The sequence below is a fragment of the Zea mays genome, chromosome 7 (genome assembly GCF_902167145.1).
Source record: "Zea mays cultivar B73 chromosome 7, Zm-B73-REFERENCE-NAM-5.0, whole genome shotgun sequence".
Taxonomy (NCBI): Eukaryota; Viridiplantae; Streptophyta; class Magnoliopsida; order Poales; family Poaceae; genus Zea; species Zea mays.
In genome coordinates, this window is record NC_050102.1 from 19,779,348 (window position 1) to 19,851,436 (window position 72,089).

At 46.0% G+C, this 72,089-nt stretch overlaps 1 protein-coding gene across 1 annotated transcript; it reads left to right on the plus strand.

Moving 5' to 3' along the window:
* The first annotated feature begins 18,166 nt into the window (after positions 1-18,166).
* LOC542466 (maize Em binding protein-1a) lies at positions 18,167-22,901 on the plus strand. Its single transcript, NM_001112021.2, is given in 9 exon segments — positions 18,167-18,395; positions 18,502-18,612; positions 18,696-18,838; positions 18,940-18,997; positions 19,096-19,144; positions 19,211-19,455; positions 19,627-19,704; positions 22,108-22,233; positions 22,350-22,901. Coding segments are annotated over 9 exon segments (1,161 nt in total). The 5' UTR covers positions 18,167-18,236; the 3' UTR covers positions 22,542-22,901.
* The last annotated feature ends 49,188 nt before the right edge of the window (positions 22,902-72,089 follow it).

Below are 72,089 nucleotides of genomic sequence, written 5' to 3' on the forward strand. Positions count from 1 at the left end.
AAGCATGACGCACTCCTCAAGGGTGTGCTTGACGGGACCCTGATGATAGGGGCACGACTCCTTGAGCATCTTGTCGAACAGGTTGGCGCCTTTGGGAGGCTTCCGAGGGTTCCTGTGCTCGGTAGCGGCGACAAGATCTGCGTCGGCGGCGTCGCGTTTCGCTTGCGACTTCTTCTTGCCCTTATTCTTGGTGCCGCGCTGAGCGGACGCCTCGGGGACGTCTTCCGGCTGGCGCCCCTGAGGCTGCTTGTCCTTCCGGAAGATGGCCTCGACCGCCTCCTGACCAGAGGCGAACTTGGTGGCGATGTCCATCAGCTCGCTCGCCCTGGTGGGAGTCTTGCGACCCAGCTTGCTCACCAGGTCGCGGCAAGTGGTGCCGGTGAGGAACGCGCCGATGACATCTGAGTCGGTGACGTTGGGCAGCTCGGTGCGCTGCTTCAAAAATCGTCGGATGTAGTCCTGCAGGGATTCTCCCGGCTGCTGGTGGCAGCTTCGGAGATCCCAGGAGTTCCCAGGGCGCACGTATGTGCCCTGGAAGTTGTCGGCGAAGGCTTTGACCAGGTCGTCCCAGTTGGAGATCTGCGCAGGAGGCAAATGCTCCAGCCAGGCTTGGGCGGCGTCGGAGAGGAACAGGGGGAGGTTGCGGGTGATGAGGTTGTCATCGTCCGTTCCACCCAGCTGGCAGGCCAGCCGGTAGTCCGCGAGCCACAGTTCCGGCCTTGTCTCCCCCGAGTACTTGGTGATGGTAGTCGGGGTTCGGAACCGGGTCGGGAACGGCGCCCGTCGTATGGCTCGGCTGAAAGCCTGCGGACCAAGCGGTTCGGGCGAAGGGCTCCAATCCTCCCCACTATCGTAGCGTCCACCACGCCTGGGGTGGTAGCCTCGGCGCACCTTCTCGTCGAGGTGGGCTCGACGGTCGCGGCGGTGGTGCTCGTTGCCGAGGCGACCCGGGGCCGCAGGCGCTGTGTCCCGCGTGCGCCCGGTGTGGATCGAGGCTTCCCGCATGAATCGGGAAGTCGCGGCGCGATGCTCCGGGGGGTACCCCTGCCTTCGGGAGGCAGAGCTTTTGGCCCATCGGACCACGGCATCCTCCAGGAGATTCTTGAGCTCTTCCTGGATACGTCGCCCCTCGGTGGTGGATGGTTCCGGCATCGCTCGGAGTAGTATTGCTGCTGCAGCCAGGTTCTTGCCGACCCCACTAGAGGCCGGGGGCAGCCTTGCCCTGGCATCGTCGGCGGTGCAGTGCTGGACGTCCTAGGCCAGATGACGCGCTTCTCCGGCTGGTGCTCGGCCTGCCCACTCCTGCCCGATGTTCTGCCGGAGCTGCACAAGTTGTCCTGCTTCCTCATCGAGCCTGGCCTGCATCTCGTGGATTTGCTCGAGCTGTGCGTCCTGAGCCCCCGCAGGGACTGGGACCACAGCTAGCTCCCGAAGGATGTCAACGCGAGGCGCAGGCCTAGGGGGATCACCGTCCTCCGGCATACCAAGATGGTTGCCTTCGTCGAGGCCCCCTAGATCGACGTGGAAACATTCGCAACTTGGGCCACAGTCCTCGTCGTCAAGGCTGTGGCCATCATCGGAGTAATCGGAGAGGCAGTAGTCACATGCGGCCATGAAGTCTCGCATGGCATTGGGGTTACTGAGCTCGGAGAAATCCCAACCATAGTCGGGCTCATCATCTTCCTCGGAACCCGGGGCCCGCAGGTCGAGACGGTCGTCAGTCGGTCCCAGGTTGACCGCATATGGTACCTCGGAAGGTTAGGATATGCCTTTACGAAAGCGTCCACCGAAGTGGGGTCGCTTGGTGGGTCGAAGCTGAATCTAAAAGGCACAGGGTGGAAAACGGACGGTACCTCTTGATCGGCGGATGGTGACGAAGTCGCGTCGGGGACGGACTGCACCGTTATCTCAGGTACGAGGCTAACACCCAGCAAGTCCTTAGCGAGCGTGCTGGCGTCATCCGTCCGCTTGGGGTTGGCGTGTTGCGGGGAAACGATGCTCGTCTTCGTCTCAGACGCGAGGTCGACGCCCGACGTGTCCCCCGCTGGGGCGCCGACATCGTTGACTTGCTCGATAGCCGATGAGGTGCCGCCTCCTGCTTGGCCATGGTTGCCCCGCCTCCTCCTCCGTCGGCGGGGAAGGTGACGGGACAGACCTGGATGCTGCTCTTCCGCCATGCGGGGAAGACGTCGTCGATTCCGCCGCCGGCGGGCGGGCTGATGACCGCCATTGTCGTTGTCGCGCGGCGGAGGAAGGAGTACCATGTCGTAGCTACCTGTGACACTACAAAAAAATCATTAAATAAAAACAATACATTTAGTTATTAATGATATTTATGGTAATTAATTTTCTTTATAATGCTTGTTATTTATTTGCTTTTGGAATGAATTTTTTCGCATGATTGATTTTCGGATATTTAATAGCATTTCGTCTTAAATGAAAATCCTAGTAAATAATATATATAATAATATTAGTCCAAAAATAAATATTTTGTTTATAAATAATTTTGGTTTAATTATTATGATTTTTAGGGTTATTTAAAATTGTATTTCGAAATTAGAGAAGTAAATAGGAAAAAAATAACAAACCCTAACCCTAGGCCCGCTAGCAGCCCATCTAAACTCCCAGCCGCCTGCCTTCTTCCTCCAGCCGGCCGCCGCTCCCTCCTGCTCCCTTAGCAGCCGCCATTTCTTCCTCCCCTCTCGGTTCTCTCTCTCTCTCACCTGGCTTTCTCTCTCCCCTGCTTCTTCCCTACCGCGCCCGAGGGCACCGAGCCGTCCAGCCGAGCAGCCGCGTGCGCCCATCACCGCCCGCAGGTGCCGCTCGCCGAGCCGGCCAAGCGTCCCTGCCAGGCGCCAGCGCCCCGACGCCCGCGGCCATTCCGCCCCGACCGGCTGCCAGCCGAGCAGAACCACGCCCGCAAACCGAGCGCCCGCCTCGCGATCCCGCTCGACGCCTGCACGACCCGAGCCGCGACCCCGTGCAACGCGCCTAGGTCACCGAACCCCGCACCCGACCCCGAAGACGAGCAGCCACGCCAGCCGCCAAGCGCGACGCCCTGCCTCCCACACCGAAGATTCCGCGACCGTTGCTCCTCTGCGTTCATGGAGTTTACTGTAGCCGTTACTCCTCCCTCCATTGATGCCAACACCATTATTAGCCATGAAGCACCCTCGGCCGACCCTTCATCTCTCTCCCGTCCTCTATAAAAGAGCAGCCGAGCTCCTATCTTCTCCCTCCCCTACCCGAGCTCCCTTTCTCCCTAAGCTCCCTCTCTTTCTCCCACTCGCCCACGCCATCGCTGGAGTTCGTCGCCGGAGTACGTGGAGACTCGCCGGAGTCGACGCCATCGCGCTCGGAATTCGCCCACGTCGTCGCAGTCTGCCTCACCGTCCGTGGAGACTCACCGGAGCTCGCTGTTCCTCACCGGAGACGTGCCCAAACACTCACTGCGATTACGCCGTTCCCTGCCCGTCGAACACTCTCCCTCGTCGACGTTCATCCAAGACCGCCGTTCATCCCAAGGTTGAAAACAACCCCAAAAGTTGATTTATGTTCTAAATCACGTTTTAAATTAATTTATGAATTATTGTTGTAATATTGAGATAATGCGATTTGGCGATTCTCGTGTATGATTTTAGAGATTCCGATTTATAAGTGTTGCTAAAATCAAACCCTGTAACAATACTTTGAATATGTGTATGATTTTATAATTTTAAAAATGAGCACGATCACTATTCACTACTTCATTGATTTTCATACTAGTAAACGTTTAGAGATTTGATTTTACTTTTGTGGGTGGAACGATAATTGTTAGTAGTATGTTAAGTATAAACTTATTTGCATGAAGAAATAGAAGAAATACTAGGCCATGTATTTTCGGTCAAATGAGGATATAGTTTACTATTCATAATAAATGAATTCATAAGTATGCACTTAAGTACTTAGAATTGGTAAAATATTTATGTGTATAGTAATAACCATGAATATGTTATTAAAAGACTCATTTAGTAATTTACAATTAATTCTTAGTATATTAATGTTAAAGGAATTAATAAAACAATTTTTATTATACGTATAAATTCTATTTAAGAAAAGAAAGGAGAAAAACCGATATAGTAGAATTTTATAAAATAATATTAAAATAACTTAATTAGGCGCTCATACTTTCCTAATGAAGAAAATGATAGTTATATTGGTAAATATAGGTTTCTTACTAAAGAATTAGATAATTTGTTTCTAACTTTAAAATGCCCTTTTTAATAGACATCATGATTTTGATTTAATAAGATTTATTATAGATGTTTAAGTATAGCCGTCTACTAAATAGTAATATGTCATATAACTCTTCTAATAACGATATAATGGCTTAATTAAGTGTTCACGTCATTATAACTAAAACAATAGTTAATAACATACCAATGAATATAATTTTCATTTTAAATATCTAGATCATATGTTTCTAAACTAAAGGTAAAGATAAATAATAGAGTAATTATGTCCTCTTATAATCTAGTTAATTAGATTTATATTACAAATTGTTCACAACTGGTTATATATGCTTAGTTAATCATTTAATCAAACTTAGTCCATATTATTTATATATATATATCACTTAGTTTTCCTAAAGAATAAACTAATGAAAATAGTGTTCATGTTCTTTAATAATAATTAAAATGTTAGTTTATATATATTGTTTTATATATAGCTTTCTTAATAAGGAGTATAGGACATGTACTTTCTAATGAAACTAAAAGATAGTGGCTTGTTCATTGTCTTTTATATAAAAGTTCATTTAAGGCATATACCATAACTTTCCATAAATAGGTGTTTAATAATAATAATGACCTTTTCACATAAAACCTATTTAGACTTATATCTTAATTTATCATAAGTGATAGGTGTTTAACAATGAATTATATGCTCCATAATGCTTCTAAAATTAATAACGTGATTAGTAGCCCATTAACCCTAGATATATAACTTATATCTTTTCTAAAAAGGTTAAAAAGGTTTAATATCGTTATAACGTGTTTATCGTGTTATAAACCCTTAATCTAGACATATCACGTATGGCGTTTTATAAAAGATTAATTTGATGAACCTAATATTTGTATATTTTAATTAAGATATTTTAAGCTCATGTCTTATTTTATAAAGTATAGATCACATGTTTGAAAAGAATACCTTTTTATTATAACCCTTGCGACGTTTTTGAAAAGCGAACGCTCTTCTCGTTAGGCTTTCTTTTAGCTTTACATATGGTGAATGTTGCATGTTATTGAGTGGTGTTTGTTCTTCTTGTTTGTTTGTGTGTTATTCAGTGGTTGATCTAGTAGTTAAGAATCAAGATCTATTCCTATCCGTGGAAGGACCTCAAGTTTTCAATAAGCAAGGCAAGTGGACTTCTCCCTCTGCATACTCTGTTTGATCCCAAACAATACATTTAATAAAGTTTATTCTTTTGGATATATATGCATAATTTGACGGGTTACCTATTTAGATAACCTTTCCAACCTTATTCCTTGATCAAACCTGGGAATTATACTTTACCTTCGTAGCTATGCTATTGCTATAACTTAAACTTTATGCAGTCACTCCTGTTTATGATATTAATGTTCTAAATGGTAAGTTTATATTATTGTTGTTAACCCGATGGTTAAACAAGATTATTGCATATTAATTGGAACATGGAGTGACCACCCGGGAAAACAGTGCTACCATGAGGACTATCATGGCTCTGGTCTTGGCTAAATAACTAGGGAAGTCTTATGTTGGGTGTTGGTCGTGGTCGACCGGAACGGGGGCATCTGGCAAGCGCTTATAGTACCGGCTCAGGCAGATTGGATACGGGCATAGTTCCCAAAGCTTTACCCTGTAGTCTGGACTATAAGTTGGTTACGGTAGGTGTGCCTTATGCAGTTTGACCATTTCCAGCATTTGCGTAATGAGGACTCTAGGGAGAAGCCTCGTAGTGAGACCCTGGCCATTCACCTCGGAAGTGAATACGGGTCTAGCTAACCCGGGCTAGAAGGGAATCGCGACTCATGGGTAAAGATGCGCCACCTCTGCAGAGTGTAAAACTGATATATCAGCCGTGCTCACGGTTATGAGCAGCCTGGACTCCTCACATGATAATCGAACTTGAAGATGGAAATAAATCGAGATCCGATGATCTGCCAATAGTTTTGCTTAAGTGGTTTCACTTAAGTGTTTTTTATATACTCTTATACCTTTGTTTAATGGGAATACTTGGGATTCACACTTATTAGTAAGACAGGTGTTGTTAATAAAATATTGACCAACTAAAATGCTTACTGCTCAACCTTAGCCTTACCTTGTTACCTTGCATTAGTTTTTCCCCCACTTGCTGAGCCCCGACCATAAGTGAGCTCACCCTTGCTTAATTTTGATCAGAAGTTTGCAGATGAAGATATGATGGTGAACTCCATGGATGCTAGTCTAGTGATACTCCCGGTCATCTTCCTGTGGATGGATGTCCTTGTTTCGCTGTACTTTGATGAATAAAGGTTAAGACATTATGTCTGTTCGAAGTGTAATATGTTAATATAATCGTTATTTACGCTTTTATGCATTGTTCTTTTGATATATTACACTTGTGACGTCAACATATGTGTGGAAATAGATCCTGGCACACATATGCTATGCACCCGGCTCTGCCCTCCGAAAACGGGTGGACAGAAGTGGTATCAAAGCAATGTGACCGTAGGTCGCTAGATTAGTTAGAAATGGAAAGCCCAGTCAGTCTTTCAAAGTTGATGTATTTTCCTCCATAAAAACTTACTTTATATCAAAACTCGTCTCTTTTATTTTCAACTCTACTAGTCTGATTTTGGCCTATCAGAAGACTCTACTCAGAAGCACTACAAGATGATCAAGTTAGGATTGCGAAACTTGAAGCGAAGTTTGCCAGAAGAAACCCTCTCGAAGCTATCGACGATGCCCTATTCTCTATCTTATCCCCACTCTGCAAGAAGTTTTGTTATGGATCCCCTGGATCTATTATTTGACTTCTTGGTTAGGTTGATAGGATTGTTCTTTAGTATTAAGATTTTCGACTAGATCGGTAATGGCGATATTATATTATATTATAAGTGGTTTTCTAATCCCTAATATTGCTATATAACCCTTGACTTCTTATACTTTTGTTTTCTTGCCATTGTATTGTCATCCTTGGACAATATCTACCTTGATATATTAAATTTTTGCCTCTCTACTTTTCTCCTTGATAATGCTTTCTCCCTATTGAATTCTTATACTTTTGCTTTCGTGCCATTGTATTGCCACCCTTGCGCAATATCTACCTTGATGTATGAAACCTTTGGCTCTCTACTCCTTGATAATGCTTTTTCCCTAACTCACTTCATATCCTTGGTTATATCATTTATCCTCACTTTAATAGTTCATGGTTATCTTATTTCACTCTTGGTCACCAACAAATATGTCTTGTCTAACTCCTTGATAATTCTTACCCAACTCCTTGATGTTATAATATCTTTCTTATTCCAAACCTTGTCTCACCTTTTGTTCTGGTTGAATAAGTAGAATTGGATTGTGTTGTGCTGTTATGTTTGAGTTCATTGTCCTTTGTGTTCATTTTTTATTTGCTTCTTTGAAATGATTGTTGGTGTATTGTGTGACTTTTGTCCACAATAACATCAGTTAGCTAGTTAAAACCTTAGATAGATGGGTTTTCTCTGCTCTCTATAATCTGTCTTTGCTCAACCCTTTTGTCCCTTCCATTTTTCCATACCCATACAGATGTCAGACCTTGGAATTTCAACTACAAGTGATGTCATTAAGTGCAAAGAATGCGGTGTGTTGGCAAGTCAAAACAACACTATAAATAAAACAGTTGATGAACAGACATTCAAGACACAAAAGGATGCCCAACCAAACCAACAAACAAGTGACCTTGGAACATGTTGTTGTTGTGAGTACTATAGAATTCCTTATCGCCAGATCAGTACAAACGAAAGTGAAACTACAAAACAGAAGAACCGGATTTTATTTTCTGGCATAAACTGACAGATGTCCCCCCAAGAACATCTAATAACAGATTCTCTCGGACTTAATGCACTATCAGATGATCACAAGGATGCCCAGCCCCAAGAAGAAACACATGAGTGTTACATTGATGGATGGACTATTACTTGCACACAGTTTCAACCTCGTCGTCGCATCAAGTCCAAGAAACAAAAAGGGAAACATGGAAAAAGTCAAGAAATAACTTCAAGAAAAGCTTGCTATCAATGTGGACGTGAAGGTCATTATTTCCGTAACTGTCCTGAGAAAAGTTCACTACAGATCACCACCGAGATGAAGGTATCTCAGTCTTCAGACATGGAATATGAACAGAAATGCAAAGAAACCTCTACCAACAACGTAAAGACAACTCCACCTCGTAACTTATCAAGTCGTGCTTGCTTTGGCTGTGGTGATACCGGCCATCTTGTTAATGGTTGTCCTAAGAAAGATGTGGAGATCAATAAGGTCCAAAAGAAAAGACAACACCCTCAAACCCATGCATCAACAAAGAATAAACAACGGAAAGAGACCACATGAAGGATAAGTTATGCAGTGACAGGAACTATTCCATATGATAATGCAGTGATTTTTGGAACACTAGTCATTCACAAAACCATCGCCACCGTGTTGTATGATCCTCGTATAACACATTCTCTTATCAGTGCCCAGTTTGCAACAAAGTATGGTATCTTTAAGTGCCCCTTAAAATCAAGAAAGACCATCAGTACACCTGAAAGGAAAGTGTTAGCGAACTACATATGTCCGAAAGTAAGTATTAAAATCAACGGGGTAGATTTTTCAGCTGATCTCCTAGTGATAGAATCAATGGGAAAGGATGTGATTCTTGGAAAGAATTGGTTACAAAGAACTAAGGCAGTAATCCAACATACTGAGAGAACCATGTGTTTGGAAACTCCATCTGGAGAAAGAATAGTAGTTGAAGACGACACACCTCCTGCACTAAAGATTGGTACATCTGACAAGGAAGAATAATATATCGTTTAGCTAGAAGAAAGAGTATGTCTCACGAAAAAAGTGTCAAGTTGTTGCCCTTTCAAGATTTGTAATTGTGCTAAGTGATATATGAATAAATTTGGAGAATCTTTCGCACCTATTGTGTTTTGCCTCTTTATAAAGAAAATAAAGTATGGTGTCATCTGTTATATGCAAACAGTATGATACTCTAGTTGCCCTAAAGTCCCACTCAAGTCTTTCTCTCAAATTGTGCTCAAAAAATGTTGGATCAGAAAGATGATTTGGATATCATGCTCTGAAATCTATAAAAGTTCAAAAGGATCTTTGTTAAGGAATATAACATCTGTAAACTCTTGAAATATGAGGAAGCTAGAAACCATCCTTGTTCCTTGACTAATCTTATCTTGGAAATCAAAAAGTTGTGTTCGCTCTTCATCTTAATGTCATACAAGCCCCTTATGCAGTCTATCTCACTAACTCTTTTTATCCTCTGACTAGATGATGAACCCCAATGGAAATGAAGTAAATGGTGCCAACGACAATATTCCTGCCTTAACAACTATGAACGAGAGAAATGAGTCACCAAGATATTCGATGAATGGAATGAAGAACAACAAAAGGAATAGAAAAATGTTTGGATACATGATTAGTCCACCGCAAGCAAAAGCCACGAAACACACGGATACCCAAACAGAAGAATCAAGTCAGGCTCAGCTATATGAGATACAGACACCCAGTCAACCCTCACCCCCTGTTGGTCAAACAAAGTTGACTCGCAAAGAACTCAAAGCAAGAGATGCTTGCTACTACTGCAAAAATGAAGGACATCTTATTCGCGAATGCCCCAAGAAGCGTCTAGACCGAATAAAGAAGAAAGTTGCCGAGCATGACCTAAGCAATAATTCAGAAGACAAACCATTTTACAAGTATGATGATGAAGGTCGCTTGATTAGCATTCATTGCGGAGAAGAGAAGTAAGGAAGTTCCTTAAGTTTGGAGGAGTTCGATGTGAACTAAGAACCTACCAATAACCATGTATCTCCTTTGCTTTCATGCTAGCCTTCCTTAATCTCGAGGACGAGATTCTTTTTAAGAGGGGTAGATTTGTGACACTACAAAAAAATCATTAAATAAAAACAATACATTTAGTTATTAATGATATTTATGGTAATTAATTTTCTTTATAATGCTTGTTATTTATTTGCTTTTGGAATGAATTTTTTCGCATGATTGATTTTTGGATATTTAATAGCATTTCGTCTTAAATGAAAATCCTAGTAAATAATATATATAATAATATTAGTCCAAAAATAAATATTTTGTTTATAAATAATTTTGGTTTAATTATTATGATTTTTAGGGTTATTTAAAATTGTATTTCGAAATTAGAGAAGGAAATAGGAAAAAATAACAAACCCTAACCCTAGGCCCACTAGCAGCCCATCTAAACTCCCAGCCGCCTGCCTTCTTCCTCCAGTCGGCCGCCGCTCCCTCCTGCTCCCTTAGCAGCCGCCATTTCTTCCTCCCCTCCCGGTTCTCTCTCTCTCTCACCTGGCTTTCTCTCTCCCCTGCTTCTTCCCTACCGCGCCCGAGGGCACCGAGCCGTCCAGCCGAGCAGCCGCGTGCGCCCATCACCGCCCGCAGGTGCCGCTCGCCGAGCCGGCCAAGCGTCCCTGCCAGGCGCCAGCGCCCCGACGCCCGCGGCCATTCCGCCCCGACCGGCCGCCAGCCGAGCAGAACCACGCCTGCAAACCGAGCGCCCGCCTCGCGATCCCGCTCGACGCCTGCACGACCCGAGCCGCGACCCCGTGCAACGCGCCTAGGTCACCGAGCCCCGCACCCGACCCCGAAGACGAGCAGCCACGCCAGCCGCCAAGCGCGACGCCCTGCCTCCCACACCGAAGATTCCGCGACCGTTGCTCCTCTGCGTTCATGGAGTTTACTGTAGCCGTTACTCCTCCCTCCATTGATGCCAACACCATTATTAGCCATGAAGCACCCTCGGCCGACCCTTCATCTCTCTCCCGTCCTCTATAAAAGAGCAGCCGAGCTCCTATCTTCTCCCTCCCCTACCCGAGCTCCCTTTCTCCCTAAGCTCCCTCTCTCTCTCCCACTCGCCCACGTCATCGCTGGAGTTCGTCGCCGGAGTACGTGGAGACTCGCCGGAGTCGACGCCATCGCGCTCGGAATTCGCCCACGTCGTCGCAGTCCTCACCGTCCGTGGAGACTCACCGGAGCTCGCTGTTCCTCACCGGAGACGTGCCCAAACACTCACTGCGATTACGCCGTTCCCTGCCCGTCGAACACTCTCCCTCGTCGACGTTCATCCAAGACCGCCGTTCATCCCAAGGTTGAAAACAACCCCAAAAGTTGATTTATGTTCTAAATCATGTTTTAAATTAATTTATGAATTATTGTTGTAATATTGAGATAATGCGATTTGGCGATTCTCGTGTATGATTTTAGAGATTCCGATTTATAAGTGTTGCTAAAATCAAACCTCGTAACAATACTTTGAATATGTGTATGATTTTATAATTTTAAAAATGAGCACGATCACTATTCACTACTTCATTGATTTTCATACTAGTAAACGTTTAGAGATTTGATTTTAATTTTGTGGGTGGAACGATAATTGTTAGTAGTATGTTAAGTATAAACTTATTTGCATGAAGAAATAGAAGAAATACTAGGCCATGTATTTTCGGTCAAATGAGGATATAGTTTACTATTCATAATAAATGAATTCATAAGTATGCACTTAAGTACTTAGAATTGGTAAAATATTTATGTGTATAGTAATAACCATGAATATGTTATTAAAAGACTCATTTAGTAATTTACAATTAATTCTTAGTATATTAATGTTAAAGGAATTAATAAAACAATTTTTATTATACGTATAAATTCTATTTAAGAAAAGAAAGGAGAAAAACCGATATAGTAGAATTTTATAAAATAATATTAAAATAACTTAATTAGGCGCTCATACTTTCCTACTGAAGAAAATGGTAGTTATATTGGTAAATATAGGTTTCTTACTAAAGAATTAGATAATTTGTTTCTAACTTTAAAATGCCCTTTTTAATAGACATCATGATTTTGATTTAACAAGATTTATTATAGATGTTTAAGTATAGCCGTCTACTAAATAGTAATATGTCATATAACTCTTCTAATAACGATATAATGGCTTAATTAAGTGCTCACGTCATTATAACTAAAACAATAGTTAATAACATACCAATGAATATAATTTTCATTTTAAATATCTAGATCATATGTTTCTAAACTAAAGGTAAAGATAAATAATAGAGTAATTATGTCCTCTCATAATCTAGTTAATTAGATTTATATTACAAATTGTTCACAACTAGTTATATATGCTTAGTTAATCATTTAATCAAACTTAGTCCATATTATTTATATATATATCACTTAGTTTTCCTAAAGAATAAACTAATGAAAATAGTGTTCATGTTCTTTAATAATAATTAAAATGTTAGTTTATATATATTGTTTTATATATAGCTTTCTTAATAAGGAGTATAGGACATGTACTTTCTAATGAAACTAAAAGATAGTGGCTTGTTCATTGTCTTTTATATAAAAGTTCATTTAAGGCATATACCATAACTTTCCATAAATAGGTGTTTAATAATAATAATGACCTTTTCACATAAAACCTATTTAGACTTATATCTTAATTTATCATAAGTGATAGGTGTTTAACAATGAATTATATGCTCCATAATGCTTCTAAAATTAATAACGTGATTAGTAGCTCATTAACCCTAGATATATAACTTATATCTTTTCTAAAAAGGTTAAAAAGGTTTAATATCATTATAACGTGTTTATCGTGTTATAAACCCTTAATCTAGACATATCACGTATGACGTTTTATAAAAGATTAATTTGATGAACCTAATATTTGTATATTTTAATTAAGATATTTTAAGCTCATGTCTTATTTTATAAAGTATAGATCACATGTTTGAAAAGAATACCTTTTTATTATAACCCTTGCGACGTTTTTGAAAAGCGAATGCTCTTCTCGTTAGGCTTTCTTTTAGCTTTACGTATGGTGAATGTTGCATGTTATTTAGTGGTGTTTGTTCTTCTTGTTTGTTTGTGTGTTATTCAGTGGTTGATCTAGTAGTTAAGAATCAAGATCTATTCCTATCCGTGGAAGGACCTCAAGTTTTCAATAAGCAAGGCAAGTGGACTTCTCCCTCTGCATACTCTGTTTGATCCCAAACAATACATTTAATAAAGTTTATTCTTTTGGATATATATGCATAATTTGACGGGTTACCTATTTAGATAACCTTTCCAACCTTATTCCTTGATCAAACCTGGGAATTATACTTTACCTTCGTAGCTATGCTATTGCTATAACTTAAACTTTATGCAGTCACTCCTATTTATGATATTAATGTTCTAAATGGTAAGTTTATATTATTGTTGTTAACCCGATGGTTAAACAAGATTATTGCATATTAATTGGAACATGGAGTGACCACCCGGGAAAACAGTGCTACCATGAGGACTATCATGGCTCTGGTCTTGGCTAAATAACTAGGGAAGTCTTATGTTGGGTGTTGGTCGTGGTCGACCAGAACGGGGGCATCTGGCAAGCGCTTATAGTACCGGCTCAGGCAGATTGGATACGGGCATAGTTCCCAAAGCTTTACCCTGTAGTCTGGACTATAAGTTGGTTACGGTAGGTGTGCCTTATGCAGTTTGACCATTTCCAGCATTTGCGTAATGAGGACTCTAGGGAGAAGCCTCGTAGTGAGACCCTGGCCATTCACCTCGGAAGTGAATACGGGTCTAGCTAACCCGGGCTAGAAGGGAATCGTGACTCATGGGTAAAGATGCGCCACCTCTGCAGAGTGTAAAACTGATATATCAGTCGTGCTCACGGTTATGAGCAGCCCAGATGGGTCGGCGCGAGATGGAACACAAGGGGGAACAAAAGAGGGAACCGTGGCTCGTGTTATCCTGCGCCCAGGGCGGATGCGCTTGCAGTAGGGGGTTACAAGCGTTCGCGAGGGAGAGAGAGAGAGAGAGAGCCTGTCTGTCAGCCCGTTCTCCCGCGCGGCCACCTTCTCGTACGAGGGCCCTGGACCTTCCTTTCATAGACGTAAGGAGAAGGCCCAGGTGTACAATGGGGAGTGTAGCAATGTGCTAACGTGTCTATCAGAGAGGAGCCAGAGCCTTATGTACATGCCGACGTGGCTATTGGAGAGGTGTTGGTGCCCTGTTCATGTGATGTCGTGGCCGTCGGAGGAGCGCTTGAGCCCTGTAGAAGCACAGCTGTTGGGTCCTTGCTGACGTCTCCTTGCTACCGTAAGGGGCTGAGAACCACCATCGTCATGAAGCACGCGGGGTGCTATCATTACTTGTTTACCGGGGTGAGCCAGATGGGACGCCGGTCTTGTTCCCCGTAGACTGAGCTAGCTAGGGGTAGGGTAATGATGTATCCCCTTGTAACGTGGTCGGTCAGAGCCCAAGGTCGGGCGAGGCGGTGACTCCTCCGAGGTCGAGGCTGAGTCCGAGCCTTGGGGTCGGGCGAGGCGGAGACCGTCTTCCGGGGTCGAGGTTGAGTCCAAGCCCTAGGGTCGGGCGAGGCGGAGACCGTCTTCCGGGGTCGAGGTTGAGTCCGAGCCCTGGGGTCGGGCGAGGCGGAGCTTCCTATGGCGCCTGAGGCTAGACTTGGCTGCTGTCAGCCTCACCCTGGCGGGTGGCACAGCAGTCGGAGCAGGGCAGACAGCGCTGTTTTCCTATCAGGTCAGTTAGTGGAGGGGCAAAATGACTGCGGTCACTTCGGCCCTGTCGACTGAGGAACGTGCGTCAGGATAAGGTGTCAGACGATCCTAGCATTGAATGCTCCTGCGATACGGTCGGTTGGCGAGGCGATCTGGCCAAGGTTGCTTCTCCGCGAAGCCTGCCCGAGCTGGGCCTCGGGCGAGTCGAAGGTGCGCCCGTTGCTTGAGGAGACCCTTGGGCGAGACATGAATCCACCTGGGTCTGCTGTTCTTGCCCGAGGCTGGGCTCGGGCGAGGCTGGGCTCGGGCGAGGCGAGATCGTGTCACTTGAGTGGGCGGAGCTTTGACCTGTATTACGCCCATTAGGCCTTTGCAGCTTTGTGCTGATGGTGGTTACCAGCCGAGTTTAGGAGTCTTGGGGGTACCCCTAATTATGGTCCCCGACAATACGAATTTGTGATATCAAGGGGACTCGGGCTATAACTCGAGTACTTTTCCATAAGGATCGGTTCGTTGGGTGACTACTCGGAAAAAATGCAGCCATGGGAGTGGTATGTGACACCCTTAGCTAACTAATTAGTGGAATATGAGGTGTAGTTTACTTCGCCTACGTGACGTCAAAGGAGTACGGAGCATAGTGCTTGCTCTGCTAAGGCTATTTGCAGGGTTTTTTCGTTGCTTTTGTTAGTCACCCCTTAGAGAGAGGTATTGTGTTTAATCAACTAGAGAAACCTAATGGTCAGCTATACCTTTGGGAAATCTTTGTAAAGGCTATATAGTGAGATCTTGCCAGTTCACCTTGGAAGTGATCAATATGAAGTCACGCTCCTGAGACAGAAAGGGAATCATGACTCATGGGTAGGGTAAAGTGTGCAAACTCTATAGAGGGCTAAGAAACTGGTATATCGGTCGTGCTCACGGTTAAGAGTGGTTTGGGAGATCCATTGATTAGAGATACAATGATTATGATTATGGTTTTATTTACGGAGATCATGAATACATGTACTGATGTTTCCTCTACAAGGAGATATCCTATATGATGATAAATCTAGGATTAATATTAAAACCTGACTTATATTAAAGATAAATACTTGACAAAGTAAAAGCAACCCGCTAACAGCCTAATCCCACATAAAGCTTGTTCACCTCAACCAAACAGAACATTTGTTGAGTATGTTGTTGTGTACTCACCCTTGTTTTCACATAATTACCAGGTTTCTCTCAGTGCAACCACTGCTTAGGCGAAAAAGAAAGCATTGAAGCAGATCTCCAATAGTTTATGGACATCAGCGAATTGGAAGATTGGGCAGGTGACCTCCTCCGGCCAGCTGCTTGTGGAGGGTTTATTTATGCTGGCTACATTTTATTCTATGCATTTTGATATAAATGATGTTTATCACTCTGGTCTGTAATAATATTATCTACTCTTTATGATTCTTCGAAGCATTGTATGGTGATGAGTTATTTATGTAATCGTTGTATACGTGAGTTATGATCCTAACACGTATATGGTTTGGATTCGATTTGCCTTATGAAACCGGGTGTGACACCAGCCACCGCCGCCGTACCCATGCGTGACACCGCTTTTACCTTCCCTGTCGTCAATTGTCTTGAATCGCTGCCGCAACTCTTCGCCGCCATGCACCTTTGCAGGCAGCGGGGCAAGAACAGGCGAGGGAGAAGAAGCGCAACCGCTGACGATGAGTGGCTGAACAGTCGAGGGGAGGGAGTGAGGCGATTTGCATTCCGAGTTTAGTTTTGTATTGGTTGTTGGCAAATAATTTGTGATATTAAAGTCGATGATAATATTTATGTAATCATTGTGAGATGATATTTTATCAAATATTTATATGATGTGTCAACATTTGGGCATTATATTTAATTTCTCCAGGTTTGTCTTTCGTCTTATCGTGCCTCACGAAAATTATGTAGAAATTTTATACTTAGGGCTAGTTTTGCAACCTATTTTTTCAAGGGATTTTCCATTTTTCTAACGTCGCGTTTGGATCATTAGAATTGAATTTCATTCTAATGACAGTAATTTAGGCATATATTAACTAAGATAATTCAGTTTTATGCAAAATATATTTATATACTATTATTTGCAAGAAGTCGGTAATACATAAAATCATTTCTAATCCTTAGTTTATTGAGTGAATTCCAATTTCTCTAAAATAAAGGGATCCAAACGTCCAGTAAGGAAAATTAGTTTATTTTTCCTTGAAAAAATATAAATCCTTTGAGAAAATATAGTTGTCAAACTACCTTGCCCTGTTTGTTTCGTTGGAATTGAATTCCATTTTAATAATTATAATTTAGACAAAACTAATTAAGTTCATATATTTATATATGTAATATATTTGTATATTGTCTTAAATCATATGAGAGAGATAGTTATATACTATATTTATGTTATAGCGAAATAAGTAGAAGATTGTGCTATAAGTTGTACATTAGAAAAATAGCATGTAAATCTATAGAATCAATTTCTATCTCTAACTCCATGAATTTGAGATAGGCTTATATGATAACTTTAGAAAGTGGTGGAATGTCACATTCTAGTAAGATTCCAAAATTCCTTAAAATGGAAGGAAACAAACGGGATCTTATTATTTTTTACTTGAAAAACACAAATCTGGAAAATTTCTCTGCGTTTGTAAAAGGCATATATGCCGAAGGAACCACCACCAAGCGGCCTTCCGTGGCCCGCGCACCACAGCGTAAGGCCCATGGCCCAGTAGTACTCGGGCGGTGCTCTGGTCGCTTCCACTCGGTGCGTGCCGCACTGTCCTCCCTGACCGAGACCCCAGGGCGGGGGCACGGATCCCGTCTCGTCCGACTCAGCCCACACGTCCCCACCATATTCCACCCACTGACGCGCGGGCCCGGAGGCCCACCCCACCCACCGAGCACCACCTGTACGGGGATAAACCAGCCCTCTCTCCACTTACCGCTCTTCGTCCACCGAATGACTACTTGTCCTTTACACTGGCACCACCGCCGTCTCCTGTAAACGCATACTCCTACGCGCCCCCCGCCCCACGCACCCACCCATGCCTCTCGGAGCCCGACGCGTGGACCCGGTTCCAAAAGCGCTGTCCGCGTGTCGATCCCGCTGGACGATACTATGGGCCCGGCAGAGGTCCAAGCCAAGCGCGGGGCGCCACGTCGGAGCCGAGGTGCTGCGCGCACATGGGGAAGCGTACACGGGGACGGGAGCACAGTGCACAGCACGCTGAACCCTAACAAAGCAGGCGCCTTTTTGCTCCTCCCTCCCTTCCACGCAAGCGACTGCTGCTGCTTCCCCACACCCCCCGGTAGGCTCACCGCCGGCGACGAGCACGCGTCCCACCACACCCAAACCCACCGCCACCGGTGCTCGCTCCGCCCAGGACCAGCGGGGGAGCCTCCAGATCTCGGCGCGCCGCGCAGGCCAGCATGGCGTCGTCCTCCGACGAGCAGTCCAAGCCGCCGGAGCCGCCCGCCGCCGCCGCCGTGGTCACCGCCGCAGCACCGCCACAGACGCACGCCGAGTGGGTCGCTTCGCTTCAGGCCTACTACGCTGCCGCGGGGCACCCCTACGCCTGGCCGGCGCAGGTGAGGTTCTGCCCCTTTGCGCGCGCTCGCTCGCTCGCCCGGGAAAGTGGTGAGTCCTTGTTCTGACTAGGGTTTCCTTGCTTGCTTGCTTCTCCTCCGACTTCAGCACCTCATGGCGGCGGCTGCGGCGGGGGCGCACTTCGGCACGCCGGTGCCGTTCCCCGTCTACCACCCAGGCGCCGCCGCGGCGTACTACGCGCACGCATCCATGGCCGCGGCAAGTACCTGTGCTCTCCCTTCCGAATTGGGCTTCGATTTGGAAGCGTTTTTGGTGTGAACTGCTCCTTTGCTGCTATGCAGGGCGTCCCTTACCCGACGTGCGAAGCTGTCCCCGCGGTGGCGCTGCCCACTGTGCCGGAAGGGAAAGGGAAGGGTAAGGGCGGAGGCGCGTCGCCTGAGAAAGGCAGCTCCGGGGCGCCCTCCGGCGAGGACGCTTCTAGGAGGTACGGGCTTTCACTATTGCCTTGCCAGCGCAGTTTTAAATTTCTTTTCTCCCCCTTCCTTTCTCTGGTTAAATCCAGTTCGAATTCTGTTGCATGTGTAGCGATGACAGCGGCAGCGATGAGTCATCGGAGACTAGAGATGATGACACTGACCATAAGGTACCAAACAACTTGCTGTGCCACAAGGGACCATTTTTAAATTGCATGTTTTTCCTGTAATTAGCTGGCTTTCTGTGGTTCATGTTTGTTCTCCTCAGGATTCATCTGCGCCCAAGAAGAGGAAATCTGGTAACACATCGGCTGAAGGTTAGTATTTAGTATTCAGCTTTTTTGTCAGAAAGAAGTGAACGATTAAAGATGGGTGTTTTCCAGGTGAGCCGTCTCAAGCTACTGTTGTGCGATATGCTGCGGTTGAGTCACCATATCCCGCAAAAGGAAGGTCTGCCTCAAAGCTTCCAGTGTCTGCACCTGGGCGTGCAGCGCTTCCTAGTGCCACCCCGAATCTAAACATTGGGATGGACATTTGGAATGCTTCTCCTGCCTTGGCTGTGCCTGCAGTGCAGGGGGAAGTGAGTCCTGGGTTGGCACTTGCCCGACGTGATGGCGTTACTCAACTGGTAGGGATGGCCTTTGCTGAATCTTAGCCTCATCTTGAAATTAATTCATTATGTGCATAATTGCTATAGGATGTCTGTTGATTCATGAGTTTTTATCTTATGCAAAGTTACAGACCATAATTGTGCCTTATTCAGACCTATTTCTTTTATCAAAGTTCCTTATTTCTTCAGGACGAACGTGAAATAAAGAGGGAGAGGCGAAAACAATCTAACAGGGAGTCTGCAAGGAGATCTAGATTACGCAAGCAGGTAGACTGGAATCAGTGCATCCTCATTTCCTGCAGAACGACATGGAGAGAATTATTTCATTATAATTGTTTTTGTTTTCTTCGTGTACATTCTGCACACACTCACTAGCTCCTGTGACCTGTCAACCTGGTGAACATCTGTTTTCATGGTAATCACAACAAGGAGTGTTATGGTCGCTGAATCGGTGAGGGATTGGAGAGGGGTATCAATGGGCAGGAATGCCGGCCGGGGGCCTCTGCCCACGGCCGAGAAAGAGGAGGGTTTCTCTCCTCTAATTCTTGCCCTCTTTATTTCTTATCCATTGATTACATAAATAGGCCGGCTGACCACCCCTATCTAGCTAGAGATCCTTATCTTCTTAACTCTCCTAAAAACTCTCAACAAACTACTAACTGATAACCTTCCTAGATAATCTCAACTAATCTTCTAAATAATCTCAACTAATCTTCTAATCTTATCTCTAACTATCCTTATCTAATCTCCCTTGGAGGGCCCATGGTTGCTACTGCCGCAGCCCCTCCGGGGGCCTCCTTAGGCCCTGACAAGGAGACTAAATATTACAATTTGGAGCCAAATTTTCCCAGAATTAGTTGTGTCCTAGTTGTCCTACCAAGATTAATTAGAATCAAGAAAGATATCAAAAGTTACTGATTTTTGCTTAACTGATACTAGTCCATTCCAAACAAAATAATGTCCTTGCTTGGCCTATGATCTGTGAATTGTCTTTGACAAGGAAATGGTACCTAAACCTACATGTTACATCATGATTCATAACCCAGAAAACATTTTGTGGTTCTCTGACAGAGCTACCTCCTGTCATTTATTCATTGCCAATTTTACAAAAGCACAGATGCTGATTAACTAATTGAGGTAGCAAAGATTAATGAGAAGTCCTGAAATGATAGAAGTTGTCTAGCGTTGTCTTTCAGTAACGATGGGTGCATGACTAATAACTTACTAACTTCATATTTTTCAGTTTATTCTCTGTACCAAGTGCTTCATAGGCTTCAAACTTACTGGCTAAAATTTGTTTTTGTGTACCAATCGTCTTTTCGATTTAAAACTAGTATGATGAACCAAATTTATGAAGATTTTTCAGTTCATTATTCACTTTAACAGAGAGCATACATGAATTACGGAACAAAAAGGAAAATATATTATGTGTTATTCCTTTCAAATCACAGGCTGCTCATGAAAGCAGGAATCTATGTTAATCAAAGGATGATGATCTAAGAGGAGGGACAGAACTAATCATATGGATGTGAGGGTCTGAGGGATCTAATGTGCTGTCACAACTAAGAAGCTACAGTCGCCAAAAAACATTTATTCATGCAACTGGGAAAGAAGTACACTAAACAAATGCTAGAGTTTGATGAACTGAAATAGAAGTTTTCACCTTGGAAATTGAAATGTTGTTTCTGGCCCAGGGCACGCCTTTTCTTTTAACGTGTTATGAATTCTTATCAGTGTAAATTTGTTTAGGCAACCAACAGCATGGAAATATGGACACACACAGTAAAACTAGTGATAAGAGCACTAGAGCATTGTATTAATTGAAAACTAAAGAATATGGATGTTTGGAGCCCCTAATCTTAGCTGTTTTCTTCGATGTTCATTATGTAAGTGATATGTTCTCAATAGCAATATGCATGCAAAAAGGCATATAGATATTCATCTGACTACATCATTTTTGGTCCTTTTTATACCTTGTTCGTTATGTATTTTCCACTCTCTAATTCAGTTGGTTGCTATGATGCCCCAAAACCTTGAAAAACAAAACCAAAGATTGTGAATGGTGCTTTCCTGTGAGTATTGATTGAAAACAAGGAAAAGCTAGCAGTGGCTATTAGGTTGTATTTGCTGATTCCATTTCGAACCTCAACTGTCATCGATAAACGATCTTGTTTTCCTCTTCGTTTCATGCTGTCGACCAAGTTCTTGGTGACACATTTTAACTGAACCATTGTGTTGATCCACAACTGGACGACTTGAGTGTTCCAATGTCTGGCCATTGGTCTGAAGTTCACTGCACTCATCTGTTAAATAGTATTGAAAGCACAAATAGCTCTTAGCTTCAAGATATCAATACGAGTTAAAGATTCTAGTTGAGCCGGCCGTACTGTGACCTTCATGCAAAATTTCCAATTACATGGTTTGGATTGCCAAGGCGGGGCTAGAGCCTAGAATATATAATGTCAAATTAGGTATGTAATCTAAGGTGCCTACTCTCCCCCAGATACAGCATATAACAGTATATGTAAGTCAATTGTGGAGCAAAGCTCTCAGTACAGGAAATATGGAAGTGTTGATTCCTTGTTGCATGCATACCTTGTAGTAAAACTCCTATCCTTCATTCTTATGATTACGAAATAATGTTCACACTTACCATGTCTCATATGCCAGCAAGAGTGCGAGGAGTTAGCCCGGAAGGTAGCTGACCTAACGACCGAGAACAGCGCTCTCAGAGCAGAACTTGACAACCTCAAGAAGGCTTGTCAAGACATGGAAGCAGAAAATTCACGTCTGTTGGTGAGCACAACGAGCTTCGCTACCCTTTTTTTTTTCATCATCACATGGTGATGCTACTTCTTTCACATAGTTTCTTGTCATGCCAACATTATCTAACCTTAACATACTTGCAAAAGGGTGGGGTGGCTGACGCCCAGGTACCAAGTGTCACGACCACACTGGGAATGAGCATCGAGCCGCCGAAGTTGCAGCTGCAGCTGCAGCAGCATCATGATGAGGAGGGCCAGCTCCACAAGAAATCTAGTAATAACAGCAATGGGAACTGTGCTGGAGGCAGCCACAAACCGGAGGCTAACACTACTAGGTGAGATACAGAGGTGGATGAGGAAGTGACAAAGATGAGATGAGATGAGGTGTTTCTTATCTAACCACAACACCCATCATCGGTCAGTGTGTGTGTTTTTTCTTAGCGAAGCTGTCGTTTTAGTCCTCGCAGCCCGCTGGGGCCATGTAGAGTCGCCCCCACTGCAGCCATGTATTATTTATGGCTCGTCGCGGTGTGCTTTGTGTTTTTTTGTGTGTTGTGTAAAAACTATTGATGTAACAAAACCTAGAGAGCCTAGAGGTTTTTTTTATGTCTGCTAACTCCTGACGAGGGATGTAATGTAACCGGCCAATTTGTTGCCTGATCGTTCGTTAGATGAAATGCTAGCAAATGTCACTCGATAGCCTTGCCTGCCTCGCTTTGCTGTTTATACGGGTTATTGAAAGTCTGGTGGTGTTTTTATGGTGTTTTTCATGTTGTGGCTTGTAGTAAGGAGAAATTGTGTATAATGCGTGGAATGGTGGGATATATTGTATTGAGCTCCTAGGGGAGAATATGTACTAGTGGAATGGTGGGATATATTGTATTGAGCTCCTAGGGGAGAATATATAGTACATACATAACTTGAGGGCAAGAAATCTATCATAGAGATGGGAAGGTTATAATCTATCGTAGAGATGGGAAGGTTATTCTAAAGGTAAGGAAGGTTATTCTAGGATTCCAATCAATTCTAAACCAAACATATCAGGAATTACCTAATATACTCTAAAGGCATCAGGAATTACCTAATATATTCTAAACCAAACTAGTGGAATGGTGGGGGGAGGGGGGGCTGGAAAATTAGCTCGAGGCTCGCAAGCCGGCTCGAGCTCGGCTCGGAGCGGCTCGCAAGCCTCGAACGAGCCGAGCCGAGCTGGCTCGTTCCAGCTCGCGAGCCTTGCAAAAATGGTCAATTTATGGAATAATAATGAATATTAGATGATTTTATGGATAATAGCTCATTTTTTAGTCTTTGATGATGAATATATTACAAGTTATAATTTAATTTACTCATAATCTAGAAGGATGATTCTATATTTCAAATTTATATAATGTTAATTCACCAAATAATGCAACGAAAAGTACCAAAATATGACTCGCGAGCCGAGCCGAGCCGAGCCGATTTCGCCAGCTCGTGGAATGGACGAGCCGAGCCGAGCCGAGCTCGTTCAGGCACCGAGCCGCACCGAGCCGAGCTCGGCTCGGCTCGTTTCCAGCCCTAGATGCAGCAATGGCCCGACGGTGGCCAGGTGTAAGCCCGACGGCGCGTCTTGCAGGCTGACCGACGAGAGACGGCACATCACGATGACGAGAATCCACCACCACAAGACCCAGCCCAATCCAGCCCCTCAGACCCAAGTTCTCCCCCATGACCATCACCACAACAACACATGGAGGGAAGTTTGGGTGCAGCTGTCTCCATGATGACTTGCAGAGAGGGGTGGGTGTGGTCGACGGTGGAGGCCACAACTACGCACGATGACGCTGGAAGCAGTCTAGTGAAGTTTCAATCTATTGTGCTTGGCGACGCGACGACGACGAGCGGCGGGATCAGATCGATCTACCGTAGACTCGAGGACGATGAACGTGACGGTTAGAGGGACCTGTCACGCATCCTAGGAGGGTGTTGCCCCCGACTCTCACGATGATCTCCCTAGGGCGGTGTGGCGGTGGCAGCGGACGACACCTTTTCGATCTAAAAACCTAAACTCGTGATACCATGTAGGAAGGAGAGATTGTGTATAATGCGTGGAATGGTGGGATATATTGCATTGAACCTCTAGGGAATATATATATATATATATATATATATATATATATATATATATATATATATATATATATATATATATATATATATATATATATATATATATATATATATATATGAGTACATAACTTGGAGGACGATAAGTCTATCTTAGAGATGAGGAAGGGTATCTTAAAGGTAAGGAGGGTTATCTCGGGATTCCAATCAATACTAAGCTAACCATATCAAGAGTTGCCTAATATACTCTAACATAACTAATTGTTTTCGTAATTGCATTACATTATTGGACAATCTTGCAATGTAGTGGCACACAGAGGCGTAGCTAGGATTTTGGGAGCACGGAGATTAAGGGATCCTATTTAAAAAACAGGAAGGGGTTTTTGGTTCTCTCAATCCCCTCAAATTCCTTTGCTCCCAAACATGCCTTAGGAGAGGCCAACATGCAACATGACATCTAATAATTAGAATATATATATATATATATATACATACTAACTATTAAGAGAGCATTGTAGACTGCCCCCGCCTCCCTACGCCCGCTCGCCCGCAATCCCCGCCGTGAACACCCCGCAATCCCCGCCCTGCAGCTCACGCTGACGCTCCCTAACCATACGGCTGATGACATCCAATCGCGCCTGTCGGCCTCGTAGCCGAGGAGGCTCCCCTTGCCTGTCCCTATCGGTCCCAGCTGCAGGCTCGTCCCTGCGCGTGCCCACACAGGAGTCGCGCGGCTGGCTTGCCATCTACACCCACTCCCTTACGAGCCTGACCTTCTGCCGCTCCGTCTCGCCGAGCCACTCCCCACCGGCGATGGCGGTGGCAGCGGCGGCGGTGATGTCCGTGAGGCGTCGTGCGATTTGGCGCACGCGCTCGTGGTCACGGTCGGCGTTGTCCGGGTAAGGCTCGCGGTCGAAGGGGTGGGCGGCGTCGGTGCGGGGGTGCTCGAGCTCGCGCCACATCTGCAGGAGCGAGGAGGGCACGTTGAGGGAGGGCGCCTGCGGGCGCGGCGGTCGAGGAGAGGAGGAAGGAGGAGGGGTCGAGGGTGGAGACTGGGTGGAGGCGCGCGAGCGCGAGGAGCTTGGCCTCGCGGTTGCGGCACTCGACCTCGCGCTCCATGGAGGAGAGCACCTCCTCGGCCTAGCGCGCGACCCAGCAGCTGAGGAGGCGCGACTCCCGCCTCCGCCTGCGCACCGCCGATGACTCGGCCTCGTCGTCGAGCTCATGGTCCGCGGCGCCTCCGCCTGCCCGCGGCGGAGCAGGAGGAGGAGGAGGACGGGGCCGGGGAGAAGCAGCCGCCGAGGTGGTCACAGACAAGGTCCTCGCGGTCGAAGGGGTGGGCGGCGTCGGTGCGGGGATGCTCGAGCTTGCGCCACATCTGCAGGAGCGAGGAGGGCGCGTTGAGGGAGGGCGCCTGCGGGCGCGGCGGTCGAGGAGAGGAGGAAGGATGAGGGGTGGAGGGTGGAGACTGGGTGGAGGCGCGCGAGCACGAGGAGCTCGGCCTCGTGGTTGTGGCGCTCGACCTCGCGCTCCATAGAGGAGAGCACCTCCTCGGCCTAGCACGCGACCCAGCGGCTGAGGAGGCGGGAGTCCCGCCTCCGCCTGCGCACCACCGATGACTCGGCCTCGCCGTCGGGCTCATGGTCCGCGGGGCCTGCGCCCTCTCGCGACGGAGCAGGAGGAGGAGGAGGACGGGGCCAGGGAGAAGCAGCCGCCGAGGTGGCCACAGATGAGGTCCTCGAGGTCGCGGCGGAAGTCGGCGGCGGCGCCCATGCACTGGTGGTGGTGGTGGTACTCGTCCATGTCGTTTTGTCTGTCGCGATAGATAGATGGATAGATGGGGTGCCCTAACCCTAACGCGAGGAGAAGGGATTGTTGGCTGGGAAATGGCTAATGCGGAGGCGACAGGGTGGAGATTAGGGCGGGGTTGGGGCCGCGGCGAGGAGGCGGCATTCGCGAGCGATTAGAGGTTGGATTGCGAGCCAGAGCCGGAGAAACGGCTACAGCCAGCCTCGGGGACGGCAGGGAGGGGGTTGGATTAGGTGGGGAGGACGAGGACGGAAGGAAGAGGGAGGAGAGGTGGAGACGCAACTCACAGAGGAAAGGAGAGAGAGAGAGAGGTTGAGCAGCAAGGTGGAAGGAAGACGAAGAAGAAAAGTGAAAGTCGCCTAGAGGGGGGTGAATAGGCAAATCTAAAATTTATAAAGTTTAAGCACAACTACAAGCCGGGGTTAGCGTTAAAAATAAAAGCGAGTCCGAAAGAGAGGGCAAAAACAAATCACAAGCAAATAAAGCGGATGACACGGTGATTTGTTTTACCGAGGTTCGGTTCTTGCAAACCTACTCCCCGTTGAGGTGGTCACAAAGACCGGGTCTCTTTCAACCCTTTCCCTCTCTCAAACGGTCACTTAGACCGAGTGAGCTTCTGTTCTCAATCAATTGGGACACTTAGTCCCCACAAGGACCACCACACAATTGGCATCTCTTGCTTTGATTACAAAGAACTTGGGAACAAGAATTGGGGAAGAAGAAAAGCGATCCAAGCGCAAGAGCTCAAAGGAACACGACAAAACTCTCTCTTCTAGTCACTATTGCTTTGAGTGGAATTGGGACTTGGAGAGATTTTGATTCACTCTAATTGTGTCTTGTATTGAATGCACTAGCTCTTGTATTGAATGTGTTGACTGAAAAACTTGGATGCCTTGAAGTGTGGTGGTTGGGGGTATTTAGAGCCCCAACCACCAAAGTGGCCGTTGAGGAAGGCTGCTGTCGAAGGGCGCACCGGACAGTCTGGTGCACCACCGGACACTATCCGGTGTGCCAGCCACGTCACCCAACCGTTAGGGTTCGACCGTTAGAGCTCTGACATGTGGGGCCACCGGATAGTCACTGTTCACTGTCCGGTGCGCCTTCTGGCGCCTGCTCTGACTCTGCATGCACAGTCGCGCACTGTTCACTGTTGCTTTTGAAGACGACTGTTGGCGCAGTAGCCGTTGCTCCGCATGGCACACCGGACAGTCTGGTGAATTATAGCGAAGTGGCTTCCCAAATTCCTGAAGGTGGCAAGTTCGGAGTTAATCTCCCTAGTGCACCGGACAGTCCGGTGCGCCAGACCAGGGCAGCCTTCGGTTGTCTTTTGCTCTTTTTATTTGAACTTTTTCTTGGACTTTTTATTGGTTTGTGTTGAACCTTTGGCACCTGTAGAACTTATAATCTAGATCAAACTAGTTAGTCCAATTATTTGTGTTGGGCAATTCAACCACCAAAATCATTTAGAAAAAGGTTTGACCCTATTTCCCTTTCAATCTCCCCCTTTTTGGTGATTGATGCCAACACAAACCAAAGCAAATACATAAGTGCAGAATTGAACTAGTTTGCATAAGGTAAGTGCAAAGGTTACTTGAAATTAAACCAATTTATACATTTATAAGATATGCATGGATTGCTTTCTTTCTTTTAACATTTTGGACCACGCTTGCACCACTTGTTTTATTTTTGCAAACTTTTGGAAATTCTTTTCAAAGTCTTTTTGCAAATAGTCAAAGGTATATGAGTATGATTTTGAGAAGCATTTTCAAGATTTGAAATTTTCTCCCCCTGTTTCAAATGCTTTTCCTTTGACTAAACAAAACTCCCCCTCAATGAAATTCTCCTCTTAGTGTTCAAGAGGGTTTTAGATATTAATTTAGAAGGAGATCAAACCAATCTGAAATTATATCAAAAATAAGATACCAATTGAAAAACTTCTTTTAATACAAATTGAAAAACTACATTTCTGAAATTGGTGGTGGTGCGGTCCTTTTGCTTTGGGCTAATACTTTCTCCCCCTTTGGCATGAATCGCCAAAAACGGATACTTGTGAGTGAAATATGAGCCCTTATACTTTCTCTCCCTTTGGCAAATAATATGAGTGAAGGATTATACCAAAGTGAAGAGCCATGCAGAGTGACGACGAAGGGTAAATAATATGATGGAGTGGAGTGGAAGCCTTGTCTTCGCCGAAGACTCTATTTCCCTATCAATCTATGACTTAGCATGAAATAAACTTGAAACCCACATTAGTCATAGCACGAAAGAGATATGAGCAAAGGTATATACATGAGCTATGTGTGCAAAATATCAATCAAAATTCCTAGAATCAAGAATGTTTAGCTCATGCCTAAGTTTGGTAAAAGTTTTCTCATCTAATGGCTTGGTAAAGATATCGGCTAATTGTTCTTTGGTGCTAACATATGCAATCTCGATATCCCCCATTGTTGGTGATCCCTCAAAAAGTGATACCGAATGGCTATGTGCTTAGTGCGGTTGTGCTCAACTGGATTTTCCGCCATGCGGATTGCACTCTCATTATCACATAGGAGAGGAACTTTGGTTAATTTATAACCATAGTCCCTAAGGGTTTGCCTCATCCAAAGCAATTGCACGCAACAATGGCCTGCGGCAATATACTCGGCTTCGGTGGTAGAAAGAGCTACAGAATTTTGTTTCTTTGAAGCCCAAGACACCAGAGATCTTCCCAAGAACTAACAAGTCCCTGATGTGCTCTTTCTATCAATTTTACACCCTGCCCAATCAACATCTGAATAACCTATTAAATCAAAAGTGGATCCCTTGGGGTACCAAAGGCCAAAGTTAGGAGTATGAACTAAATATCTCAAGATTCGTTTTACGGCCCTAAGGTGAACTTCCTTGGGATCGGCTTGGAATCTTGCACACATGCATACGGAAAGCATAATATCCGGTCGAGATGCACATAAATAGAGTAGAGATCCTATCATCGACCGGTATACCTTTTGATCTACGGATTTACCTCCCGTGTCGAGGTCGAGATGCCCATTGGTTCCCATGGGTGTCTTGATGGGCTTGGCATCCTTCATCCCAAACTTGGTGAGTATATCTTGAGTGTACTTGGTTTGGCTGATGAAAGTGCCCTCTTGGAGTTGCTTCACTTGAAATCCTAAGAAATACTTCAACTCCCCCATCATAGACATCTCGAATTTTTGAATCATGATCCTACTAAACTCTTCACAAGTAGATTTGTTAGTAGACCCAAATATGATATCATCAACATAAATTTGGCATACAAACAAATCATTTGCAATTGTTTTAGTAAAGAGAGTAGGATCGGCTTTGCCGACTTTGAAGCCATTAGCGATAAGAAAATATCTTAGGCATTCATACCATGCTCTTGTGGCTTGCTTGAGTCCATAAAGCGCCTTAGAGAGTTTGTAAACATGATTAGGGTACTCACTATCTTCAAAGCCGGGAGGTTGCTCAACATAGACCTCCTCCTTGATTGGTCCATTGAGGAAGGCACTTTTCACGTCCATTTGATAGAGCTTAAAGCCATGATAAGTAGCATAGGCAGGTAATATACGAATTGACTCAAGCCTAGCTACGGGTGCATAGGTTTCACCGAAATCCAAACCTTCGACTTGTGAATATCCCTTGGCCACAAGTCGAGCTTTGTTCCTTGTCACCACACCATGCTCATCTTGCTTGTTGTGGAAGACCCACTTGGTTCCTACAACATTTTGATTAGGACGTGGAACAAGATGTCAAACCTCATTCCTCGTGAAGTTGTTGAGTTCCTCTTGCATTGCCAACACCCAATCCGAATCCCTTAATGTGTCTTCCACCCTGTATGGCTCAATAGAAGACACAAAGGAGTAATGTTCACAAAAATGAGCAACACGAGATCGAGTGGTTACCCCCTTATGAATATCGCCGAGGATGAAGTTCACGGGGTGATCTCGTTGTATCGCTTGGTGGACTCTTGGGTGTGGTGGTCTTGGATCCTCATCATCTTCCTTGTCTTGATCATTGGCATCTCCCCCTTGATCATTGTCCTCCTCTTTAGGTGGCTCTTCTTGATATTCATTCTCATCATCTTGAGCTTGATCCTCATCTTGGGTTGGTGGAGATGCTTGTATGGAAGATGAAGGTTGATCTTGTGCATGTGGAGGCACTTCAGATTCTTTAGGACACACGTCCCCAATGGACATGTTCCTTAGCGCGACGCACGGAGCCTCTTCATCATCTAGCTCATCAAGATCAACTTGCTCTACTTGAGAGCCATTAGTCTCATCAAACACAATGTCACAAGAAACTTCAACTAGTCCAGTGGACTTGTTAAAAACTCTATATGCCCTTGTGTTTGAGTCATAACCAAGTAAAAAGCCTTCTACAGCCTTAGGAGCAAATTTAGATTTTCTACCTCTTTTAACAAGAATAAAACATTTGCTACCGAAGACTCTAAAATATGAAACATTGGGCTTTTTACCGGTGAGGAGTTTATATGATGTCTTCTTGAGGATTCAGTGAAGGTAGAGACAGTTGATGGCGTAGCAAGCGGTGTTGACTGCTTCCGCCCAAAACCGGTTCGAAGTCTTGTACTCATCAAGCATGGTCCTCGCCATGTCAAGTAGAGTTCTATTCTTCCTCTCCACTACACCATTTTGTTGTGGTGTGTAGGAGAAGAGAACTCATGCTTGATGCCCTCATCCTCAAGGAAGCCTTCTATTTTTGAGTTCTTGAACTCCGTCCTGTTGTCGCTTCTAATCTTTTTGATCCTTAAACCGAACTCATTTTGAACCCATCTCAAGAATCCCTTTAAGGTCTCTTTGATTTGAGATTTATCCTGCAAAAAGAACACCCAAGTGAAGCAAGAATAGTCATCCACAATAACTAGACAGTACTTACTCTTGTCGATGCTTATGTAAGCAATCGGGCCTTATAGGTCCATGTGGAGTAGCTCAAGTGGCCTGTCGGTCGTCATGTTGTTTTTGTGTGGATGATGAACACCAACTTGCTTCCCTGCTTGGCATGCGCTACAAATCCTGTCTTTCTCAAAATGAACATTTGTTAGTCCCAAAATGTGCTCTCCCTTTAGAAGCTTATGAAGATTCTTCATTCCAACGTGGGCTAGTCGGCGATGCTAGAGCCAACCCATGTTAGTCTTAGCAATTAAGCAAGTATCGAGTTCAGCTCTATTAAAATCAACTAAGTATAGCTGACCCTCTAATACTCCCTTAAATGCTATTGAATCATCACTTCTTCTAAAGACAGTAACACCTATATCCACAAAAAGACAATTGTAGCCCATTTTGCATAATTGAGAAACAGAAAGCAAGTTGTAATCTAAAGAATCTACAAGAAAAACATTGGAAATAGAATGGTCAGGTGATATAGCAATTTTACCAAGTCCTTTGACCAAACCTTGATTTCCATCCCCGAATGTGATAGCTTGTTGGGGATCATGGTTTTTCTCATAGGAGGAGAACATCCTTTTCTCCCCAGTCATGTGGTTTGTGCACCCGCTATCAATGATCCAACTTGAGCCCCCGGATGCATAAACCTACAAAACAAGTTTAGGCCTTGTTCTTAGGTACCCAAACAGTCTTGGGTCCTTTGACATTAGAAACAAGCACCTTGGGTACCACACACAAGTCTTTGAGCCCTTGTGTTTGGCCCTAACATATTTGGCAACTACTTTTCCTGATTTGTTAGTTAAAACATATGAAGCATCAAAAGTCTTAAATGAAATAATAGGCTCATTTGATGCAATAGGAGTTTTCTTTTTAGGCAATTTAACATGAGTGGATTGCCTAGAGCTAGATGCCTCACTCTTATACATAAAAGCATGATGAGAGCCAGAGTGAGACTTCCTAGAATGAGTTCTCCTAATTTTGTGCTTGGGATAACCAGCAGAATATAAAATGTAACCCTCGTTATCCTGAGCCATGGGAGCCTTGCCCTTAACAAAGGTAGACAATTTCTTAGGGGCACTAAGCTTGACATTGTCTCCCTGTTGGAAGCCAATGCCATCCTTAATGCCTGGGCGTCTCCTAATATAGAGCATACTTCTAGCAAATTTAAAATTTTCATTTTCTAAGTCATGCTCATTGATTTTAGCACTAAGTTAAGCTATGTGATCATTTTGTTGTTTAATTAAAGCTAGGTGATCATGAATAGCATCAACATTAACATCTCTACATCTAGTACAAATAGTAACATGCTCAATGGTGGATGTAGAGGGTTTGCAAACATTTAATTCATCAATCTTAGCATGTTACATGACACTTTCATTTCTAAGATTGGAAACAATATCATTGCAAACATTTAAATTTTTAGCCTTAGTAATCAATTTATCATTTTCTATCTTAAGGCTAGCAATTGATTCATTCAACTTGTCAATCTTAGCAATCAAATTAGCATTATCATTTTTAAGTTTGACAAGAGAATCATCACAATCATTTAAATTCTCAACCTTAGCAATTAATTTAGCATTCTCATTTCTAAGGTTGGAAATAGTATCATGACAAGTGCTTAGCTCACTAGTTAATTTTTCACATTTTTCTACTTCCTGAGCATAAGCATTTTTAACCTTAACATGTTTCTTATTTTCTTTAATTAGGAAGTCCTCTTGGCTATCCAAGAGTTCATCCTTCTCATGAATAGCTCCTATTAATTCATTTAATTTTTCCTTTTTTGCATGTTGAGGTTGGCAAAAAGAGCAAGCAAATTATCCTCATCATCACTAGAGTTATCCTCATCACTAGATGTTGCATATTTAGTGGAGGCTCTAGATTTTACCTTCTTTTTGCCGTCCCTTGCCATGAAGCACTTGTGGCCGACGTTGGGGAAGAGAAGACCCTTGTTGACGGTGATGTTTGCAGCGTCCTCGTCGGAGGAGGAGTCGGTGGAGCTCTCATCGGAGTCCCACTCCCGGCAAACATGGGCATCGCCGCCCATCTTCTTGTAGTATCTCTTCTTCTCCTTCTTCTTTCCCCTCTTGTCGTCGCCCCTGTCACTATCACTAGATAATGGACATTTTGTAATAAAATGACCGGGCTTACCACACTTGTAGCAAACTTTCTTGGAGTGGGGCTTGTAGTCCTTCCCCCTCCTTTGCTTGAGGATTTGGCGAAAGCTTTTGATGATTAAAGCCATCTCCTCATTGTAGAGCTTGGAGGCATCGATGGGGAGCCTACTTGACGTAGACTCTTCTTTCTTCTCCTCTGTTGCTTTGAAGGCAACTGGTTGCACCTCGGGTGTGGAGGTGGCACCACGCTCGATGATTTGTTTGGAGCCTTTGATCATCAACTCAAAGCTCACAAACTTTCCTATCACTTCTTCGGGAGACAATAGTTTATATCTAGGATCACCACGAATTAATTGAACTTGAGTGGGGTTAAGAAAAACGAGTGATCTAAGAATAACCTTGACCATTTAATGGTCATCCCATTTGGTGCTCCCGAGGTTGCGCACTTGGTTCACCAAGGTCTTGAGCCGGTTGTACATAGCTTGTGGCTCCTCTCCTTGGTGAAGCATGAATCGACCGAGCTCCCCCTCGATTGTTTCCCTCTTGGTGATCTTGGTCACCTCGTCTCCTTCGTGCGCGGTCTTGAGCACGTCCCAAATCTCTTTGGCACTCTTCAACCCTTGCACCTTATTATACTCCTCTCGACTTAGAGAGGCGAGGAGTATAGTAGTGGCTTGAGAGTTGAAGTGTCGGATTTGGGCTACCTCATCCGAGTCATAGCCTTCATCCCCCACGGATGGTTCCTGCGCTCCAAATTCAACAATGTCCCAAATGCTAGCGTGGAGTGAGGTTAGATGGTGCCTTATTTTATCACTCCACATACAATAATCTTCACCGTAAAAAACCAGTGGTTTGCCTAATGGGACGGAAAGTAAAGGAGTGCGTTTGGAAATGCGAGGATAGCGTAAGGGGATCTTACTAAACTTCTTGCGCTCATGGCGCTTAGAAGTGACAGACGGCGTGTCGGAGCCAGAGGCGGAAGGCGACGAAGAATCGGTCTCATAGTAGACCACTTTCTTCATTTTCTTCTTCTTGTCGCCACTCCGGTGCGACTTGACGTGGGAAGGTGATTCCTGCCTTTTGTTGCCGGACTCTCCCGATGGAGCTTTCCCGTGGCTTGTGGCGGGCTTCTCGCCGGTCACCATCTCCTTCTTGGCGTGAGCTCCTGACATCACTTCGAGCGGTTAGGCTCTAATGAAGTACGTGCTCTGATACCAATTGAAAGTCGCCTAGAGGGGGGGGGGGTGAATAGGCAAATCTGAAATTTATAAAGTTTAAGCACAACTACAAGCCGGGGTTAGCGTTAGAAATAAAAGCGAGTCCGAAAGAGAGGGCGAAAACAAATCACAAGCAAATAAAGCGGATGACACGGTGATTTGTTTTACCGAGGTTCGGTTCTTGCAAACCTACTCCCCGTTGAGGTGGTCACAAAGACCGGGTCTCTTTCAACCCCCTCCCTCTCTCAAACAGTCACTTAGACCGAGTGAGCTTCTCTTCTCAATCAATTGGGACACTTAGTCCCCACAAGGACCACCACACAATTGGCGTCTCTTGCTTTGATTAGAAAGAACTTGGGAACAAGAATTGAGGAAGAAGAAAAGCAATCCAAGCGCAAGAGCTAAAAGGAACACGTCAAAACTCTCTCTTCTAGTCACTATCGCTTTGAGTGGAATTGGGACTTGGAGAGATTTTGATTCACTCTAATTGTGTCTTGTATTGAATGCACTAGCTCTTGTATTGAATGTGTTGACTGAAAAACTTGGATGCCTTGAAGTGTGGTGGTTGGGGGTATTTATAGCCCCAACCACCAAAGTGGCCGTTGGGGAAGGCTGTTGTCGAAGGGCGCACCGGACAGTCCGGTGCACCACACGACACTGTCCGATGCACCAACCACGTCACCCAACTGTTAGGGTTCGACCGTTGGAGCTCTGACATGTGGGGCCACCGGACAGTCCGGTGGTGCACCGGACAGTCACTGTTCACTGTCCGGTGCGCCTTCTGGCGCCTGCTCTGACTCTACGCGCGCAGTCGCGCACTGTTCACTGTTCAATGTTGCTTTTGCAGACGACCGTTGGCGCAGTAGCCGTTGCTCCGCATGGCACAGTGAATTATAGTGGAGTGGCTTCCTAAATTCCCGAAGGTGGCAAGTTCGGAGTTGATCTCCTGGTGCACCGGACACTGTCCGGTGGCACACCGGACAGTCCGGTGCGCCAGACCAGGGCAGCCTTCGGTTGTCTTTTGCTCTTTTTAATTGAACTCTTTCTTGGACTTTTTATTGGTTTGTGTTGAACCTTTGGCACCTGTAGAACTTATAATCTAGAGCAAACTAGTTAGTCCAATTATTTGTGTTGGGCAATTCAACCACCAAAATCATTTAGGAAAAGGTTTGACCCTATTTCCCTTTCAAAAAGGTCGCTATTTTTTTATTTAGTTTCTTTTTTGGTTGTTGTAAATTTGGTTTGGGTCGCGAGAGGAAAGAGGCGTGTATCTCTTTCACTCACGTGTAATAATCACAACTGTGTGTATCTATACTACTCCTTAAGATGGTAGTGTAGGTGTCCACAAATACTATGGTGCACGGTTCTGCCACCGTCTCATCCTCTCCGCGACGCACGCCTCCCTCTCCTCCGCCCCACTCTCCTCCCCACGCCATCGGCACCGCCATCATCGGATCCACCCCAAGACGTCTCCACCCTAGCCATGCCCTGTTCCATCCTCTCCGCGACGGACGCCTCCCTCTCCGGCCCCGTGATGCAACCCTCCTCTCCCGCCCGCACCCCTCGTCCCCTTCTTCACCCCTCGCGCAACGGCCCAGATCCCCGCCCCTTCTCACCCTCCTCCCGACTGGCAGATGTGGATATTGGCTCTGGCGGACCGAGTTGCACTGGCGGGCGTGGAGATCGGCTTCCATGGTCTATGCGAGATTAACAACGTCGATGCCCTATAGGCGAAAATGGAGGTCATGCTTCTTCTCCCCTCGTGTGGCAGCCCATCATCCCCTTCTTCTCACCCTCCTCCCCCGCCCGCCGTCCGTCATCCCCTTCCCCCGTGTACCACCAGCTTGTACTTGGTCAGCAGCTCCCGCATCTTGGCCCTTCGCTCCTCCGGGTCCGTCAACTCCATAGTTTTCGGGACGCGGTCCATCATCTCCAACGCAGCGTCCTCCGCTCCTCGTCCGTCATGCGATCCTACGCATCCTCGTCATCGCTGGACTCGGAGTCAGTGTCGCCATCGTCGCCGCACGCACGACCACCTAGCACCAGCTCCACGGCCTTAGAGTCGCTCGTTCCCGCCCGCGTGCAGCCGGTGTGCACGAGCCTCCGGTGGTGCGGGCCAGAAAGATCTAGACCTGCGAGGCGCGCACGGGACCTCAAAAAGCGAGGATCAGGTCACACCGCTGCTCGCAGCCACAACGTCGAACAGGCCGTGGACAGGGAGCAGTGCAGCGCCATCGTGCTGCCTACCACACACTCGTGCAGGGCGTATCACTCACCTCTTTGCTCGAGCCAAGCTGTGAGCTTGGAAGTGGCAGCCACGGCCACGGGCGCGGGCGCCAAGCCTAGCCGCGTGGGCGTGAGGGCGCCGGCCGCGGGCGCTCAGCAGAGTGGGGAGTGGTGGGCACCGCACGTGTGTGGGTAGGGACAGAGGATAAGTAAATGAGAGAAAAAACTGAATTCTTACAGAGACCATGTTTAATAGGTTGCACTTGATCATCTAGCTCAGAGGAAGGACATTGACACAACCAAGATAGTTATCTTTGGAAGATCTTTAGGAGGTGTTGTTGGAGCAGTTCTTGCTAAAAACATAAGGTAATCGGTTTATCCAATATGTTACTCGTATTTCTGCATGAAAGTGAGAAATAGACTCTATCCCTTATGCTATTGATGAATGACATTCCTATTCTCATACTAAACTTTATTTTAATGTCGGTCTAAGTAACTTGTGAAGTAGTACGAGCATGTTAACAAATTAGACTTGACTGCTCCTTGGAATAATGACGAATGACATTACTGCTCCTTTCAATCTGTCTAACTTTCCCTGTACATGCAGACGTCGATGTAAATCACCCCCGTGTCGCCACAAGTGCTCCCAAGAAGAGGACGTTCTGCAAGTACAGTCGCGACATCAACCTCGATGCTTTGCTTAACATGTCCACCGATGACCTTGTCCAACTCTTTCCAGCTAACACAAGGAGAAGGTACCTTTCATGCTACGATTTGTTCGTTTCCATGGGATTTTAGTTTGCAGAGATCTGATGTGATGTGTTTATTTTGGTAGGTTCTAGAGGGGTTTGAAGAGGAAGCCCATGGAGATCATAAAGAAGCTATGCAATGCAGTCAGTTTCCAACCGCTCAATTTTCATTACCTCCTTACCTCTGTTTGTTAGTGTTTTAGTGCAGTCCAATCGAAAAAATGCATGGATATGTTGTGCATGATTTTATAAGTCTGTAATTTATGCTTATGTTTTTATTTTACTTTCTTAATAACTTAGTGAGATGAACACTCCCTCACTGGATTTTCACTATATGCTTGTGAAGGTTTAACAAGCAATTGACAAAATTCCAGCACAGAACATTTATAATACCTAATAAGTATTGTTAGATTATTCGTTCAGCCTTGTTATTGATTCTGTTGGATGAGTTGCTCTCCAACCTTCAACTTTTATTGCTTGGAACATCAGACTTTCACTAACCTTGAAGAAGAGTGTGCTTCCATATTCTCTTCTCTCAATGTGTGGGTACCTTGGGCAAATGTGTTTCTATGTTTCCTGGGTTGTGTTGGCTAGCCCCTGATATAAAGTGATCATTGCCTATCTATTACTTAGATTGATTAATTGTCCATTATTTACTATTTATTTATTACTGATATTTTATTGTTGTTCTTGTTGTACTCTTGACTCTTGACCTTTGTAAATGCTATTGCAGTATTGCTCATTCCTTTTTTAAAGCAGTCTGATTCTGACCACTAAATCTGTTGTAATTTTTAGCATTGGCATGCTGCATCATTTTTTTAGAAATATTCAAATCGTGTCCTTTTGGTTTTGCTCTGGAAGACTAAAATGGATCTGGGTTCTGGATTGTGTTTAAGCCTGTTAGCTGTGTTCAATTACGTGGATGACACTTAGGGTGTTTGTTTGGTATTATAATCTATCCAGATTATATAATCCAAATTTTTTTGAACTAAGTGTTAGTTCAAAAGTTGTTAGATTATTTAATCTAGGTAACAAACACCCCCTTAAACAATAGTGAATAGGATTCACTTTGTAACATCAAGAAAGTGGATGACGGTGAACCCAGGAAAATTCTATGATTTCTTCTTCTTTTTTACCCCTTAGCTTGATGCAATGGTACTGATGGTTGCAATGTAGTGGTGAAACAACTAGATTAAAATAACAAAATTTATATATGGATAGGATCACAAATGTATTAAGAAACCTTTTCTCATAACAGTACTCACCTAGTGTATATATATATAATTTAATATTAGTTAGTCATAACAGTAATCATATGTATGTGTTAAGTACATAATAAAACAAACTTTTTACAAATTAACTAGATATGTACTTGCAGGAAGAGTGGTTACGTTGTCTTATCGATCATTCGACACAAGATGCAAATTAAATTACAAATATTTTGCTTATCCAAGGCGGCCCGAGGCCAAGTATCCACAAAGACTGAACCAGTGTATACATACTCCACATGGCCCATCTTTATCAAAGCAAACATTGGTTAGTCCTAAAATGTGTTTGCCCTTTATAAGCTTATGAATATTCTTCATCCCAACATGGACAAGTCAGTGATGCCATAACCAACCCATATTGGTCTTTGCAATTAAGCACACGTCAAGTTCTATTTTATCATTCGAAAAATCTACTAGATAAAGCTTTCCCTTTAACACAGCCATACAAGAAACTGAATCCTCACTTCTAAAGATCATAACACCAACATTAGTAAATAAACAATTATAACCAATTTGATATATTGAGAAACAAAAAGCAAGTTATAGTCTAGGGATTCGACCAAAAACACATTTGAAATAGAATGCTTGTTGGTGATAGCAATTTTACCTAAGCCATTTACCTTTACTTAACTCTCATCTCCAAATGTGATTGCATCTTGAGAGTCCTTGTTCTTCTCATAGGATGAGAACATCTTCTTCTCACCCATCATGTGGTTTGTGCATCCACTATCGATTACCTAGCTTGTACCTCTGGATGCATAAACCTACAAAACAAGTTTATGACTTGTTTTTAGGTACCCAACTTACCATGGGTCCTTTCACGTTAGTCACAATCGCCTTTTGTATCCAAACACAAGATTTTGTGTTCTTGTGCCTTGGACCAATATATTGGACAATAACCATTCCAGATTTGCGAGTAAGCACATAAGTAGCATCAAAAGTATGATAAGACAAATATGGACCATTTGATGCACTTTTTTTCTTAATTTTAGACACATTAGCGATCTTGGCATGAGAATCATTGCGCCTAACATAAGATGCTTTAACATGAGAAGCATGAGCATAATGAACATTAGAAGTGAAAGTCGCCTAGAGGGGGGTGGATAGGCGAAACCTGAAAATTATAGCTCTAAATACAAACTAGATCCCTTGATTAGTGGTTAGAACAAGATTCACAATTATCGGAATATAAAACTAAAACCTTTGCTTGCAATGAGTATTGTTTTCAAAGAGTGCGGAATTTAATCAATAACAATACTATTAGAAATGTTAGTGGAGAATAATGCAAGAGGGCTTTAGTTAAGAAGAAGATAAACACAAGTTCTTTCTTGCAAGGTGTTGCTTCTCTAAATGAGGATTTAACTTGAAGCAATGCAAAATAATGTTAGCAAAGAGTAGCACAAGAGAACTTAGAAAGAGAGAGTACAAACAAATCACAAGCAATAAACACACAAGACCCGAGTGATTTGTTTTACCGAGGTTCGGCCCTCGAAGGCCTAGTCCCCATTGAGGAGTCCACTAAGGACGGGTCTCTTTCAACCCTTTCCCTCTCTCTACCGATCCCCAAGATCGGCGAGCTCTTCTTCTTCTCAAGGATCACTTAAGACCCCGCAAGGATCACCACACACTTAGGTGTCTCTTGCTAGCTTTACAAGTCTCCAAAACTTTGGAGGAAGTTCAATCGGAGTCAAAACTCCACGCACAAATGAACGCAAGATGTAGCACACACTTTCTCTTAATGAATCTCACAAGGCACTAAGCTAAACTCTCACAAGAGGCTTTCTTTTGCTTGCTCTCTCTTTTGTGGCACTTGTGTGGTTTGTAGTGGTCTAAATCTTGTGTATAGGATGGATCAATGAATAGAGGTGGTTGGGAGGGCTTGGATATGTCAACTATATGACTTGGAATGTTGCTTGGGCTCCCACACCTTGAAGTGGCCGGTTGGGGTGGTATTTATAGCCACCAACCAAATTGTAGCCGTTGGAGAAGGCTGCTGGCGATGGGCGCACCAGACAGTCCGGTGCGCCGCCACGTCACCCTGTTGTTAGGGCTTGGAGCTGGTCGACCATTGGAGGCTTTGTCCTCATGTGGCATCGGACAGTCCGGTATCACACTAGACAATCCGGTGCCCCTCTGACCTGCTGCTCTGACTTCTACCGTGACACTGTGCTGCACTGTTCATCCGTTAGAGTCGACCGTTGCACGCAGATAACCGTTGCTCCGCTGGTGCACCGGACAGTCCGGTGGCACACCGGACAGTTCGGTGAATTATAGCAGAGTTGCGCCTGGGAAACCCGAAGCTGAGGAGTTTGAGCTGATTCACCCTGGTGCACCGGACACTGTCCGGTGGCACACCGGACAGTCCAGTGCGCCAGACCAGGGCACACTTCAGTTTCCTTTTTGCTCCTTTCTTTTGAAGCCTAACTTGTTCTTTTTGTTGGTTTGTGTTGAACCTTTGGCACATGTAGAATGTATAATCTAGAGCAAACTAGTTAGTCCAATTATTTGTGTTGGGCAATTCAACCACCAAAATCATTTAGGAAAAGGTTTGACCCTATTTCCTTTTCAATCTCCCCCTTTTTGGTGATTGATGCCAAACACAAACCAAAGCAAATATATAAGTGCAAAATTGAACTAGTTTGCATAAGGTAAGTGCAAAGGTTGCTTGGAATTAAACCAATTTATGTATTCATAGGATATGCATGGATTGCTCTCTTCTAATTTAACATTTTGGACCACGCTTGCACCACTTGTTTTGTTTTTTCAAATTCTTTGTAAAATTGTTTAAAAAAACATTTTGCAAATAGTCAAAGGTGTATGAATAAGATTGAAAGAAGCATTTTCAAGATTTGAACTTTTCTCCCCCTGTTTCAAATGCTTTTTCTTTGACTAAACAAAACTCCCCTTCAATGAAATATTAATTTTGAAAGAGGTCATACCAATTTGAATTTATATCAAATAAGATACCAATTGAAAAACTTCTTTAATACAAATTGAAAGACTACATTTTTGAAATTGGTGATGGTGCAGTCTTTTTGCTTTGGGCTAATACTTTCTCCCCCTTTGGCATGAATCGCCAAAAACGGATACTTTGTGAGTGAAATATAAGCCCTTTTTACTTTCTCTCCCCCTTTGGCAAACAATATATGAGTGAAGATTATACCAAATTGGAGAGCTGGCAGAATACCGACAAGGAAGGATAATACCGAAGATGTAGAGTGGAAGCGATGTCTTTGCCGAATACTCCATTTCCCTTTCAATCTAAGACTTAATACACGAGATGCTCATGGAAACATATTATTCTTAGCCTTGGCACAATGGAGATAGGAAATATGCAAATGTACCAAATGAAAGAGACATGATTAAAAGGATATGTCAATTAAGCTTAAATAGTTCTATATAAAATAGATTGCTCCCCCTAAATATGTGCCTTGAGAGGAATACAGATTCTGGCCTTAAATGCCAAGTGCACATAATTAGGTTAATGAGAACATCTCTTTATCATAGAAACTGTGAAGTGCAATGTGTCATAATGAAAGTGTGATGCTCATGACAGACTATGCACTTATGAAAGCATGTTGGAATCATTTTAAGCATTTACCCTTAAGGATTTTAAAGAGACTTAAGGACCCTCTACCTTTGAAACAAAGGTAGCTTATCCTCGTTACAAGGTTAAGCTTTAAGCTCTTTGACAATAAAATCACTTTACCTAGTTGCAACAAAAGTGCATTAATGCAAGAATGGAATTTTTTGAGAGGTTAAACTAGGTATGAAGCAGGGATATGCATAGACATGCTTTCTCTTCCTTTTATACGAGATATGCAAGGAATGTATAGAAGATTTAGGTACATGTGTAAATGAGAGGAAGTAGTTTTACCCTTTTGTAACTTCACATAGAGACGCTCTCTTCATTGTGCTTTGTCCTTAGTCTTAGTTATTTAAGACCTATATTCAAGACAGTGTATGGAAATATTTTGCACAAGAGAGAGTTCTACAACTAGTGACCTTTTTAAGTCATTGTTATTATATATCAAGTAGATCACAAATTGCATAAATATATCATGAATTCTCCTTTTAACTTAGTGCATATCAAGAGAGATATTGATTGAAATTATATGAGGCACTAAGAAACATAAGTGTTAATTGAAGTTATTCAATGATCAAACAAACAACGGATGCGATCAAAAGAACAACATAGTCATTGGATCATTAAACAAGCTTAAAACGGGAGAATCCAATAAATATGCTACTTTAACAATGAAAGCTACAATCCTTGATAAAGGTGACATTACTTTACCAAGATGGATTGATATGTAGTAGCATACTTCATGAGAAAAATGTTCTCATACATGAGACTATATGAGATTACTAAGATAAAGTGTTAGTCTCAGTATAATCAAGATATAGAAATAGGCTCCCCTAAAGATATGCATCAAGAAATTGAATGACTTGGATAGATGTACTCACTTTTAAAGACAAATAGGGAGAAGCATTATTCATCTTGATCAAGGCTTACAAAATTTGCAATAAACAATTTATGCCTAGTATTCTCACAATGAAAAGGATTTAGAATGCTTACAACCACACCATTAATTATTTTAAAGATCTCATTATCCATGTAGGTGTTGTTGCTCTTGATGTCTTCCTTTTTCATTTGAGTGTCCTCCCTTTATAGTTGACTCTTTTTCCTTCCTAACTTATTGAAAATACTCAAGAGAGATGTTAATAGCACAAGGGAGTATATGATGAAGAATGATTTCTTTTAGATAAGGAATATAAACAATTCATCATTCAGAAGTCACACAGACATGAAGTAAAATCCTTAACATTAGTGCACATTATTAGAAAAGAGGAATAAGCACCTTTTAAATATCTTGATCAATCATAGGAATTTTACTTCTTCATATTGAATTTATTATCATGACTTAAAAGCATATCAATATGCGGACAGATATAGCAAAGGCATGAATTAGATTCTAATGGACAAGTGCATATATGAGAATGAGATTGAATGCACATCTAGTTGATTTAAGTCCAATAAAGAATCTATTCTTCACATAGGTAGAATATGATAAATTTGAATAAATAACCAATGATGGGAACTATATTTGCTTAAGAGGATGAGTTCCCATACCTTTGCTTTTACCTTTCTTCCTTTGGGTGAAGAGTAACCCTTGAGGCTTGTGACTTGCACTTACTCTCTTGTAGATTTTCATAAGTAAGCTCAAGAGATATGGCATTAGTAACACAAGCACTAGTTTCCCTTTTTGTAATCATTTTGATAAGGAATGGAAAATAGATTACTAAAGCATGGAAACTTTATAATATGAACTAGGTTATTCCATGATGTATGCTTAATTTTTCTTACAAAACAAGCATAGTTAATTCTTTAAGATTTATGGGAATAACTCTAATTCATAACATGGAGAGCGATAAATATAGAAGAATCATAACCAATTTAAGCAAGAGGCAAAACAACATAAATCATAGGATTGACTTTTCTTTTCATGATAGATTACGCATCTCCAAAGAGAAACTTATTCTCTATATGTGAGACTACTTAGGTTATTTAGACAAAAACATTAGTCTCACGATTTCTAGATATAAAGAGAGATTCCCTTCATAAGTGTCCTAAGAAATTGAATTCCTTATGTGACACCATATTCGTTTAAGAACTTGGAATATCTCTCTATATCTAGAACATGGCAAAAATAGGATGATTAGTGTAAAGCATGCCATGAGATACTTACAACAATTTAAATCATGTAGATTGCCATGATATAGAAATGATGAATATACAATCTACCATATGAGAGGAATTTCTTCAAAGAATGGTGACATAATTTAAAAATATTTGAAGTGCTTTCTTTTTCTATGTGACTACAAAAGACTCATAAGAAATGAAAATTTAAGATACCTGCACTTAAAAGCATAATTGTTACCATCCTTTGGCTTTCCTCCATGTTGTAGGCCTTGACTTTTCGGTATAGGATTAATTCTTTATTTCCTACAACATCAATATCTTCCCCGAGATGATATGAGTTTTAGATATAACAATTCAAAATAACTTTGGGTCAATCTTGGATATAGATCATTGAAGATTGATAGCTTGAGTTAATACAAATTGAATTGACTTTATCAAGCACCCAAAGCTTCATATCATCTCCTTTTCCTGCAAAGCTTGTCAAGTATATTTTGGTACCCATCGCTTGATGGGTCCATTAAGGTTAGTCAACAAAGATCTAGAAACCCAAGTGTCCTTTGTGTTAGCATTTGGTAAACTCATTACCTTTCTAGCACAAGTTGCAATTTTGGGTTGCCTAGTTACATGAGAGATAATTGACAAGCTAGAGGAGGGATAGTTAGCCATGGGACAATCCTTGCATTGATGTCCCTTCTTTCGGCATATGTAGAAAGGCGATCTTCAAGTCTTGAAGATTTCTTTTTCCTTGTTTCTTGCTTGCTACATGGTTAGTTAATAATTTCTTTTCTAACACTATGCCTTTTTGTTTTAAATTGGGACAAGACTTAATTAAGTGTCCCTTCTTTGAGCATTTAAAACAAAGTTTATCATCCTTGTTAATAATCAAGCCATTTTTAATATGAGGACATGACCTAATCGAGTGTCCCTTTTCAAAGCATTCACTACACTTTTTACTTCTCTTAGTGTGAAGTGTGGCTTGATCATTACCTTGGATGTTACCTTGTATGGAGGCATGGTTGAGGCTTTTTGAAGAGGTATTGATTTTCTTCTTTTGTTCCCTCCTCTTGGCAATCCTCAAGTCCTTAACATTTCTTCAAGGGATTTAATGAATGCCACAGTTGTCTCCGTCTCAAGCTTCTTCACCATGTGATCACGGTTATCTTGAGAAGGTTGAGCAATGCACTTCCCTTTAAGTTGTGTCAAGCTCATCTTTAGCCTCTCATTCTCTTCTTTGAGCTTTTGATATGTATCATCTTTTGTTCCTGCAAATTCTAGCTCAAAGGAAGATTTGCTTGTCGACGAACAACAAGCTTTAGCACATGGTAATATAGTTTCAATTTGAATACATGTGCATGAGTGAGGTTGTTGGGATTTTAAGTTTTCTATTACAACCTCATGAGCAACGTTTAAAATGATATGATCATCCATAAGATTTTCATTAGAATATAGAAGCATATCATATTTTTTCTTGAAAAGCTAGATTTTCATTTTTTAGCTTTTCCATTTGGTCCTTAAGCAAGGCATTCCTATTTACTAATTGAGCGATACAATGTAAAGTGTTATCTTGCTCAATTGAAATAGTTTCATACCTTTGGACCAAATCAACATGAGAGCACTTTAGCTCCTCATGTTCTTTAGTCAACTCGTCAAAGCTTAGCATTTTCATGGAGAGAACATCTTCTAGCATTTGACGAGCTTCGCTTTCCTCTCTCGCTCTTTTTAGAAGTTTGAGCATGACCGCCTTATCTTCTAGGCTTAGATGAGCGTAGAGTTGCATGAAGCTTCGTTCATCCTCCTCGTCCTCATTTGTGCTTTCTCTATCATTTTCATTAGCCACACAACATATGTGGGAATCGAAATGGGAAGACAAACCTTTTGGAGAGGTGGATTCATCGTTTGGTCTCCATCGTTCATTTTCTTGTTCTTCCTTCAAAGGGTTAGTTTCACAAATACCAAAGGAAGTAGAAGCACAAAATGAACTATCATGTTTGGACTCATCAAATTTGATTTTAATTCTAGTCCAAATATCATGAGCATCATGAATAGATTCAATATAATTCGATATGAAGGCACGATAATCTTCATTGCTAAGAGAATTACTTAAGATGTCATAAGCTAGATAGTTTAAGCGTATACATCTTTGATCTTCCTCGGAAGTATTTTTCTTATCATAACTTGGAGGCATAATACTCTTGTATAAGATTTGTTCTAATCGTGGATCTACGGTTCTAAAAGCATTTAGCACTCTAGTAGCCCATGAATCATAATTAGAACAATCGGAAAATAATATCTTAAGAGTTACCTCCTTGTTCTCCTTGGTCTTCTTGTTCTTTTGGGATCTTCTTCGAGCCATCACTTCGAGTTGTTAGACTCAATATGAAGTGCCTAGTTCTGATACCAATTGAAAGTCGCCTAGAGGGGGGTGTATAGGCGAAACCTGAAAATTATAGCTCTAAATACAAACTAGATCCCTTAATTAGTGGTTAGAACAAGATTCACAATTATCGGAATATAAAACTAAAACCTTTGCTTGCAATGAGTATTGTTTTCAAAGAGTGCGGAATTTAATCAATAACAATACTATTAGAAATGTTAGTGGAGAATAATGCAAGAGGGCTTTAGTTAATAAGAAGATAAACACAAGTTCTTTCTTGCAAGGCGTTGCTTCTCTAAATGAGGATTTAACTTGAAGCAACGCAAAATAATGTTAGCAAAGAGTAGCGCAAGAGAACTTAGAAAGAGAGAGTACAAACAAATCACAAGCAATAAACACACGAGACACGGGTGATTTGTTTTACCGAGGTTCGGCCCTCGAAGGCCTATTCCCCGTTGAGGAGTCCACTAAGGACGGGTCTCTTTCAACCCTTTCCCTCTCTCTACCGATCCCCAAGATCGGCGAGCTCTTCTTCTTCTCAAGGATCACTTAAGACCCCGCAAGGATCATCACACACTTAGGTGTCTCTTGCTAGCTTTACAAGTCTCCAAAACTTTGGAGGAAGTTCAATGGGAGTCAAAACTCCACGCACAAATGAACGCAAGATGTAGCACACACTTTCTCTCAATGAATCTCACAAGGCACTAGAGCTAAACTCTCACAAGAGGCTTTCTTTTGCTTGCTCTCTCTTTTGTGGCACTTGTGTGGTTTGTAGTGGTCTAAATCTTGTGTATAGGATGGATCAATGAATAGAGGTGGTTGGGAGGGCTTGGATATGTCAACTATATGACTTGGAATGTTGCTTGGGCTCCCACACCTTGAAGTGGCCGGTTGGGGTGGTATTTATAGCCACCAACCAAATTGTAGCCGTTGGAGAAGGCTGCTGGCGATGGGCGCACCGGACAGTCCGGTGCGCCGCCGGACAGTGTCCGGTGCACCGCCACGTCACCCTGTTGTTAGGGCTTGGAGCTGGTCGACCGTTGGAGGTTTTGTCCTCATGTGGCACCGGACAGTCCGGTGTCACACCGGACAGTCCGGTGCCCCTCTGATCTGCTGCTCTAACTTCTGCCGCGACACTGTGCTGCACTGTTCATCCATTAGAGTCGACCGTTGCGTGCAGATAACCGTTGCTCCGCTGGTGCACCGGACAGTCCGGTGAATTATAGCGGAGCTGCGCCTGGGAAACCCGAAGATGAGGAGTTTGAGCTGATTCACCCTAGTGCACCGGACAGTCCGGTGCGCCAGACCAGGGCACACTTCGGTTTCCTTTTTGCTCCTTTCTTTTGAAGCCTAACTTGTTCTTTTTGTTGGTTTGTGTTGAACCTTTGGCACCTGTAGAATGTATAATCCATAGCAAACTAGTTAGTCCAATTATTTGTGTTGGGAAATTCAACCACCAAAATCATTTAGGAAAAGGTTTGACCCTATTTCCTTTTCAAGAAGCATGAACTTTCTTAGTATGAACATGAGAGGCATTAGTATGAGCATTGATAGGAGAAATATGAGCATTATAAATAATGGGGGCTTTCCCCCTCTATTTCACAAATTTAGGGAAAACATGCCCACTAACATTTGATTTGGTGTTCTCTTTTCCTCCCTTTTGGAAGCTAACGCCATTCTTAATTCCTGAGCACCTCCCACTCAAAAGAATACTTCTAGCAAATTTATATTTCTCATATTCAAGTTCATGTTCGACAATTTTGGCTTCTAATTTTGTAACATGATCATTTTAAACTCTTAACCATAACAATATTCTCAATAACAACATCGACATCAATATCCTTGCATCTAGTACAAATTGTAACATGCTCAAGAGTATAAGCAGATGCATGGTGCAATACCCAATTTGTAATTTGTAAGAGCTAATATAAAAGGGAGAAACAATTACACTTTATCTATGTGTGAGTTTGACCTTTTTGTACCATCACATGTGAACACCATATTTAAAAACAAATAATTAGAAATATATGCCACTAAATTATTCATCATGCTGGAAATTTTATTGTGAGTGCATTATTTGTGACAATATAAAAATAATAATAATAAAAGAAATATAATCATGAGATGGAATTTGAATTCAAACCAAAGGTGCACTTTAAGGAATTGATAACAATATGAAGAAAATAAGAGAGAAATATTATATGACACAAAATAAAAATTTATAAATAAATAAATTCATCACATTTGGGTATGTGCAAATTATACTTTTAATCTGAGGAGAATTTACCACAGGATTTGAATTTGAAACTTAAATTCAAAATGAGAAACTAATCAAAAAAAGGAAAAGAAAGTAGAAAGCGCCGCTTGGGCCCAATTCTCATGGCGCGGCCCACCTCGCTCTCGTCCCGTGGCCCAACCACAGCTCGACCACGCGCCTCGCGTGTGACACTGGCATGATGACCCCACTTCGTCAGTCTCCCAGACCGAGCGTGCCACGGACGGACCTCACCGGCGCACTGGGCCCACCTACCAGTCGCACCCACCTCGCGCGCGATCTCTGCCGCGCGGGACCCGCACGTCATCGCCTACCTCTGCCGAGTTCGAAGCTAAGCCGCCACAACCGCTCACGCCGCAATCCGTGCTGGCCCACTACCTGGCCGTAATCTACGCGTCACGATCTGGCTAGGCCTCACCTTCTATATATGCAGACCGACCCCCTCCTTTCCTCTCCCTTTTCCCCATTGCCACCGTGCACCATTGCGAAAGAAAGTCGCCGCCATAGTTGAATATCGTCGTTGGCCTCTCCAAGCTCTCGCAATACGCTCCCTGATAATCGGGTGGGGGTGAGGATCGTGCATAAGGAGGGAATCGGGCGCGCTGATCCACGGTGTGGAGTGAATTCTTCACCGAAGTTACGTCTCCGCCGCGTTTCCGCCGTGCGCCACGACTGTTCTCAACCGTCGTTCGTTTCTGGTGAGTAAGCCCTGCACTATACTCACTCTGGCCCTGTGGTAGTGTAGCCCTGTGATTAAGGTTTTGCGCACTGGAGCCGTGGATCCACCTTCTCCGGCGATGCCCCCGCCGTGCACTGGGCGCCGCCTCCGCCGTGTGTGGATCAGGTTGGGGAAGACGCGTGGCTGCCATAGATTTCGAGTTCGATGGTCTAGATTAGAATTCGCGTAATGATTCAACAGGTTGATTCGCACCGTTAGATGATGATCGGACGCGCGCGCGTAGGCCTTGTCTACTTTAAATCCGTGTCGTTGATTGGCTGCCAGAGGGCGCTAATCGGGTCACATCGTCGGGTGATCCAAACCGTAGGAATCAAATCTAGCGACCCCAGTCTGCAGTGACTCGGTAGAGCCATTGGTCTAATCGTTTTCGTCTCGGCCCGATCAGACAGTCACGATTAAACGATACCCCTTCGCGGGTCCCGATTTGCTTAAGAGCCCATGTGCTTCATAAGAATTAACCCACAGTCCACGTAGCAGTACTCTATGTCTTGGAATTCTTATCACGAGACCCCTGACTTTCTCTATTTTAATGTGCCCAGTCCAGAAGATTATAAATCAGGGAAAAGTAAATAGAAAAGGGTTTTAAGGTAAAAATAAAACCCTAGAACTTGTTTAATTCATATAAAATTCATATGAACTCTAAATTGATCCATTCCAGTTTCTAGAATTTTGTAATATTATTGTTTATCACCTAGAGTCTCTGTTTTGACATGAAAACAATAGTACAATTAATTCCTCGCTTAATCCTATTTCAAGCACATAAAACCTTTGTAAATTCATATCTTAAAATCTATAACTCCAAAATTAATGATTCATGTTCCTAGGATTTTATTTTAATGCGTAGATTATTATTATGTATTTTGTTTACATGTTTTGTGTGATGTTAATTTTCTCTATATACTGTGCTTGTTTGTATTGTGGCGAGTAGAAGAGTCTGTGACTGAGGATCCTGGTCCCCAGCAGATAGAAGTTGCTGAGTAGAACCTCATTGAAGGAAAGTTGTGCCCTTGACCACCTTTTACCCAATAATGTTCTTTAATATCACTTATTCATGCATACGTTTAAATTTTGATGGGACCCAATAGGTCACCCTAGACTGTTTATCACTTTGCCTTGTTATCCCGGAATCACTTGGTTAGTTTTGCTATTGCTATACATGGTTTTGGGTTAATATTTCATTATATCCATGTTCCAATTATTTTGTTATTCTATTTATGTTCATATCAAGATCATTATTTTTAATTGGAACATGGAGCTTAACTTGAGAAACACGTGCCACCACAAGGGAGGAATGGGACCCCTTGGCTAACTAATTAGGAAATCTAGTGGAAGACTACCTTACCCGAAAGGGGCAAGGGCAGTAGGGGAGTTGCATGCAAGGAGGTTCTCGGGTTGATTTTGCTGCGATGGCGGTCAGACAGGGGATTCTTGCAAATGCTCTTCCCATAAACTGTAGCGGGTGTGGCGGAACAGCCCGAATTATTCCAACTTAAGTGCCTAAGTCCCACCTTAGAGGTTAGACCACACTTAAATAGGAATAAAACGTCAGTCCCTTGGATCTAGTCCGACGAGGCCACTAACAGGATCAAGTACCACATACTCACTCGAAGGTGAGGCACAGAGCAAATACAATAAAGCATAAAACCATACATTAAGGAGTACTTAATTTATTACAACATCATCGAAGTTTATCAAAAGTAGTGATCATTATTCGGAATGCAGTGGAATATAACTAACGATAAATAAACGGAGAAATGGGAAAGCCTGGCCCATCACTCCTCATGCTCCTCCTCTGCCGAGGTAGGGTCCCACTCGACTGTCCAACCCAGTGGCAAGATGGACGGCCAAGTCACTCCAGCAACCATGTCCTCCAGAGAACCTGTAAAATTATGCCACAAGCAACGCTGAGTATACTAATACTTAGCTAGACTTACCCGGTGTGAGGAGTCTACTCCTCTACCTCTAGACATGCAGCTGTTTGGCTGAGGGGTTTGGTTTGCCAAAAAGCACTAGCTGAGTCTACAATCAAGTTTAGCTTTTCAAGTTTTAGTGTGACTCTCTTAAGATGAGTTAACAGTGAACTAACATATTTTGGGATACTTTTTTTTGACGGTTACCACATTGAGGGGGCGGTAATCAACACACAATCTCAGACTCTCGTCTTTCTTCTTCACGAACAAAGCTGGACATCCCCATGGTGAAGTACTTGGGCGAATGAATCCTTTTTTCCAACAACTCTTGTAATTGTTTTTTCAATTCCGCCAATTCTGCTGGAGGCATCCTATAGGGTCTCTTGGATATAGGTGCAGTTCTAGGTTGCAACTCAATTGCAAACTCTATGTCTCTATTGGGTGGCATCCCTGGTAATTCATCCGGAAAAAAATCTGGGTATTCACAGACCACTGGAATCCTTTCGACGGGTGACTCTATCAGAGTGAAGGCACAGGAACGGGTACAACCCTGGTTAGGCAAGTACAACGTAATTTCACCACAAGTAGGTGAATGTATCTCAATGGCCCTCGCTGCGATATCAATTACTGCCTGATGTCTTGATAACCAGTCAGTTCCTAAAATGATATCCACACTATCCAATCCCAAGATGAGGAGGGTGGTTTTAATTACCAGACTACCAAACTTTATAGGCACATGCCTGTTTATTTGATAGGTGGCAACCCTACCTCTGGGTGTTGAAATTGTAATACCCCCATTGGTGTGATGGAAAGGTAACTGGCATTTGGCACTAAATTTTGCACTCATAAAACTATGTGATGCACCAGAATCAAAAAGAGTGATTGCAGGATAATTCAAAACGGAAAAGATACCAGTCATGATGGGTGCTCCCTCTGGAATGTCAGCCATGGTGGTGAAGTTCAGCCTGCCTTGTCTCACTTGCACCTTCTGCCTCTTGCATTGGTTCTGATTGGAATTCTGCCCTTGCCTCTGCTGGTTCCTGGGGCGATTCTTGGCATAGTGTCCAGTGTTACCACAAGTGAAACATATGTTGTCATTGGCCTGACGGTACCACTACTGTGGCTGATTGTTCCTCTGAACTGGGGGCTGAGAGCGGTTGGGTGCCTGCTGCTGCTGCTGCTGTGGTCGGATCACCCAACGTCCTTGCTGCTGCTGAGGTCCCCTGTTTTGAGTGTCAGATACAATCCTGAAGCGCTGAGGTTGAGCTGAAGGTCCTGCCACAGGGGTCTTTCTCTTCTTTTCTGCCTGGCGGGTTGTGATGCAATCTTCCTGGGAAATGGCCATGTTGACTAACTCATTGTAGTTGTTGGCCTTGACTGTAATGAGACGATCGCGGAGCTTAGTACTGAGGCCCCTCCTGAACCTATCCCTCTTCTTCTCATCCGTGTCTGCATGATAGCCTGCATACTGACAAAGGTCATTGAAGGCCTGAGCGTGCTGCAACACAGTACGATTCCCCTGAGTGAGTGCCAGAAACTCATTAAGCTTGCGGTCCATAATGCCTGCTGGTATGTGATGCCCTCTGAATGCTGCCTTGAACTCTCTCCATTCCACCACCTGATCAACTGGCTGCATAGCGAGGAAGTGATCCCACCAAGTCCGCGCGGGTCCGTGAAGCTGCTGGGTGGCGAACCGGACCTTAGCCACATCTGAACAAACTCCATTAAGCATTGGGAATTTGGATTCCACTACCCTGAGCCATACATCAGCATCAAGTGGATCCTCTGCCCAAGTGAACAATGGCGGCTGAGTGCTGAGGAACTCCTGATAAGTGGCCACTGCTGGGGGACGCTGATGGTGATCACCACCACCATAGTGCTGAGGTGGCGGCTGACGCTGAGCCAACTGTCGCAGAATCTCATTCTGCTGAGCCATCAGTTCTTGCATGGTAGGAGGCGGTGGCGGGGGTGGAGGAATGCGCTCATTCTGTCCACGGCGCGCTCTTCCTACCATCTGAAAATTCAGGGTGCTCCTAATATCATACTTTTTGTTGGGGGCCTTCGTCCTCTGAAGGTCCTCAAAAACATAATTTAACAATGTTTCCCAAGTATGATTTATGGACAGGTATCTTCGGATTCATGGTAAAAGCAGACACGATGAGGAGCTTGATCGTGACGAAGGTTGCCGTCGCTCCGAAGCTGTGCGAAAGGGAGCTTCGGCTAAATCACAGAAAAGGGAACCGACTTAAAAGGGAAAAGGTTGTTCAGTCCTCATTTTTCTATAAGTCAATAGCAAATGTAAAGGGCATAATTGTAATCTCTCATAGGCTGAGTCCTGTGCCTATAAATAGATGAACAGTACCCCCAGTACTGTTCACGCTGACTTGTACTCGCTTGTGCGTCACACTTGGACTTTTGCCTTCTGTCGAGCCGAAGGTATAAATGTAATTCAATGTTGTTCATGTTCATTCATAATGATATAATAAAAAAATATTAATGATGCCATATGATCATTTATGTTATTTCTCATGTCTCGTATGCTTCTCCTTTCATTAATATACGCTGTGATGATGAAGGTACGTCCTTCATAACCTTCGTCTGAAGATCATTATATCCTAAAGGGAAATAATGTTTCGAAGGACGAAGGACATTAACATTTAATACCTTGTGTTGCCTTGTTCTTAATTCATAGTATTTGAGAACAAGTCCCCAACATTGGCGCCCACCTCTGGTGAACCCTTTTTTGATCACCTTCGGCAAGCACTGACCTTCGTCATGCCACCGAAGAAAGCTTCAGCGCCAGGGGCTGCCGCACTACAGCCACTGGACATGAACCAGGAGACCCTTTCTCTTCGAGAGGCCTGAAGCTAGAAGAGGAAGGCCACTAGTCCAACACTCCAGGAGGAGGAGTTGGACCAAGAAATCAGAAACATGGAGATAATCCATCAGCAAGTGCAAAGTAAGAAGGAGAAGATGGCCCGACTGGCTGATCTTCAAAGGCAGATCGACGAAGCCATCGAAGAAGTACGCCATCTTGTTCAAGACGAACAAGATCGAAGGCCCCAACACAGGGAGCTTCATCAAGAAGGCTTGTTCAACAACGATGGATGGTATGATGATTTTAATCATGACACCTTTACTTTTGATGATGCTTCTCCCTTGGCAGCAGAACTGCAGGCTATCCCATGGCCCCCATCATACAAGCCACCTCAGCTTCCCATGTATGATGGGCATTCAGATCCGAAGCAGTTTTTGATGAGTTATGAAGCAACTATATCTTCATATGGAGGCAATGCAGCTGTCATGGCCAAGTCCTTCATCATGGCAGTTCGGAATGTGGCCCAAACATGGCATTCTTCTCTTCGGCCAGGGACCATTACTTCGTGGCAGAAGCTCAAGGATATGCTGGTGACAAGTTTCCAAGGCTTCCAGACGAAGCCAGTCACAGCTCAGGCCTTGTTTCAGTGCAAGCAAGATCATGAGGAGTACCTCCAGGCATATGTCCGAAGGTTCTTGCGTCTCAGAGCACAAGCTTCTACAGTGCCTAATGAAATTGTCGTTGAAGCCATGATTAAGGGGCTTCGTCCAGGCTCTGGAGAAGCTGCTTCAGAAGATGGATGAGTACATCCGGGCTGACAATGACTTCCGCCAAAGAAGGGAGGAAGCATATAGGTTCTCTGAAATGACCAGGGGCTTCGGAGGAAGAATCCACCCGAGGCATGTCAGGTCAATTCACAACTCCATCCAGAGAGGAAGTCAACAACAGAGACCGCATTATTCTTCGCAAGCTTCGGGACAGCAACAAAGCTCTTTCCGGCCGCCAGCTCCAAGAGTTAGAGGCGCCAGGGGCTTCGGAGGAAGATATGGGGACCAGCCCAGCAAGATCTACTGCCTATTTTGTGGTGAAGACAAGGGCCACAATACAAGAACGTGTCAAATCACCATCCAAAAGCAAAAAGAAATTGCAGAAGCCGAAGCCCAGAAAAATCAGTCGAAGCAGGTCCTGCACACTGCTTTGTGTCAATCACCTTACATACCAGAATATGTGGGTAATCATCCCGTAGCTTCTGTTGCTTTGGCTAGTCAGCCACAAGTTTCTTGGCCACAGCTTCCACCTCCGCTGCCACTACAACCTGCCTACTCACGAGGTCAGCAACCAGAAGGGAGCCAACAGACCCATCAGCAGCGAGATTTCAGGGAGGGGTCCGAAGCTCGCACAGTTAACAGCACTGTGCCAGAATCAAAACACATATATTGACAGATATCCTACCTTTGGCACAGTTTTACATTCACTGTCGTTTTCTTTTTAAAGGAACAATCAATGTAAACCTAGTCTTCTTGTTATTTTTAAATTCTCTGTACTAGCTTCGTTTATGTCAAAATGAAATACCTTCATCACAGACTTACGAGAATGCCGAAGCTACAAAGAGATATTCCTTCAAGAATGCAGAGCTAAAAATCGCATTAAAAATTTCACCGAAGCTACAAAAAGTCGTTCTTAAAGAGCGCAGTGTAAGTTTGCTGAAGCTTCAAAAAGCCATTCCTAAGGGAGCGCAGCGTAAGTTTTTTGCTCAAAAGTCATTCCTTAGGGAATGCAGAGCCAAATACCGCCGAAATATAAGGCGAAGCGCGAAAAGTCAACGCGAATACCGCCGAAATAGAAGGCGAAGAAGTTCAAAAGACGTTCCTTAGGGAATGCAGAACTTACACCGAAAAATAAACGGTGCAGCCGAAAAATAAACGACAAAGAGATTTCAGTCATTCCTTAGGGAATGAAGCTTGTGGATGAAGCTTCGGATGTGTGTGTGTTTGGGCAATCATTTGCACGATACATTAGCATCATTCTTTGCAACATATCATTGCATCATATCGCATAACATCACATCATATCACATCAATGATATCAATTGGAAATGAGGCCGATCTTCGGGCAATGCTTTACAAAAAAATGAAAAGGTCCCAAGGTACAAAGTAAGCTGAGAATCACAGCTTCATCAGTTCTGATGCGGAAAAATGGATCTATTGTTTACCAAGCATTGATGTTTTACAAAGTATGGATGATTTTTACGAAGCATAAAAGCTCTTCTTTACGAAGCATGAAAAGAAGGGAAGGTGTTTTTTCGCCGCAGGCTCAAAAACGATATGTACAAAAAGTTTCATGCATCGCAAAGAACTGAATTACAAACAATTTATATATTACATTCAAGCACCAAATATTACAAGCATAGTTCAGCAAATGTTAAATTAATATTCTAGAAATGTTTTTATAATAGCTACTCTTCCTCCAAAACTTTATCTGTAGCTTCGGTCAGCAGTTTGGTAACGACTTCATCTACAATAGCTTCGGCCATATTAATAATTTCTATTATTTTCTTTGTCTCTGCGTCGGCCATTGGGTCGAATGGCTCTGGGGGAGGAGATAGTTCAGCTGCGGTAGAAGACATGAATTAGTTCAAAGTCACAAAAATAAACAACAATAAAGTTAAAAGACATTAAGTAATACCTATTCGTCTTTCAAGTTCCGCAGCTTTTTCAGCTGCTTTCGCTGCTTCTCGAGTGTCATGAATATCTTTTTCGCTTTTTTCATTATTTCATGGGCCATCCCTCGGCCGCCATTTTCCCAGATATCAGTGAAAAAATTTCCGCCTATTGAGCTTGCTTCGGCCGAGGGGTCTTTTGTATCGTCGATGGAGAAGGCAGCTTCGGCTTGGGCCAAGGTTTTAACATGTTCGCAACCTGCCTTCTCCAAGATGGCTGCAACTCCCCTCGCACCAGAAAAGGCACAGACGTCCCCACGGTCACTCAAAATCTCTTCAAAGGCTTCGGCCTCACCGCTGATCCACTTGATTACGCCCTCGAGGTCGCCTCGTATGAAGTTGTCTTCGCTTGAGTATGCGCCCACGTTGGCGAAGCTAGTCTTTATCCTTTTTACGCATTCGACAGATTTTTCAAAGCATCTTTCTTTTGATGCGCGAAGTTCTGTAACTATTTTTTTAAAATAATTTTTCCAGTACTCACTGGCGTCTCGGTCAGCTTCGGCAACAACACATTTTAATTTGGCCTTGGCTAGCTGTTTCCGAAGGTCTTCAATTTCACTTTTATGGGCCTCAGCTTGAGCCTTGGAACTAGCCTCGTCTTCTTTTATTTTGCTCACCAATGAAAGTAAATTTTATCTTTTTCAAGGCTTTCGTTCCTTAGTTCAATTACTTCCGAACGAAGGTTGTTCAGAGCTATTGTGCATCCTTCGTCTTCAATATTTTTTTGTGCCCTGAGGGCATTGCTAAGGATCAAGCCATGCAAAAGGAGCATAGTATTAAGTATAAACAAATGAACAAATCCGTTTTTAAGTACAAAAATTGATTTACACACCTTTATGCTGTTATATGCTAAGTTGTTGGCCAATTCATCCTTGGACAGTACTGAGAGCCCATCTTCTAATGTTGGGAATCCGAAGCTTCTGCTCATCTCCCGGCAGACAGATATCTCTTTGCTGTCTGGGAGACAGTACAAAAAATCCTCTTCTCCGCTGCCGTTGAACACTAGTGCCCCTTCGGATATTTCTGCTTCTGGGCATAGTATTGGGCTTCTCGTTCCTCCTCTTTAGAGAGTCTCTTTCCCGAAGCATGACAGATGATATATTCAATTTTTTCCTTTAAAGCTTCGGGAGCAGCTGCGGGAGTTTTCTCAGGCAAACTCTGTTCTATAGCTTCTTCCTCTGCCGCCTTCTCCTTAAATTCCGAGGGTTGTTTATTTGCAGGCTCTGAAGGCCCAGCTTCGGCGCTAGCCTGGCCCACTGCAGCCTCAACTGCGGCTAGTTTTGTTTCAACCTCGGCAATTTTCCCTGAAGGAATAGAACTTGAAGTTTTTACTGACTCTAGTACATCTAGTACACTTGCCATCCTTTTTCTTTTGGGAGTCGTCGTAAGACCTTTTTGTGCCTTCGGCACCGCCACTTTTGCCGAAGGGCTTAAAACTTCTAATGTTTTTGTCCCTTCGATTCTTGGCTCCTTAATTTTATCAGTCTCCGGCTCAGCTAACTTGGCCGAAGGTGCCTTCGGCATTGCAGCCGGCTCTTCAACCTTCTGCATAGGAGGAGCAGGTCCTTTTGCTTCAATAGCTGAAGAAGTTTCCTCGCTAAACTCCGGCACTATGGCCGGTTCAATATAGCGGGGTCGGTGGGTGAGGACTTTCAACTTTTTACTCTTCGGCGCAGGCTCGCTTGGAGCAGCCGAAGCGGCAACCTTTCCAGAGGTTGCACCCTTTCTTTTCTGCCCCCGTGGTGGGTAGCGATAGTCAGGGTACACAAATCCAATAGCATCAAAAACCCTATTTAATCTTTTCTTTTTTCGGCTCCCGAAGGCCGCAGATAGTGCATTATCTTCGAACTTGGAATATGCTCCAAGTAGCTCATCGCTAGTGTTTTCAACGCACTTCAACCAGTCATCATCTGGTTTGACAAACTGGTCTCCAAATCTGAAGGTGTATTTCAATCGAACCAGACCGCCTTTGCTAGGGTTAGTGATGGTTTCTTTCGGCATTTCCCAGCTGTCTATCAGTGGCCATATCCTGTAATTTACATGCTCTTGAATTAAGTCTCTTGTCCCAATAAAAGAGCAAACTGTGCTGAAGGCCCTTCGACATGCTTCGGCTGCCTCATCAATTTCTACTTTCGGCTTTCGGAGGCTGAAGCGTGACCAGATGGGGCGCATGATGATTTCTTTAATGTCTTCTCTGGCCTTCAAATCATTTTTCACGTAAAACCACTCCTCCATCCAGGCCCCGGGCCATCTCTTCCGAAACGTTGGCACTGGGTAGCTTGCGCCAGAGCGAGCAACGAAGCTATAGCAACCAAAGTTGTTATGATATTGTTCTTTACCCCAGGATTTCGTCCCATACGAAAGTTCATGCATACCGCAAAAGCATCTTGCACTTGGCTCTAGACCTTGACTTCTCACAGCCCAGACAAAGATCCCCATTCTGATAATTGCTTCGGGAGTGATCTGGTGAAGAAAAATCTGGTATGTCTTTAAAACATCAACCACAAATCTGCTCAACGGGAACCGAAGTCCAGCTTTGAAGAAGCTTGAGAAGATCACAACTTCGTTTTCTTCGGGAGCAGGAACGACTCTGTCTGCGTCAGCCCTCACAATAGACATATCTCGAAAATACCTTCCTCTCATATTATCAAGATGACTCTGTTTGATAGTTGATTTCTCGAAGACTGCATGACTTGGTCGCCAGGGCCGATCTTCAGAGTCTTCGCCTCCACTTTGCACATCATAGCTGTCGCTATCATCAGTACCTTCATACAAGACTTCTAGCATCTCTTTAGTTATCTTCTCTGTATTTGTTTTTGCTATTGACTCAATAAATCCAGCAGTCTTCTCCTCAAGGAGCTTCTCCTCTTCGCTCAGCTTCATCTCAGCAACAACTTTTTTGTCTTGAGACATCTTTTCTTTGGAAATGACGAAAACGCATCCTTAAAACCGAAGCTTAGGGAGTCTGAGAAACTAAGCAGGCGTTGGCAAGCAAGAGCTAAAAACTAAGTAAACAAAGCAAGCGGCAAGTAGCGTACCAAATGTGCTCAGGGTAAGTTCCTATTTATATGATCGACGCGCTCCAAGTTGGAGGGTCCCATTTGTCATTGACTGTTGCTATTCTAGCAAAGGGAAGGTGTTTTTTTGGACCTTCGGCTTAGGGCCTTCGTCCATGTCGCAATCTGAATTCGTTATTCTAACAAATTAATATTGCGAGAGGCTACTGTTGGGGGCCTTCGTCCTCTGAAGGTCCTCAAAAACGTAATTTAACAATATTTCCCAAGTATGATTTATGGACAGGTATCTTCGGATTCATGGTAAAAGCAGACACGATGAGGAGCTTGATCGTGACAAAGGTTGCCGTCGCTCCGAAGCTGTGCGAAAGGGAGCTTCGGCTAAATCATAGAAAAGGGAACCGACTTAAAAGGGAAAAGGTTGTTCAGTCCTCATTTTTCTATAAGTCAATAGCAAATGTAAAGGGCATAATTGTAATCTCTCATAGGCTGAGTCCTGTGCCCATAAATAGATAAACAGTACCCCCCGTACTGTTCACGCTGACTTGTACTCGCTTATGCGTCACGCTTGGACTTTTGCCTTCTGTCAAGCCGAAGGTATAAATGTAATTCAATGTTGTTCACGTTCATTCATAATGATATAATAAAAAAATATTAATGATGTCATATGATCATTTATGTTATTTCTCATGTCTCGTATGCTTCTCCTTTCATTAATATACGCTGTGATGATGAAGGTACGTCCTTTATAACCTTCGTCTGAAGATCATTATATCCTAAAGGGAAATAATGTTTCGAAGGACGAAGGACATTAACATTTAATAACTTGTGTTGCCTTGTTCTTAATTCATAGTATTTGAGAACAAGTCCCCAACACTTTTGATATCAGAGTTCATATATGATAAAATATTTGAAAAGACAAGGTTTGCAGAGTGCCAACATTTTCCTCGCATTCTCCATAAAAGATACGACATGACATAAACTTTCTTCATAATTAAAAGTTGACATCATCCACCATCTATAATTCCAAATAGTTTGTTATGATTACATCAGTGATCAAAAGACTCAACTCTGTCTAGCCTAGTACCCCAAGGGTGCAAAAGCTAAGATAGCTTCGAGGAGTTCTACCGCCACACACTTCTAACCCTATCCCTGCAACCTAATGAGCAAACGAGGCAACGCTTGACTCGGGGGAAGGGGGTCTCCCTGAGCCAGCAGTGTCCAGGCTGGATGCAGGCTCCGGCTCCACTCCTCCCTTGATGTCAACATCCTCATCGGCCTCCATGTCCTGAATCTCCTGGTGGTGCATATCCAAGTGCTGGTTAGCTTCCTCAAGTTGCTGTTGAGTGTTTATAAGCTGATCTTCGAGAACTTCGATGGTGTTCTCCCTGGCTCCCACTAGCTCCTCAAGCTCTTGGATCTGGGTGGCCATCTACTCCACCTGGAGGTCCTTTTCCACCATCTCAGTGGATAGGTCTACCACAAGTTCCTCCCTGTTATCCAGGGCGATCTTGATAGCCTCCAACAAGCCCATTAGCTAAGACATTGCCTCTCCTCGCACCGCTTGTAGGCAGTACAGGGCATTCATGCATCGCACCGTGAGGTGAGCAGTCTGCCCTGGGTATAGAGCCCACACATCCTTGGCATGCTCTACTCGATCTTTCCACATTGGGTCGTCCTCCTTTTCTGCGGGGAACAAGCCAATGGGATGAGTAGACAGCTCCAAGGGGTGAAAGCCACAAAAGGTCGTCAGCCCGTGGAGAGCAATGGCCTCGATAGTGTCCTCAGCCCTATATCCGAAAGACTCGGAGTCCAACGAACGCCATCCTGGCTGCAAGGGATGAGGCTCCAAGGTCATCCTCACCCTACAGTGGGGTACCCGGTGCTCCTTAAACAGCTGCACCGCGTACCAGGGAGGCGTCGTATAACCGGCTCCCTGTAGTACCTCCCACAAGATGCGGGGAAAACCCTCTCGTGCAAGTCCGTCCGTGTGGGAATGTGCGTTCCCTCCTTCCGAGGAATCATGAGAAGTCATCTGTGTAAGGGTAAGCGTAAGCGAAAAAGAAAAAGAATTATAAAATAAAAGGGGATTAATGCTCGGTATTTCGAAGGTTACGATAAAGTTATGGGGTGTACTTAATCTTTCGTTATCATGCCTCATAGCATTTAAAGTTCTTAACCAATTACCAAGTAGTTTGAAGAAATGATGCATGCATGCTCGTCCTAAACGACCTCACATCAACTTATGGGGAATAGGGAAAATCCCCATCCCTTATAGTAGCCAGTAGGGCTCACTCAATTAGCCACCTAGCTACCCTTCTATTATCCTAAGGCTTCACGCTCTATGTTCATCCCTATCGCCTTACCGATCTAGCCAACATGGGTTTCTAACAGTTTTACTTTTCAAAAAGGATGGTAATCATGGTTTATCGATTCCTCTGTGGTGATACAAGCTCCGATACCAGCTGTGGCGGAACCGCCCGAATTATTCCAACTTAAGTGCCTAAGTCCCACCTTAGAGGTTAGACCACACTTAAATAGGAATAAAACGTCAGTCCCTCGGATCTAGTCCGACGAGGCCACTAACAGGATCAAGTACCACATACTCACTCGAAGGTGAGGCACAGAGCAAATACAATAAAGCATAAAACCATACATTAAGGAGTACTTAATTTATTACAACATCATCTGAGTTTATCAAAAGTAGTGATCATTGTTCGGAATGCAGTGGAATATAACTAACGGTAAATAATCGGAGGAATGGGGAAGCCTGGCCCATCACTCCTCATGCTCCTCCTCTGCCGAGGTAGGGTCCCACTCGACTGTCCAACCCGGTGGCAAGATGGACAGCCAAGTCCCTCCAGCAACCATGTCCTCCAGAGAACCTATAAAATTATGCCACAAGCAAGGCTGAGTATACTAATACTCAGCTAGACTTACCCGGTGTGAGGAGTCTACTCCTCTACCTCTAGACATGCAGTTGTTTGGCTGAGGGGTTTGGTTTGCCAAAAAGCACTAGCTGAGTCTACAATCAAGTTTAGCTTTTCAAGTTTTAGTGTGACTCTCTTAAGACTAAAGGTGTACCTATCTACTCATACATGGTATCAAGCATTTAGCAATCAACATCCTTTGCCAAGTCAACACATTTTCCACTTGTTACTCAATGTAGTAGCATGGATCAAGTAGTCTCATTAGCTACGAGAAGCAGACGATTCGAATCGAGTTTTAAACCTTGCAAGGTAAACCTAAACACACGACGTGGCGAGGCACTCCGTCCCCACACACATCAACTGTCCCCATCGATTCCCTGGCGACAGATCAGGGCTCACCGCCTTGGCGTACAATGCCTCACTGACCCCGACTGTCGTCGTGCAGTGACCGCACTTGTACCCACCATAACCAGAATGGGAGACCACGTCTCAGGTCGCGTGTGGGGTAAAGTCTGCAGGCAGGTTCACTCAGGTACTAGGCTTAGCGATTTACCATATTTCTCGGCATGTGCTTAGTACGTTCAAACGCTTGACACACGGTACCACACCTTAATCCTTATTCCAGTTTCCGTCTCGTAGACAACGCATCCCCATGGACCGTTGTCCACAGACCATCATCATAACGATATACAAATGGATACAAGCAATTCCTGACCTCACGCGAGTGCTAGAAAAATCACTCGACTTCTACCAAGATCCCTAATTAGTAAAGCAACTACTCGACCTAGCATACTAGTATCCATCTCAAAGGTATCCTGAGTTCATGCAACTAAGTTTCCAAACAACTCCTACACTTAAGTACACATTACAAACCTACAAACATTAAGTGTAGTAAAATAGAATAATAAGTAGGTGTCGGCGTTTCGACCCCATGGGGTCCCTGGACCAACGAGTGAATTGTCGCCGCGTGTCCCAGCCCAGATGGGTCGGCGCGAGACGGAGCACGGAGGAGAAACAAGGAGACAGGCGTAAAGGGGAAACCCGCGGCCTTCGTGTTTGTCCCACGCCCAGGTCGGGTGCGCTTGCAGTAGGGGGTTACAAGCGTCCGCGTGGGAGGGAGCGAGAGGCCTGCACGCGCCATCCCGTCCTCTCCGCGCGGTCAACCCCTCGTACGAGTGCCCTGGGCCTTCCTTTTATAGGCGTAAGGAGAGGGCCCAGGTGTACAATAGGAGATGTAGCAGTGTGCTAACGTGTCTAGCAGAGAGGAGCTAGCGCCCTAAGTACATGCCGTCGTGGCAGCCAGAGAGGTTTTGGCACAGGTTTTGGCACCCTGTTCATGTGATGTCGTGGCCGTCGGAGGAGCGCTGGAGCCTTGTGGAAGGACACCTATCGGGGCTGTCGAGTCCTTGCTGACGTCTCCTTGCTTCCGTAAGGGGTTGAGAGCCGCCGTCGTCATGGAGCACGCGGGGCGCCATCATTACTTGTTTACCGGGGCGAGCCAGATGGGACACCGGTCTTGTTCCCCGTAGCCTGAGCTAGCTAGGCGTAGGGTAATGATGGCCCCCCTGCGACGTGGTCGGTCAAAGCCCTGGGTCGGGTGAGGCGGAGGCTCCTCCGAGGTCGAGGTCGAGTCTGTCTTCCGAGGTCGAGGTCGAGTCCGAGCCCCGGGTCGGGCGAGGCGGAGTTCGTCGTCTTCCGGGGCCGAGGCCGAGTCCGAGCCCTGGGGTCGGGCAAGGCGGAGTTCGTCGTCTTCCGAGGCCGAGTCCGAGCCCTGGGGTCGGGCGAGGCGGAGTTCGTCGTCTTCCGGGGCCGAGGCCGAGTCCGAGCCCTGGGGTCGGCGAGGCGGAGTCCGTCGTCTTCCGGAGCCGAGTCCGAGCCCTGGGTCGAGCGAGGCGGAGTTCGTCGTTCGAGGCCGAGATGGGGGCCGAGCCCTAGGGTCGGGCGAGGCGGAGCTTCCTATGGCGCCCGAAGCCGGACTTGGCTGCTGTCAGCCTCACTCTGTCGAGCGGCACAGCAGTCGAAGCGACGCAGGCGGCGCTGTCCTCTTGTCAGGCCGGTCAGTGGAGCGGCGAAGTGACTGTGGTCACTTCGGCTCTGTCGACTGAGGGGCGCGCGTCAGGATAAGGTGTCAGGCCATCTTTGCATTAAATGCTTCTGCGATACGGTCGGTTGGTGTGGCGACCTGGCCAAGGTTGCTTCTTGGCGAAGACTAGGCCTCGGGCGAGCCGAAGGTGTGTCCGTTGCTTGAGGGGGTCCTCGGGCGAGGCGTGAATCCTTCGGGGTCGGTTGCCCTTGCCCGAGGCTGGGCTCGAGCGAGGCGAGATCGTGTCCCTTGAGTGGACCGAGCCTTGACTTAATCGCACCCATCAGGCCTTTGCAGCTTTGTGCTGATGGGGGTTACCAGTTGAGATTAGGAGTCTTGGGGGTACCCCTAATTATGGTCCCCGACAGTGCCCCCGAGCCTCAAAGGGAGTGTTAATACTCGCTTGGAGGCTTTTGTCGCACTTTTTTGCAAGGGGACCGACCTTTCTCGGTTGCGTTTCGTTCCGGTGGGTGCGCGCGAGCGCACCCGCCGGGTGTAGCCCCCGAGGCCTCGGAGGAGTGGTTAGACTCCTTCGAGGTCTTAATGCGTTTCGTGATGCTTCGGCCGGTCTGGTTGTTCCCTCATGCGAACTGGCCGTAGCCCGGGTGCACAGTCGAGTCCCAAGTTCTCGGGCTGGTATGTTGACGTTGTCAACGGTTTGGCCAGAGCCGGGTTTTGCGAGAGCAGCCCCCGAGCCTCCGCACAGAGCGAGAGGACGGTCAAGGACAGACTCGACTTTTTTACATACACCCCTGTGTCGCCTTTCCGCAAGGAGGAGGGGGGAAAGTGCCATGTTGCCCTCGGAGGGCGCCGAACATGGTGTCTCCAGTGAGTTGCTAATGGGTAATCCGATTGGACGCCCGTGCCCCATTCGTTAGGGGTCGGCTAGTGGCCCGGAGGCGCGCTCCAAAAGTACCTGCGGGTGACTTGCCGGACCCGGTCCCCTTTTGACGGGGTATGAGGGCTCGATGCCTCCCTCTGGTGGGATTCTGTTACAAAATCGTTCCCGTTGGTCTCGGAAATGTCCTAGGGTACCTCGGGAGCATAGCCCGAGCCTTGGTTATGTATCGAACGTACCCAGGGTCATCCCTCGCTCTGCGTCTGAGGCGGTTGTCGAACCCTTCGGGGGCCAGCCTACGAACCCCTGATCAGTAGTGGGCGCGGAGCCCGAGTAGCCTGAGGCGGCCGTTGAACCCTTCCGAGGGGCCAGTCTTCGAACCTCTGACCAGTAGTGGGCGCGGAGCCCGAGTGCTCTGAGGCGGCTGTTGAACCCTTTCGAGGGGCCAGCCTTCGAACCTCTGATCAGTAGGGGGGCTCGGGGCCCGTTTTCTTCGCGGAGAAGGATCCCTTTCGGGGTATCCCCTTTCCCGGTCCCTGTTGTAAGAGAGAGAAAGAGGAAAAGGGAAAGGATACGAAATCGAACGACATGGCGCACCTTTTTTGACGCGGTCATTACGGCGGAAGCGAAGCGTCGCCTGCTTCACCTGCCAGAGGTGCCGCCTGTCCTGCCGCAGAGTTAATGCGACGGGACGAGTGGTTCGCGGGGCAGCCGTTGCACGTGCGTGAGCCGTTCGAGGAACGGAACACGGGCACGTCGTCTTCAAGCCGTGGGAGAGGGTTCTCTCGCTGTCCCAGGAGGGGACGCGAGCTTGGCTGACGACTTGACCGCTGCTTCCGCCTGCCTGCCACCGCCATTACTGCCGGCCCATTTCTGGCCGTATCGATCGTCGCGCCTTCTCCCGCGGCTGGTTGACCCGTCACCGATGTGCCTGGTTGGCACTGTTGGGTCATGCGCAGGGTTGCCTCGAGTCGCGGTATTGGTTCCGCAGTCGAGGAGGCACGATAGTGGCGCGAGTGGCGGTGCAGTTTCTTGCACGTAGTAACCGGCGCGCCGGTTACATGATGTGTGGGCCTGGGCCTCCATGCTAGACGCGTCGAAGTCAAAAGGGTGCGCCCCCTTGGTGCGGTTGCATGCCGCCTGCATGGCGGTCCGCTCTTTCACCTGCTGGTCTGGGCGAAAGTGGAGAAGCGCTTGTAACCGCTGGGCAGTTACGCGCACCGCGCGCGGCGGTTTGGCTTCTTCCGCCTTGGGCCAGCTTGCATGACGCGTGGGGCCCAACCCCCGTGTCATAGGGGGAGGACCTTGGAGCGTGTTGGAGAAGACTCAGCCCGCGACGGCTGAGGACGCAAGTGGGGAGAGTTGCCTTTAAAAGGAGGGTGACCCCCCTTGAAAGTCAACCATGTCTTCGCGCTCCCCTCATGCATCGCGTCTTTCCACCTTCTGAGCCCCCGGATGGGGGGCGCCCGCGGTTCTTCCGCCTTGTCGTCGTTGGAGGAACGCAACTTGGCGGAAGTTGGTACCTTTCAGCCATCGTTCGGCTTCAAGGATTTTCATCAGGCAGCCCGGCTGCATTCCCTCGTCGGTGGTCACTCAAGACGGTGACCACCAGTTCAATGGTGGGGAGAAGCGAGCCGGGCTGCGATCTTGGTCCCGCCCTCAGCTTCAAGGATCTTCATCATCCTGGCTGGGGCGGAGGCTGGGCTGAGCCGGAGCTCTACCTCCCGCGCGGGTTCGTGGGTCACCTTCTCCCTCAGCATTCAAGGGAGAGGGCGCTCACCGGCCTAGCGGGAGGGTCAGACTTCGACAACGCAGGGCTGGTCGAAGGCGAGCGTCGTCAGCTTCAGCGCGTTGGGCTCGCTGGCTCAGCTGGCTCTGGCTCGGCTCCCGATGCCCCCTCCCGCCGCGAGAGCGATTGTCGCGCCGCGCGTACCGAAGGACCGCCCGAGAAGTCGCGCGCTGCTAGGGCAGCGTTCGTGTTCTGGGGCTGTCCTGCCTTTGCCCCGGTACGGCGCCTCTGCGCGGAGGTCGGTGCTCCGCTCGTCCGGGAGGATCCGAGTGGGGATCTGCCGGTGGGCAGATGGCTCCCGTCATCGGCGCTGAGGTGGTGGCGGCTGAAGAAGTCCTCGTCATCGACGGGATCACCGCCACCATCCGCGCTCCGGGCCTCCGGCTCTTTGGCTTTGATAGCTTGTCCTCGCCCCTCGAGTGGAGACGTGGGCGAGGGCATTGTTGCAGCGGCGTCCGCCCTGAGGCCATCGTCGCTGCAGTTTGGCCACCTGGAACAGAGGTCGTTGTTGCTGCTGCCGGAGCGGGCGGCGGTGAGCCACCTGGAGCCTTGTCGCCCCGCGGGCCCTCCAATGTGGGGGGTTGTTCGTACCCGTGGAGGAGGAACCAGAGTTCCGTTTGTTATGGCATATTGAGTGCCGGTGTCTGTTCATTGTGGCTGTCGGGGCCTGAACATGTATGTATTTTTCGGCACGGAGCCGTGTTTTTTCCTCATTTCGAGCACTAGGACTCGCCTGTCGGCTAACTGAACCGCTTAACCAAGTGTGAGTTGCCTCGTGCGAAGGTGACGAGTGAGGTATCCGTATCCCGGAGGTGTAGGAGTCCCTTGGCTCGGTCGGCCTTGTCGCTCGAGGCTCCTCTTGCTTAGTTAAGGGAACCCTCAGCCGCTCTTCGATGAGCCGAAGCCGGAGGCAGCGGTGTCAGCATCGCGCCAACTGTCGGCGTTTTGACCCCGGGGGGTCCCTGGACCGACGAGTGAATTGTTGCCGCGTGTCCCAGCCCAGATGGGTCGGTGCGAGACGGAGCACAGAGGGGGGAAACAAGGAGACAGGCGTAAAGGGGAAACCCGCGGCCTTCGTGTTTGTCCCGCGCCCAGGTCGGTTGCGCTTGCAGTAGGGGGTTACAAGCGTCCGCGTGGGAGGGAGCGAGAGGCCTGCACCCGCCGTCCCGTCCTCTCCGCGTGGCCAACCCTCCGTACGAGTGCCCTGGGCCTTTCTTTTATAGGCGTAAGGAGAGGGCCCAGGTGTACAATAGGAGATGTAGCAGTGTGCTAACGTGTCTAGCAGAGAGGAGCTAGCGCCCTAAGTACATGCCGTCGTGGCATCCGGAGAGGTTTTGGCACCCTGTTCATGTGATGTCGTGGCCGTCGGAGGAGCGCTGGAGCCATGCGGAAGGACAGCTGTCGGGGTTGTCGAGTCCTTGCTGACGTCTCCTTGCTTCCGTAAGGGGTTGAGAGCCGTCGTCGTCATGGAGCACGCGGGGCGCCATCATTACTTGTTTACCGGGGCGAGCCAGATGGGACGCCGGTCTTGTTCCCCGTAGCCTGAGCTAGCTAGGGGTAGGGTAATGATGGTCCCCCCCTGCGACGTGGTCGGTCCGAGCCCTGGGTCGGGTGAGGCGGAGGCTCCTCCGAGGTCGAGGTCGAGTCTGTCTTCCGAGGTCGAGGTCGAGTCCGAGCCCCGGGTCAGGCGAGGCGAAGTTCGTCGTCTTCCGGGGCCGAGGCCGAGTCCGAGCCCTAGGGTCGGGCGAGGCGGAGTTCGTCGTCTTCCGGGACCGAGGCCGAGTCCGAGCCCTGGGGTCGGGCGAGGCGGAGTTCGTCGTCTTCCGGAGCCGAGGCCGAGTCCGAGCCCTGGGTCGAGCGAGGCGGAGTTCGTCGTCCGAGGCCGAGACGGGGGCCGAGCCCTGGGGTAAGGCGAGGCGGAGCTTCCTATGGCGCCCGAAGCCGGACTTGGCTGCTATCAGCCTCACTCTGTCAAGCGGCACAGCAGCCGGTGCGACGCAGGCGACGCTGTCCTCTTGTTAGGCCGGTCAGTGGAGCGGCGAAGTGACTGCGGTCACTTCGGCTCTGTCGACTGAGGGGCGCGCGTCAGGATAAGGTGTCAGGCCATCTTTGCATTAAATGCTTCTGCGATACGGTCGGTTGGTGTGGCGACCTGGCCAAGGTTGCTTCTTGGCGAAGACTGGGCCTCGGGCGAGCCGAAGGTGTGTCCGTTGCTTGAGGGGGTCCTCGGGCGAGGCGTGAATCCTTCGGGGTCGGCTGCCCTTGCCCGAGGCTGGGCTCGGGCGAGGCGAGATCATGTCCCTTGAGTGGACCGAGCCTTGACTTAATCGCACCCATCAGACCTTTGCAGCTTTGTGCTCATGGGGGTTACCAGCTGAGATTAGGAGTCTTGGGGGTACCCCTAATTATGGTCCCCGACAGTAGCCCCCGAGCATCAAAGGGAGTGTTAATACCCGCTTGGAGGCATTTGTCGCACTTTTTTGCAAGGGGACCGGCCTTTCTCGGTTGCGTTTCGTTCCGGTGGGTGCGCGCGAGCGCACCCACCGGGTGTAGCCCCCGAGGCCTCGGAGGAGTGGTTAGACTCCTTCAAGGTCTTAATGCGTTTCGTGATGCTTCGGCCGGTCTGGTTGTTCCCTCATGCGAACTGGCCGTAGCCCGGGTGCACAGTCGAGTCCCAAGTTCTCGGACTGGTATGTTGATGTTGTCAACGGTTTGGCCGGAGCCGGGTTTTGCGAGAGCAGCCCCCGAGCCTCCGCACAGAGCGAGAGGACGGTCAAGGACAGACTCGACTTTTTTACATACGCCTCTGCGTTGCCTTTCCGCAAGGAGGAGGGGGGAAAGCGCCATGTTGCCCTCGAAGGGCGCCGAACATGGTGTCTCCAGTGAGTTGCTAACGGGTAATCCGAGTGGACGCCCGTGCCCCATTCGTTAGGGGTCGGCTAGTGGCCAGGATGCGCGCTCCAAAAGTACCTGCGGGTGATTTGCCGGACCCGGTCCACTTTTGACGGGGTCCGAGGGCTCGATGCCTCCCTCTGGTGGGATTCCGTTACAAAATCGTTCTCGTTGGTCTCGGAAATGTCCTAGGGTACCTCGGAAGCGTATCCCGAGCCTTGGTTTTGTATTGAACGTACCCAGGGTCATCCCTAGCTCTGCGTCTGAGGCGGCTGTCAAACCCTTCGGGGGCCAGCCTACAAACCCCTGATCAGTAGTGGGCGTGGAGCCCGAGTAGCCTGAGGCGGCCGTTGAACCCTTCCGAGGGGCCAGTCTTCGAACCTCTGACCAGTAGTGGGCGCGGAGCCCGAGTGCTCTGAGGCGGCTGTTGAACCCTTCCGAGGGGCCAGCCTTTGAACCTCTGATCAGTAGGGGGGCTCGGGGCCCGTTTCCTTCGCGGAGAAGGATCCCTTTCGGGGTATCCCCTTTCCCGATCCCTGTTGTAAGAGAGAGAAAGAGGAAAAGGGAAAGGATACAAAATCGAACGACGTGGCACACCTTTTTTGACGCGGTCATTACGGCGGAAGCGAAGCGTCGCCTGCTTCACCTGCCAGAGGTGCCGCCTGTCCTGCCGCAGAGTTAATGCAATGGGACGAGTGGTTCGCTGGGCAGCCGTTGCGCGTGCGCGAGCCGTTCGAGGAACGGAACACGGGCGCGTCGTCTTCACGCCGTGGGAGAGGGTTCTCTCGCTGTCCCAGGAGGGGACGCGAGCTTGGCTGACGACTTGACCGCTGCTTCCGTCTGCCTGCCACCGCCATTACTGCCGACCCATTTCTGGCCGTATCGACCGTCGCGCCTTCTCCCGCGGCTGGCTGACCCGTGACCGATGTGCCTGGTTGGCACTGTTGGGTCATGCGCAGGGTTGCCTTGAGTCGCGGTACTGGTTCCGCAGTCGAGGAGGCACGGTAGTGGCGCGAGTGGCGGTGCGGTTTCTTGCACGTAGTAACCGGCGCGCCGGTTACATGACGTGTGGGCCCGGGCCTCCATGCTGGACACGTCGAAGTCGAAAGGGTGCGCCCCCTTGGTGCGGTTGCATGCCTTCTGCATGGCGGTCCGCTCTTTCACCCGCTGGTCTGGGCGAAAGTGGAGAAGCGCTTGTAACCGCTGGGCAGTTACGCGCACCGCGCGCGGCGGTTTGGCTTCTTCCGCCTTAGGCCAGCTTGCATGATGCGTGGGGCCCAGCCCCCGTGTCGTAGGGGGAGGACCTTGGAGCGTGTTGGAGAAGACTCAGCCCACGATGGCTGAGGACGCAAGTGGGGAGAGTTGCCTTTAAAAGGAGGGTGACCCCATTGAAAGGCAACCATGTCTTCGCGCTC